The 71306-nt window shown below is 48.6% G+C and overlaps 2 protein-coding genes across 2 annotated transcripts in view; one reads left to right on the forward strand and one right to left on the reverse strand.

Moving 5' to 3' along the window:
• The window catches only part of CNRIP1 (cannabinoid receptor interacting protein 1), a 12957-nt gene extending 10531 nt beyond the window's left edge, over nt 1-2426 (reverse strand). Inside the window, exons 1-3 of the mRNA XM_074988486.1 lie at nt 2070-2426; nt 1708-1922; nt 662-806 (exon numbers count right to left, since the gene is read on the reverse strand). Of these exons, the coding sequence (XP_074844587.1) occupies nt 662-806; nt 1708-1886 (324 nt within the window). The 5' untranslated portion in view covers nt 1887-1922; nt 2070-2426. The remainder of the gene's footprint in view (nt 1-661; nt 807-1707; nt 1923-2069) is intronic.
• Nucleotides 2427-26779: 24353 nt separating this feature from the next.
• PLEK (pleckstrin) lies at nt 26780-60464 on the forward strand. The gene is made up of 9 exons (XM_074988487.1): nt 26780-26860; nt 32832-32987; nt 40909-41090; nt 50854-50945; nt 51813-51997; nt 54626-54730; nt 57716-57799; nt 58990-59059; nt 59971-60464. Exons 1-9 carry the CDS (start codon nt 26813-26815, stop codon nt 60108-60110), a joined length of 1062 nt encoding a protein of 353 aa, XP_074844588.1. The 5' UTR covers nt 26780-26812; the 3' UTR covers nt 60111-60464.
• Nucleotides 60465-71306: the final 10842 nt, after the last annotated feature.

Below are 71306 nucleotides of genomic sequence, written 5' to 3' on the forward strand. Positions count from 1 at the left end.
AAACACATGTGTATTTTTTGTAGTTCCAGCATATTCAGAAGGCAAAATGCCATAAAGTTCAGCCAGTGCATAAATACTTTCACAACTACACCTAAGAACCTGAGCCCAGAGTGACTACCCAACTGCACTCCACAGGGGCAGGAACTGGGCCCTCTCTGTGCATGTGGGAGTAGAAGAATATAATTGATTTTCCCTAAAAAACAAAGGAGTGTATTTGTTATACCAGCGTCCACACGGAAAGCAGAGGAAGCATGAGTTATGTTCTTCGAAACTTGTTTTATTTAGTGGGGAGGGACTTTGTCTAACCCAGGGGCTGCTCAGTGAATTGAGCAATCCAGTGGGGTCCAGCCATATCATCGCTTTGCAGTACTTCTCAGGGAGACTTACAAGTTCAGGGTCACAGATGTTGCTGTGGCTCAAGTCATAGTGATTTCAGTGTGTGCTCCCCAATAGATTTTTTCACAGTATGTAAGGATATTATATGCAGCATCTTAAAGGCTGTATCTTAAAATAAACAAACCCTTTCTAATTTTTCCACTGACTAGCTGCCAGAATCTCTCACCCTCCTGGATCTCATTCAGCTCTTGATTCCATTATTTCCCTTTCCTTTGTATGCACTAGAGTGCCCAGCATATGCTGGCCATGCCCAGAGCAATGGTACCTGTATGTTGACCTGTAAAGGCTGTCTTTGCCCGCTTTTGGTGTGAGGCACTCCTTCTGTATCATAAATTCCCGTGTAACAGACAACCTGGGGATCTCTTGATTTCTCCTCCAGGGGGACGTTCACTCCTCCGATACCCATAGTTCTGAAATAGACAGGCCTAAAGCAGTTTGAAATAGCCCTTATCTCCAAAACAATGATAAACACAAACCCTGGCCTTTCTCATCTAGGCTGATGAAATAGGCATAAAGGTGGAGTGCCCAGACACTGCACACAAACAGCCTGGGAGGGGTGGTGTCATTCCTGGGCTTTCATACAGATTATAGTCAATGCAAGAAAGCACAGAAACATCCCTACCTGCCGTCTTTGGGAAGGCCTGTTTTATGGCATGCTTAATACACAATAATACTACAACTACTTGAGCTGCTGACTCATTTCGGCAGATGGCCTCTGATGTGGCAGGCTGAGCACGCACCCAGAGAGGAATGGTGGTTTATCATTCAAAAGGGAAGGTCTGATTTCTTTCAGCTGGGCTTTAACCCCTTGCACCCAGCTGGCTTTTCCTGGATCTCTCTACTACATCCAGGAGAGACAGCACCCTCCACCGCTTCTCCCCGCCCCCCCCCCCCCATTTGTGAGCAGCCAAAGCATCACAGATCTTTATGGCCAGGGGAGAAGAACTCCTTAGCCTTCCAAATAAAGCTGGGGGGGGGGGGGCTAATCCACGAGGGAAAAGTGGTGCAAACCTGGGGCCTTTCTTAGTTGAGTTGTTCTTGGGGAACCTGCCACCCCACTGGGTGGGGCCGGGATTCTCTTTGCCTCTCTGGGGAAGGAAGATGCCTCTGCCCAGAAAAAAAAACCCCACACCCTCACCCCCTCTGATTACAAAGGGACGTGCTGATGGAGCAGCCGGGCAGGCGCAGGGCCTCCACGCGCAGAGGAAGGACGCGTGAACATCCTGCCTTGTCCTCCGGCCAGGAAAAAATATTAGACTTCTAACAATAGCCGCGGGCAGCAGAGCGAGCCCTGCAGTGCGGGGCACTTACGTGGCATGCACGACCCCGGGCTTCAGCACCACCTCCACCGTGTACTTGGCCCCCGTCAGCAGCTTGATGGTCCTGTTCTGGTCGAACCTCTGCCCGTCCACCTTGAAATAGACCGGCCCATCGTTCGGCTGGATCCGCAGCGAGACGTTGATTTTCACCAGCGTGGGGATCTCGCCCATGGTTTCCCGCAGCCGGGGCTGTGCGGCGGCCCGGGGCTGGCGGGAGGAAAGGGAGGGGCCGCGTCAGAGCCGAGCCAGCCCAGCCCAGCCCTGCCCAGGGCAGCTGAGGGATTTTGCTAATCACAGGGGAGCAGCTGTGCCGCCCCCAGCTCCCGGCGCGGCGCCAGGGGGCCCTTTGCTCACGTTTCACGCCGTGGCGGGGAATTAAGCCGCCTCTGGTTGTCCCCGTCGTAATGCACGTCGCCCGCGGGCGGGGCCGGGCGCGCCCAGCAGCCGGGGAGGGAAGGCGCGGGGTGGGGCAGGGGCCGGGGGAGTCCCCAGAGGCGATGGGGACGTCTCAGGGCCGGGCTGTCCCCGCCGGCAGCTGGGCGGGTCGGCTCCCTAGAGCCTGTCGATTAGCGCACCCAGCGAGCCTCTGCCCCGGTATTGCCGGCCCCAGGCCGAGGGGCGGTGTGCGCCCGCCCCGTGACAGCGGCCCACCGAGGCTGCGAGCGCTGCAGGGACTCCCGAGCCGAGCCCTGCGCCGCGCTAATGGCGCGCCTGCATCGCCCCCTCCCCCCGGCTGCCATTAACCCGCTGCAAACCGGCGAGCGCAGACACAACCCCGCCCGGCTCGGCGCGCCGGAGGGGAGCGGCGCTACGGGACTGCACTGCTGCGGGGGAGGGCCTGTAACCCGCCCCACGGGCGGGGCGCTGAGGTTCGTTCAGCCCTAGCCCGCTCCGACAGCAGGGTCTAACGGGGCGGGGGGCAGTGCGCGCTGCGGAGCCCTGCTCTGGGGCAGGCAGCTGGGGTGGGTTACGGGGGTGGGCCAGGAACGGCGGGGGGCTGGGACAGCACAGTCACTAGCGGCCCCCAGCACGTGGACAGACTGATGTACAGTTAATCACCCGCCAAAATAATAACCAGCGGTTCTTAGCTACCTCACTGCTCCGTATACGGGACCTGACACATTGCCTGTGTTCCCTTGAAGCCTATTGGTTAAACAAAATGGCGCCAAGGAGGCCTGGGGCCTGGGACAGCTGCTCCTTTCGCCTTCATGCCAGTCCGCCACTGGGGGAGGGAGGGGGCTGGTGGTGTGTCTCTTATCAGGTCAGGAGTATGACCCCTAGCTTACCCCCCAACCCCCCTGTTAGTTCCCTCATTCATTTGAATGCTGGTCTGGGGGGGGGGGGGCGGTGTCTAGGTGTGTCCAGTCCATAGGGGAAGAGACCTTATTCAAGGCTCTGCTGGCAGAACGAGGGTTCCAATTCTATCCTAAAACCAGCCAGGGCTTGAAGAGGTTCACAGGAGTGTGTGTTGGGGGAGGGACGGACTGCACAGGAGAAGAGCAGACTAGGTCACCGTTTGTGCTTGGCATAGGTATGCCAGTGAGGCCTAGGACAAGAATGATTGGGAGTTCTGCCTTCCAGATGGCTCCTGTCTCACCACCAAAGCCAGGTCTAGGTGTCTTTGAGGGCTAGCGAGGGACAGTATCTTTAGAGGAGGAGCTGGGACCTGCTTTCAGCACCAGGGCAGTGGACAGTTGCCAGCAGCAGGTCTGCACCTGGGTAGATTGGGCTGATTTTAGCCAATGGTGCCCATGCAGTGAGGGGTTTAACCCCTGGGAACAGGGTACCCAGGTCCTAGTCTTTCCTCCTCTAACCCTTCTCACACCCCCGCCCCCCAGAGTGAGACAGGATCAAAGATGTCAAAGCTGGGGCAAAGGCAGAGTTGTTATTTTTGTGCTCAGACTCTAAACAAGCCCAAGCAGGAGCACAGGCAAGAGTGTTTGCGGTATTCATGTTTGGATAGCATGGCTTCCTCCCCAGCAGGATAAGGGTTGCACCTTCAGGTGCTTGACAGAGCCTGACCCTTTTCTATAGATGTGACTGCATGTGGTGTTGCCATCACCATCCACACTAAGACTCACAGGTCAATGTCTTGTGTGATGTGGGTTCCTTCCATCTGACATCACTGGCATCGGGGGAGGGAGGGACTCATTAGCAGGCAAGCCAGGCAGACCCAGAAACTTCTACCCATGATGCCGTTTGCATGTCCTTTATTAAACTGACAGATCTAGAACAGTGCAAGAACAAGCTGTGATTTGACATAAATGTCACAACTCACTCTCGCCAGTAGCCAAATGCAGCAATGGAAAGTTGGAAGAACGTACGAGCGGGGCCTGAGGCTCCACTCCATGCAGCCAATAATGCCTCAAGAAGCTCCCTTGTTACCATGGCAATTTACCATGCTCAGGAGTCACTTGGTAGGGGCGTTACTGTGGTAACTGCTGTTTGGTTAACCAGTGAGTAGCGTGTGCAAGGAGCTGCTGCCAAGCTCCTGCCAACTTGTACTCAGCTTCCTGCGCCAGCACAGCGAGCAGTGGTGGAGGTAGTGGGTCGGCCTGCTGCATCCTCCCAATAAAGAAGGCTAGGATGTTAAATTATGCAATGGGTTGGGGTGGAAATCAGTGTTCCCTCTAATTTGTTCCATCCATGCATGGGATAAATTTTGTGATGCGCACCGAGGCATGTGCAGATGGGCACCATCAGTAGAGACACATGCTGTTGGTGGTGGGTGCTCTGCTAATCAGCTGGGTGGCATGTGAATCTCACCTGGGTGGCTGCTCAGGGAACACTGGTGGAAATAAGTGTTTTGTGGTTAGGGCTTTACCTGTCGAAAAAGCCACCAGCCTCCACTAGACTCTGGTGAATTGTAGGAAAGTCTCTGACTGACTGGTAGTGGGGGAGGCATCTGTCTGCTGTCAGCCATGACCTGTGTGTAGCTGAGCCATTAGAATGGAAAACCACCAGTGCTTTGTCTTATTTCACACCTTGGAAGAGCTGCAGGTTGATGGGCTGCCAATAAGGCACTATATGACTCTTGCCTTAAACTGATGTACAATGTCAATAGAGTCCTTCTGACTCAAAGCCCAGCAGCCCATCTGAACAAACACACCAAGCCAATCAGGCAGAAGGGCCCCTTGCTCGAAGCTGAATGGAGGCAGATGGAAGAAGAGATGCTTGAAGGCCAGATGCAGGCTTGTGTGGTGGGGTGTAAAAACATCACATGGGAACCGAAGGGTTAGGGAGCAACTCTCTGGAGTGAGGTGACTGCACATCCCCACCATCAGAACATGCTCCAGCAGGAGGTGGAGCTTAAAAGGGAGCCAGACAACTCACACAAGGCTATGATAGGGCATGGGGAGAGGCCTATGCTAAGATCCCCTGAAGGAGGGGACTGTGGAAACCTTTCTCATGGAGCTGCACCTCCTGCTGAGCCCTGAGGGGTGGACAGATCAGTTACTCTCTCTTTTGTTGCTGCTTTGTCTCAAGCAGTAAGGCATTGGCAAGGTAGGGAGTAGCAAAGGGAGGCTGCTTTAAGGAACTCCCAGGTGCTGGCCATTGTTGTCTCTTACAGGGCCTGGGCCAGAGCCCAGTGGAGTAAGGGCTTGATTACCAACAACCATTCTTATGAAAAGCATGACAGCCCTCACTTCCAGACTCCAGCATGGGGGAGACAGGGGAAGGTAAAGACTGTAAACTCTGCATCCAGGACTGGACACGTACAGGGGTCAAAAGACGAACTTCTCTTCAGTTGTGAGGCAAGAGACCCACTATCTTCCTTGGGACTGTCAAGCCAGGGAGACAAAGCTAATTAGTCACCTGACCACAGGGCTGAGTCAGAACACAACAAAAGCCAGATCACCGCAGGGTGTGATAGTGACCACTGACAGACATTAGAGGTGGGGAAAGCACAGGCCTAGTGCTATAACCACTTAGTAATGCTGCCAGAGAGTACCACCCATAATAGTTTGTGTGTCACTTTCCACATTGTGCATGTTTCAAGAATTTAGAAGATAATTGTGTAATCCAGGTTATTCCTAACTGTGCCTAAAGGGCCAATTTTTGCTCCATGGAGGTCAATGGCAGAATTCCCATTGACTTCAATAACTCCAGGATTTAGCTCACCATTTGTTTTGGTAACCTGTCTGTATAGAATCATCATAGGAACTTTGAGAGATCATCTAATCTACCCAAACCAATCCTGGCAGGATTTAGTATTATCTAGACCAACCTTGACAGGTGTTTGTCCGTCCTGGTCTTAAAGGTCTGCAATGATGGAGATTTATTTCAGTGCCATCCTAACTATTAAGAAATGCATGTTTTTTTTCAGTTTAGAGTAGTATGATAACTCAGTTATTAAAAGGTAACTTTCTGCTAAATACCCACACCAATATTTTATAGTTACACAGAAAAGAAACCCATGTAGAACACTGTTACGTATTTCATCTGTCCACTGTAATGCAGTTCATTCTTTTCAGAGCTCTTTGCAGGGGACTTCATGCATTTTAAGAATTGCAGAAAATTTTGGCTATAGCAAGTTATGCTCTTGTGGGATTAAATGTAGATGGAATGAAAATACAATAAGCTAATGTTAGAGAGCTGGAAAGAGTATGACCTCAAAATGGGGTATCTAATAATGGCTGCCATCAGGCATCAATTATAACTGTATCTAGAACTGGCCATATCATGATGTGGTAAATTGTGTGAAACTGACAGCATTGATCCCAATTGGTTTCCTTACTAAACAATAGATCAGACCTAAGAGTTAAGCCCGAGGATAGCTTTTCATGCTCTTTCTGTCTGAATGAGCATCATTCCTTAGTTGTAGCTATAGCTAATGCTATGATTTTTGTTCTGTCTTTTTGGACAAAAGTCATGGGGAAATATGGCAAAATTCAAGGGGAGTGTATTAAGAAAAAATGTAATGGGCAGGTCCAACAGCCAACATCTTTATTTTTCCATTATGAAAATTAAACAAAAAGCATCAGTGATATTAGAGTAATTTGAATTTGGATGTTGCCTTATTATATTGCTAATCTACCAATTTTATCTTGGAAACCTCCCAAACCTTTATGGAATTAAGCTGTCACAGAGTCCACATGGCAGGTTCTGCTCAGTCTACTGATTCCTCTTCATCCATAGGTCAGAGTTTTGTTCTTCCTTTCTCAGGCTTTTTGTGAAGTGAATGTGTCTTTAACCATCTGAACTCCTTGCTCATTCACTCACAAGAATTACCCACATGTATACTGTTATGGTCATTCTTGTTGTAAACAAGAAAACAATGGAATCCAGGATAACAATCAGGCCCATATCCATTATTTAGCAACCTGCTGCACATTTCTTAACAAAACAAAATATCTACAGTAACAGGTTCTTATCACCAATCCAGAGACCTTGGACAGACTGACAAATCCAAGGTTCAGGGCACAGTATACATGAATACCCCCCTCTTTGGCCTTTCTTAGGCATAATGGACTAATATATGTGCAAATAATGATCAAAAGTGACTGAGAAGTGTGTAAGAGGGGAGAGAAGCATTCATCATATCCCATGGGAACCCACAAAACCCCTCTTGGTGAATGCTGTGTGAAGGTGCTCATCAGGTTATGGGGAGGTGTGACTGGACAGGACCAAAGGAGACCTACTTTTCCTAGCATCAGGCTACAGCAAACTCACAGGGAAATACTCATGTGATACGTGGGTGTGGTCCATATTAGGTCCCAGGGAATCCCACTTTGCACCCAGTTGGGGTGGGGGCTTTAGTTTGGATGAATGCAGGAAGACCATAGCTTTCTCTGTGAATACCTGAGATTTCCATGTGTAGAGTGCTGTGCCCACCCTCCCAACTGGCCTTCAGTCGTGACCTTTTCCTGACTTCATGCTGCAGCAAAAACTCCAGTCGTCTCTAAACACCCAGCAGGGCTGACAAGCACCATGGACCCTGGGACAAGGTAGGAGGCGGGGCCTGGCTCTGTGTCTCCAGAAGAGGCAGGGCCAAGGGCAGAAGGGGTATGGCTTCAGGCAGTCAGCCTTTACCGCTGCTGGGCCCCCTCCTCCTGCCCTCAGAGGTGGGCTCCTGTGACACTTCAGAGGAGCCTGGAGCTCTGACCTCTGCCGTTGCCAAAGTAGCAGGGGTGGCAGTTGGAGCTCCAGGCCTCTTTGAAATGCCAGGCTTCTGGGCAACTGCCCCCTTTTCCTCCCCAGTCAGTGGGGCTTCAAACACTTGACTCCGCTGTAGCTTTGCCTTCCCCTCCCTGCCAACTGTGAGCATTTCAATGTTATCCCACTTATAGTTATGTATTTGTGGAGGGACCAGCACATTTTCCAGGCAATGCACAAGTCCTACTGCACAGGTCTGCCACCAGTCAAGGTGCCGATCATGCTGGGAACTAGAATGAAACTGCTGAATTTATACATTGTCTGCCCTGCTGCTCAAACCACTGCAGAGTCCAAAGTGACAGTCAGTGGTGTGGTTAATACCAGTCATAATCATTCTTCTCATCTTTAATTTTTTAAAAAGCTAAACATACTTGAATTGGGAGAACATTTTGGTTTTAGTTGAATCCAGAGCTGGAAGAAGTACCCCAAAAGTTACTTGAGTAAAAGTGCAGCTGCTTTCACTTCTGGATGCTTGAGCACAAACAAGACGTGACGTGTGCGCACATGTGCACATGTGTACTTTTAGTCAAGTAGTTTCCCAGAGGGGCACTGGTGACTTCTACTTAAGTACACCACCCCAAGCTGATGTACTTTTACTCAAGTAACTTTTTGGTTACTTTTCCCACCACTGGTTGAATCAGTGAAAGCAAAGCCAAATTCTGCTTTCCAAATGATATGCTGCAAGCTGTCCTCTGCGCTGAGGAGACATCTGACAGCATGCTGGTCAACGCTGTACTTTCTTTTGAGGCCTTTCACTTCTGCTTTTAGACACTGAGGAGTCTGTTGAATTATAACATTGCAATTTCTCTTATTTAATGCCCAGGCAAACAAGGTATTGATTTCTTTCTGATTGCACACCAAAAACAGCTTTTGGTTGGTAACTCCACTAAAGCATAGATGGATTTGCCTGAGTACTGGGAGCATCTAATAGAGCACATCAGCTGTGTTGCTGAACAGACTAAGAATATCTTCAGGCTGACGGCACTTATAATGCAGCAGGCACAGGGGAAGGCTGCAGTGAAAGTTAATAAGGGTGGTGCTGATGGTGTGAAAGCAGAGATTATATGCAGCTTTCTTGGGAATGATGCATTACTGCAGGTAATGTCATGCTGGTGTTCAGGGTGGTGGGTGGACATGAAAGAGCTCATGCTGGGGTGTGTATTTCCTCAGGCTATATAGGAGCTAATGGGAACCTGAGAGGTCCATTAATATTCCTAGCAGAGCATGTGAGGGTGTGTTTGTGAGAACGTCTGGCTTTGCTGATCATGAGGTTCAAAGCTGTTCAGCAACAGTCTGGTTAGTATAAACTCAGAAGGCTGAGCATAGGAGAGGGCTGATGGGCAGGAGTCTGCAGTCATTCTTTAGGAACAGAGCGGTAGGAAGGAGGAAACCCAGGGGGACTGGAAGCCCTGGGATTCTAGCCCTGAAAGAAGGGTCAGCCCAGAGAAGTTATGGGAGAGAGAGTCTGCATAGTAAGAAGTCTAGGGAAACAGGAGGGGTGGGTACTCACCTGATGTATTTCACCCTCAGACATAGAAGTACCTAAAAGAGTGTTACAAGGAGGAGGGAGAAAAAATGTTCTTCTTAGCCTCTGACTATCTAGTGACTAGCCTTCAGCAGGTTTGTTTTGGCAGGCCCAGGCAATCACATAATGAGCTGCATTGAATCTGTAGCTTCACCCCTGGATAGGGGAAGTGAGCTACAGTTGAGCTACCTGCTGAGTTTTGGTTTGTGACCTTGAGTCACAATTGCTCGCTTGCTCCTGCGTGGCTGGGGAGAGCAGTGGAAGTGACTGGTGGCTTGTTCTGGTGTGGCTTACTTCCCCCTTGTACCAGGCTGGCTCTGGTGGAGTATGGCTGCACACATTTTCTGCTCCCTGCTTTCCCCGGTACCCAGAGTGGAAATTCACACAGCCATAACAGCTTCCCTTTACATTGCTATCGTCTTAGGGCTGGGGACAGTCTAGTTCTCATGGGACAGTTTAACCAGGAAGCCCATTTCAACCAAGGGGAGAAAATAGTTTGCTTGAAAGTGCTGTTTCCCATATGGTGATGGGGGATAAATGGACCAAACTGCTCCATTTGGAGCAGCAGACCTTCTAGAAAACAACACTGGAAGAGGAAAAGAAGTGCATGTGAGCTTCTGTGGGTGAGCTACAAACAGTGCATAGAAAAGAAATTGAAATTAGTTGGTTTCCTCCTCATATTAGACAAATTATCTAAGCATAAAATTACATTAAATGGTTCTGATTTTGAGTCATGAAAGTCTGGAACCCAGGCTTACTGGGAGCATGGGATCATTTCGCTGTGAAGGCGTCAGGGCCAGGTGATTCATATCTCCCTTCATGTATCTTGAGGGGTTGTGGAGCAATTAGTAAGAGGTTGAAATTGCCTAGATGAGTGGTTACAGCAGCAAATGAAATCTTCAGCAGTTCATTCAAAATCCTTTGCCTGCCAACTTAAAAATCATACTAAGCTCACAAGCAGCCTTCTAGGGAAGGGGAAGAAATCAGCAGAGTTCTGGGCCTTTTGTCTTGACTCACCCAAAACTCTGAGGCCTGCTCCACACCTGTGGTGATAGATCCATGGAGCTCTGTTGCTCGGGGCTATGAAAAATTTCATGCTGTGTGTGTCATAAGTGGGTCCCTTCAGCCCCCATTGTAAACACAGCTAGGACAAGAAAGAATTATTTTGTCAATGTAGTGATGACCTCTTGGGGAGGTAGATTAACTATGTCGATGGAAAATCACCTTCTGTTGCTGTAGGAAGCATCTACTCTGCATGGCAACAGTGGCACAGTTGAAGGGGTGCAGCTCTGCAGCTACTGTAGTGCAGCCGTACTCTGAGTCAATGGGAGTAGATACTGAATTGAAATACCCCCTCCTGGGAGAGAATGGGTGGGAAATCTGTTTGCGGGGAGGGAAGTGGTGGTAGATTCCTCTCCGAGTTCCCCATAAATGGTTCCACGGAGGAGAAGGTGTTTGCCTCTCTAACTCCCAGTGCTCTGAGCTGTCGGGTTGGAGAACTGGCCCCAGAACCTTCAGGACACACAGCCACAGAGGGAGGATGAAACCCTCAGCTGTCAGTCCCTGCTGCTGGGCAGCGTGGATCCAAGGTAGCTGCACTGACAGGTACTGCCTTGTCCTCTGTTGCTCCTGTAGCACTCCCACCCTGCCCTATGTAAAAGAGGGTTTCTCTGCATAACACCAGCCTTGCCCTGGCCTGTTCCCATTCAGCAGCAGACTCTGCATTTCTCACCCTTTCAAACTGCCTTCATCTATGTCAGGGTCAAACCAGTGGAAAAGAGTATAATGGTGGTACTCCACCAACCCATTTCCACATGTATGGCGAAAATGGGGTATTGCTGAGAGGAGACTGGGCAGATCTGGGAACCCACTCCTCTTTTCTTGCCTGTTTTCATGAGCAATGAAACAGCTCTGGCAATGTTGGAATTTAGTCGGGCAACTGCATTAATCTTTGACAGAATGGGGCAATTCACGTCTCTCAGAATCATTGTCCAAGCCCAGGCTGACACTGCCGCACGGGTTACAGTGGGAGTATATTTTTGAAGCACACTTTACAATCAGAACAGCTCATTAGGGTTTTCTAACGGAGGCTGAGATTCAGAAGCAGCAAATGATGGCTTGGGAAGAGGTAAACCCTGATCCTGATCTTGGCATCATATGTGGCCTGCTGTGGTATTCATACAAAGTGGGAGATGGTAGCAGAGAGAATTAAGGCTTAGTCTGAGACTATTTTTGTTCCCCAAATATAAAGGGAAGGAGGCAGAACTGCGGCTGACCCTGGCTGTGGCTGATTACCATACCTCCATGTTCTCCTGGACATTTCCTGTTTTGAGCCCCTACTCTTGGGACTGAGGCAGGTGGATTTTTTAAGTAGCGAGAAATGTTGGGATTTTTGCAGAGCAGACATTGCAGCTCAGATACAGCTGTCTCCATATCTGGACAGGTCCCTCTGCTGCACCCAGGACCTGGCTTCCTGCCCCAGAGAGGGCAAGAGGCAGGGAGGTGCTGACACATGGCTAGTGCTGTGTCCCAGGGCTGCACCAGCTGTCCTGCCAGCATTACAGGGCACAACACTATCCCCCACCTCAAGACACAGGGTGTAGGTCCTCCCTCCAGCACCCCCAAATTCCCTTCCCAATGAGCCCCTGAAATACTCCCTAACCCCCCACCCAAACTGTAACCGCCCTCATACTCCTTTCCCCCACTGGCAATGTTCTCTTTTGGGGAACGTGAAAGTTGATAACTCTAGCTGTGACCTTGGTTTCTTGCTTACTTATCTAGTTACAAAAAACAAACAACCCAACCCAACCCAACCCCCACAACAAACCCACCAAGCGAGCAGCTGGTTTGCAGAAAGGTAGCCTGACAGAATGAAAGCAAAGTGAAGGGAATGATGTGCCTTCCTAAAGCAGCAAGGGGAATCATGTGAAAAACAATGGTGTACACAGAAATAAAGAAGCCTGTAAACTTCTGAGACTGCTCATATGATCCCTCTTAGGTGTACATGAGTTAAAGGGTCAAAGTCTTCCAACAAACCCAACCTAGCAAAAATATCGAATGAGATAGAAGGAAAAATTCTAGTGTGTGTCTTTAGGACTTATATCAACATGCCAGATATTGAGCTGTTGGCTAGCTGAATAATTTTAGAGATTAAATAGACTTCCTTACTTTTAACAAAGGTGCTGATTAGTATATACTATACACTGTTATATTCATTTAAATGGAATACATGTACTTAAAGGTGTTAACATACCTCAGATACTGTCCAATATTAAAGTGTTAAACAAGATTCAGGGTTTGATATGCACAGACACACACATGACAAATACACTATTATGTATAGTTTTAACCTGTTTATTAATGATGCAAAAAAGAAAGAAAAATAATTGAAGAATGTGAAATGCAAAGTAGCGAGTCAGGCTAATTTTAACACCTTATGTTCCCTTTTTTCTGGAAGGGGTCTTTAGAAGAAAAATAGTCTCATGTTTGACAGTCGATTGGATGGTATGAACTGTGGTAGAAACTAAGAATTTAGTGCAGAAGGGCTGGAGCTGTCATTGCTGTTGTGGTTAAAGTCTAATCCTTTTCCCTAAAACAGCGACAACAACAAAAACAAGACAAACACAAAAGGAGAAAGAACGAACCGACTAGAGTGAAAATGCAGCATCTGTCTGTGGTGCTAACGACTTGGTTGACACTGCAAACTTATATTATCCCAACCAAATTCCTGATGTAAAGGTGCTATTGACAGGAAGCTTTCTCTATTCAACATAGCTACCACCTCTCCCATTGGCATAGGGAGCATCTTCATGAAGTACGACAGTGAAGCAGCTACAGCAATGCACCACTGCAGAGAAGTGTGTGCAAGTCTCTACTTGCAACTTCATTGTTGGAGAAACACAGGTGTGATACACTCCATAGAATCATAGAATCCTAGGGCTGGAAGGGACCTCAGAAGGTCATCTAGTCCAGCTCCTGACTAAAGCAGGATCAACCTCAACTAAATCATCCCAGCCATGACTGTGTCAAGCCGGGACTTAAAAATCTCTAGGGATGGAGATTCCACCACCTCGGTATCATATTCCAGTTGACTTCCCCATGCCCACAGAGCCAGTTACCTCTTCATAGAAGCTAATCGGACTGGTCAGGCATGACTTGCCTTTGGTGAATCCACGTTGATGACTCTTGATCACTTTCCCCTCTTCAGAGTGCTCCAGAATGGATTCCACAAGGATCCCCTCCATGATTTTTCCAGGTACTGAGGAAAGGCTGACCAGTTTATAGTTCCCTGGATTGTCCTTCTTTCCTTTTTTAAAGATGGGCCCTACATTGCCTTTTTCCAGTCATCCAGGACCTCTCGTGATCTCCATGAGTTTTCAAAGATAATAGCCAAAAGCTCTGCCATAACATCTACCAATTCCCTCAGTACCCTTGGGTACATTAAATCTGGATCCAGGGATTTGTGTACATCGAGCTTTTTCTAAATAGCTTTTAACTCGTTCTTTCCCCACCGAGGGCTGCACACCTCCTTCCCGTTCTGCATGGCCTACTGCCATAATCGGGGAGCTGACCTTGTCTATGAAGTCTGAGGCAAAATAAGCATCGAGTACTTCAGCCTCTCCCACATCATCTGTCACCAGGTTACCTCCCTCATACACTAATGGCCCCACACCCTCCCTGATAACCCTCTTATTGTTAACATACCTGTAGAAGCCCTTCTTGTTGCCCTTCACGTTCCTTGCTAGCTGCAGTTCCAATGGTGCTTTCACATTCCTGATTACCCCCAGCATTCTCCAGCAATATATTTATACTCCTCCTTACTCATCTGTCCAAGTTTCCACTTCTTATACGCATGCTTTTTGAGTTTAAGCTCACCAAGGATTTCCCAGGTAAGCCAAGCTGGATGCCTACCATATCTGCTTTTCTGACAGCGCATTGGGATGGTTTGTTCCTGTGCCTTCAATAAGATCTCTTTAAAATACTGCCAGCTCTCCTGAACTCCATTCCCCTTCATATTAGCTTCCCAGGGGATCAGGCCCATCAATTCTCTCAGGGAGTTGAAGTCTGCTCTTCTGAAATCAAGGGTCTGTATTTTACTGCTCACCTTTCTTCCTTTTGGCAGGATCCTGAAATCTACCATCTCAGATCACTGCTGCCCAGGTTGCCACACAGTTCTATTTCTCCACTGTTTCTTCCCTGTTTGTGAGCAGCAGGTCAAGGTGTGTGCGGCCCCTGGTCAGTTCCTTCAGCTCTTGTACCAGGATCTGGCAAACTTATATTGGCATTGGGCTATATAGGGCCTTACGTATAGTTACTGTTTTCTGTCTACAAGCTTACAGCAGTGTTGTGAAATGTGCAGCCTTGGATTCATAACCCCACATTCTCTTCGCAAACAGGAAAAAGCAGGGGAGAGGGACTCATTGGCCACCTCCAGTGCACAATTACAATATAAAAGCAAGTGAAGCCCTGCCCCCTAGTGCTTACTTTCCAAACTCACACAGGGGGAGAAGGGAAATGAAGAAACAGGGAACTAAACTGGCTGGTCCAAGCTCACAGAAGGAAAGAGACAGAGCTGGGAACAGAACTCACTAAGCCACCTGGCCTCTCAGGTCTGTCTACACTGCAGGGTTTTTCTGAAATTAGTTATTTTGATGTTCAAACATTGAAGTAAGTAATTTTGGAAAATTCCATTCACACCACCAGAGCATTTGGAAAAGGCGCATTCATGCTGAAAGATCCCAATTTGAAATAAGAGCAGTACATTTGGGGCATGTATCCCGCTGTGCCTGGAGTCTCATTCGCTCACTAGGCTTTGTGGGAAGTCAACAGGAAATGCAAGGTTTCCTGGGAATCAGAACATTGTCCCTTCATCCTCTTCCCCTGCTGGATTCTCCCCCACAGTTTCCAGTTCCTTTGTGCACGATTTGAAACTGCCAGAGCTACCCAGCTTGCCAGTGTTGATAGGCAGCAGTCATGGAGCCTGCATTCCAACAACACGTAGTGTCAGAGTGTTCACACATCTTTGATGAAGCACAGCAGATGATGTTGGCCACATGCACTGCTGCAGCTCTAATATTGATCTTTCTCTCTGAGTGGACAGAATCAGAGTCAGAGGAGGAGCAGGAGGAGGCAGAGGAGAGCCACAGCCTTCTCACAGCCCACAGCCTCAGACTGCAGCAGATGCCTCCTGCTCTGTCACAGGGCCTGTGCACTGTGGATCATTGCTTCTGGGCCAGGGAGACCAGCACGGAGTGGTGGGACTGCATTGTCCTGCTGGTGTGGGAAGATGAGCAGTGGCTGCAGAACTTCAGGATGCATGAAGCCACCTTCCTAGAGCTCTGTGCTGAGCTGTCACCAGACCTGCACCTCAGTGACACCCAAATGGGAGCTGCTGGCTCCATGGAGAAGTGTGTTGCCATCGCACTACAGAAGCTGGCTACCCTTGGTTGCTACTGCTCGGTTGCCAGTCGTTTTGGAGTGGGGAAGTCTATTGTTAGGGCCGTGCTGATGCAGATCTGCTGGGCAATCAATCACATTTTGCTGCACTGCTTGAGACTGTGGCTGGCTTTGGAGAAATGGGGTTCCCTACCTGTGCAAGGGTGATGAATTGGACTCATATTCCTATCCTCATGCCTGCACACCTGCTTCCCTGAGAGTACCTCAGTCAGAAGGGGCACTTCTCAATGGCCATGTCTACGCTAGCCCCAAACTTCGAAATGGCCACACAAATGGCCATTTCGAAGTTTACTAACGAAGAGATGAAATGCATATTCAGCGCTTCATTAGCATGCGGGCGGCTGCGGCACTTCGAAATTGATGCGCCTCGCCGCCGCGCGGCTCGTCCCGACGGGGCTCCTTTTTGAAAGGACCCCGCCTACTTCGAAGTCCCCTTATTCCCATGAGCAGATGGGAATAAGGGGACTTTGAAGTAGGCGGGGTCCTTTCGAAAAGGAGCCCCGTCGGGACGAGCCGCGCGGCGGCGAGGCGCATCAATTTCGAAGTGCCGCGGCCGCCCGCATGCTAATGAAGCGCTGAATATGCATTTCAGCGCTTCATTAGTAAACTTCGAAATGGCCATTTGTGTGGCCATTTCGAAGTTTGGGGCTAGTGTAGACGTAGCCAATGTTGCTCCAAGTGTTTGTAGATCACTGTGGCCATTTTGCAGACATAAAGGCTGGGTGGTCTGGAAACGTGCGTGACACATGCATTTTCAGGTGCATGTCCTGAAAGCTGCAGGAAGGCACTTTGTGTCCAGATCACAAAATAAGTTTGGGCGAGAGGTGGAAATGCCCAGAGTGACCCCAGGGGTCCGTGGCTCATGAAGCCTTACAAAAGGTAACTAGACCGCCACAAAGAGTGGTTCAACAACAGGCTCAGCAGATGCTGTATGGATGAGCATGCATTTGGATGCTTGAAGAGAGGGTAGAGGAATTTATATGGGAGGCTTGACCTGCTTCAGGATACATATTGTTGCCTTCACTACCTGTGTGAGAGCAAGGTGGAAGCATTTGCTCAAGGCTGGAGTGTAAAGGCAGAGCATCTGGCCAATGTGTTTGAGCAGCCAGACACTTGTGGTATCAGGGCAACCCATATGGTGGCCACGAATATTAGAGAGGCCCTGAGGGACCACTTTGACAATGAGGAACACTGAGATTTATTGTTTAGTTTTCTGAATACATGGGTTTGGGTGAGTGACATTCTTCCCTTCCTCTCTCCAGCTCTCAGCTACGTATGTTACCCAGTGTAATTGTAAGAATAAATGTTTTCTTTATTCAAACTCTTACAATTCATAATGCAGCAGCAATGGATAAGGATTGAGGGTACTGGAAAGAGAGGGGAGCGGGAAGGAGTAACATCGGAGTTTTCCTTAATCGAAGAGTGCATTTACAATATGAGTTAAAATTGAGTTTATTAATACTGATTGTGTAACTCTGGAATTTATAAATTTGACTTTGACTATGCTCACCTCCCCATGTGCTCCTCGCAAAGTCAACTTATTGTTGCCACACTCAATTGGCGAACATCAACAGTTGCAGTAGTGCATTTTGAGAACCTATCCCACACTTCTCTCATCCCTGTAGCATTCTGGGTATGCTCGCTGGTCTTTGGCATCATCTACCCACATTGCATATTACTCATTCCCCTCCCATGTTAAGCAAACATCCATTTTTCCCATTGGAAGGTAGGAAAAATAGGGCATCCACTGAGATGGCAAAGTTAACAGAAATCTCTTTCTTCTGTAACTGAATTATCAATTGGCCATCCACTGACTGACCCCCCCTCCCTCCCTGTGATTGCATCCAATCTGTGAAAATAACACAGGGACCCTGGAAACCTTGAAGAAAGAGATGATAGTAAAATTTTTGAAAAAAGAGAGTTGTGGAGAGGAGGGTATTTCACTTTCCAGTGCAGTATAAGGCTTCTGCACACAGTATGTGTTCTCAACTGGCCATCCACTGACTGTTCCCCTCTCCCATGTGTAAGTATTGTGCCAGCAGGAACTCAATGCTGCTGAAGGCTGGGAGGAATGTGTCTCCCAGAGATCATTTGCATGAGAATGCAAAGGTGTGCATATGTGATACCTTGCAAACAAAGCTTGATGGGTAGCAAGGAAGCAATGAGATTTTGTGTATTGTAAACACACTGTAAAATCAAAATTTATGCTAACACTCAGTAGCCGTGTCTACACGTGCACGCTACTTCGAAGTAGCGGCACCAACTTCGAAATAGCGCCCGTCACGGCTACAAGTATTGGGCGCTATTTTGAAGTTGAAATCGACATTAGGTGGCGAGACGTCGAAGTCGCTAACCCTATGAGGGGATGGGAATAGCACCCTACTTCGAAGTTGAACGTCGAAGTAGGGCACGTGTAGACGATCTGCGTCCCGCAACATCGAAATAGCGGGGTCCACCATGGCGGCCATCAGCTGAGGGGTTGAGAGATGCTCTCTCTCCAGCCCCTGCGGGGCTCTATGGTCATTGTGTGCAGCAGCCCTTAGCCCAGGGCTTCTGGCTGCTGCTGTGGCAGCTGGAGATCCATGCTGCATGCACAGGGTCTGCAACCAGTTGTCAGCTCTGTGGATCTTGTGTTGTTTAGTGCAACTGTGTCTGGGAGGGGTCCTTTAAGGGAGTGGCTTGCTGTTGAGTCCGCCCTGTGACCCTGTCTGCAGCTGTTCCTGGCACCCTTATTTCGATGTGTGCTACTTTGGCGGGTAGACGTTCCCTCGCAGCACCTATTTCGATGTGGTGCTGCCCAACGTCAAAGTTGAACGTTGACGTTGCCGGCCCTGGAGGACGTGTAGACGTTATTCATCGAAATAAGCTATTTCGATGTAGCATGCACATGTAGATGTAGCCAGTATAAGAATTGTGAAATCTCACCAATTTTCCAAGTCATTGTGGGGGACAGGGCAGTCATCATAACTGCAAAGACATGGATTACACAGGGCTCCCCTGGTTTAAAGCATTGTAAAGCAGAAGGGGAGGATATGGGTTGAACCAGTTAGCTGAGTGTCTTGGCTGTGCCTAAGTTTTGGCCATATAGCTATAAGCATGGTTTGACTAATCCTCCCTGCCTGTTAAAAAGATAGAGCTGTATACTAGTGTTTGTATCTTGTATGAGGTTATTTTGGTAGATGCTGTGAGCTGAAATCACTGGGTGGCAGTGAAGGCCGCTAAGAGCTGCAATCACAGGGTTTGCCTCAGGCCAGATCCACAGCGGATGGTGTGACTGGCGGCCAGCCAGTAGGAGTAGTGGATGGACAGTGCGACTGGTGGATGGCTGGTAGAAGCGGCAGACAGATGGCATGACTGGCGGCCAACTGGTAGGAGCAGCAGCGGACAGATGGCACGACTGGCAGGCGGCCTGTGTAGCAGCTGGCAAGAAGCAAGCAGAACACCAGACCAGTGCAAAGGTGGCATTGTCTCAGGTTCCACGAGGGAATGCATCAGCGTGAGGTGTCAGGGCCTGCACGGACTGGACCGAGTTGTCAGGGGGGCATTTGAATTGGGGGTGTGGAGAAAGTTGGGTGTTTGGATTGTCTGTTTACAGTATTGGACTGGTGAGCCTGAGAGGCCAAGGACATTGCTCAATGCATTTGAGCTGGGACAGTTACTTCAGGATGGGTTATGAACCCTATAGCTACGTCTACGCTGGGATGCTACATCGAAATAGCTTATTTCGATGTAGCGAAATTGAAATAAGCTATTTCGACGAATAGCATCTACACGTCCTCCAGGGCTGGTGCTGTTGACGTTCAACGTCGACGTTGGACAGCACTACATCGAAACAGGCATTGCAGGGGAGCGTCTACACACCAAAGTGGCCCAAATCGAAATAAGTGTGCCAGGAACAGCTGCAGACAGGGTCACAGTGCGGACTAGCACCTACGGGGCAACAGCAAGCCACTCCCTTAAAGGGCCCCTCCCAGACACACTCAGCCTGCACAGCACACGGTCTGCAGAGCCACAGGCATGCACACCCCGTGGAAGCAGCATGGACCCCCAGCAGCAGCAGCAGCAGCAGCAGCCAGAGGCCCACACACCCGCCCCTGGAGGAGCAGTGGCTGCCCTGCTCAGTGCCATGCAGGAGGCAGCTGACCATCTTTTGTTTGAGGAAGATGAGCTGTCCTCGGGGGATGAGGAAGCAGCCCCAGACCTTGCTGCCCTCCCAGCCCCACCCCCGCCGCACACTCCGCCAGCTGCGGTGATATCCCACGAGCACAGACTGGTGGGAGCGGCTGGTGCTCGGCGAGTGGGACAACGACCGCTGGCTCCAGAACTTCCGAATGAGCCGGCAGAGATTCCTGGAGCTCTGCCAGTGGCTCACCCCTGCCTTACGGCACCAGGACACCCCCATGCGAAGTGCCCTCACTGTAGAGAAACGGGTCGGCATCGCTGTCTGGAAGCTGACCACTCCAGACAGCTACTGATCCGTAGGGCAGCAGTTCGGTGTGGGCAAGGCCACCATCGGGGCTGTCCTCATGGAGGTAAGAGGACCCAGGGGGAGGCAGGGGAGCCCTGGTGGGAGCCCGGGGGGGAGCCGGGGGGGGAGGGCCAGACGCACCCTGCACACCCCTCACCAGTGCTCTCTCATGTCCTTCCCCTGCAGGTCGTCCGCGCAATCAATGCCCTGCTCCTCCACAGGCTCGTGCGGCTTGGGGACCCGGATGCTGCCATCGTGGGGTTTGCCAGCCTGGGCTTCCCAAATTGCTTTGGGGCTCTGGATGGGACCCATATCCCCATCTGTGCCCCAGAGCAGAGCGGTGGACGCTTCCTCAATAGGAAGGGATACCATTCCATGGTCCTCCAGGCCATGGTGGACAGCCAGGGCCACCTCTTGGACATTTATGTTGGCTGGCCTGGCAGCACCCACGACGCCCGGGTGTTCAGAAGTTCGGGCCTGTGCTGCCGACTGGAGGCGGGGACCTACATCCCCCAGCGGGAGACCCCTGTGAGGGACACCACCATGCCCCTCTGCCTCGTCGCGGACGCGGCGTACCCCCTCCAGCCCTGGCTCATGCACCCTTACACGGGCCATGTCACAGCCAGCCAGGAGCGGTTCAACACGCGCTTGAACCATGCGCGCCAGGTGGTCGAGCGCACTTTCAGCCGCCTCAAATGGCACGGGAGGTGTCTCCTCACCCACCTGGATGCAGGCCTCACCAACATCCCCCAGGTTGTGGGCGCGTGCAGTGCACTCCACAACCTGGTGGAGAGCAAGGGAGAGGCTTTCTTCCAGGGCTGGGCTGTGGAGGCTGGCAGGGCCGACGTCCAGCCACCCGCTGCCCCCAGTCACCAGGTCGACCCTGAGGGGATGCGGGTCTGGGAGGCCCTGCGGGCCCATTTTGACCAGGCTGCGGGGTGAACGCTGGCAGGGCCAGCTGCGGGTGAGCCACCCACTGCATCCCACCATCCTCCACAACACTCCCTGCCCCCACACCCACACCACAGAGAACCCAAGAGCACCCCCCCACACACACTTCTGTGCAATAAATGGAATTTTTTTTAAACAAAACCATGCAACCTTGTATTAATTATTAACAGAAAAAGAAGGGGGGGGACTATGTACATGGGGGGGCAGGTACAAAACAGGGGTAGAACAAAAACTATTTACAAAGATGGGAGGAATATGTCCAAAGGAGGGGGCCTTGGGGGGGCAACGTCCTCAGCCATGCACCCCTATTGTCCTGCGCCTCGTGTTGGGGGGCGCGACCCACATCTCGGCCAGAGGCCCGGTCGAGGCTGCATGGGGGCCAGGAGAACCGGCAGATAGGGCCGGGTGGAGTCCGGAGGCCCATGGTCCCCCTCGGTGGCAGGCCCCAGGACGGCTGATGGTGGAGGGACGGCAGGCAGAGCGGTGGGTGGAGCAGCGAGCGGAGCGGCAGGCGGGGGCCAAGTGCCGCGTGATGTCCCGGAAGGTGCGCATGAAGGTCCCCCAAGCCTCCTGGCGCCAGGCCAGCGCTCGCTCCTGGAGATGGAGCCGCCGCTCCTCCACCTGCAGGCGCCGCTTGGACACCTCCAGCTGACGCCAGAGGGTGGCGAGCAGCTGGGGGTCTGTGGATGCCCGCAGATGGCTCCGCCGCTGTCGGGCTCGTCCTGGGGCTGGTCTGTGCTCCGCGAAGGGGCTGGCCTGGTGGGATGGCCCCTGTGGGCTCTCTGGGACCACAGACGCTGTGCCGGTGCTCTCTGGGCCCTCTGATGGTGCAGCTGCGGAACACGGGGGAAGAAGAGTGGAGACAGCCGTTAGTCTGGGCCCTGACCCGTGGCCCTTGTCCCCCCACCCCTCTGCTGCTGGTTCCCCATCCCCATCCCCCGGAGATGCTGCTGCTGCTGATGATGGGTGTCCAACCCCCCCCGGGGGACCCTAGGTTCCGCGCCCCCCACCCCCAGGGATGGGACATGGCGCTGTGCTGCTGGGGGGCAGAGGCTGATGGACTCTTCTGAGGGACATGCCACTGCTGTCCTTGGGGCCATGGTCATCTGGGTGTGTGGAGGGCCCTGGTCATGTCTCTTGTCCCCACCCCTTAACCCCGGGGGTGTGCACCAGGGGGGTACATACCTGACGGTCCGCTCCCACAATCAGGGGACAGCCATCGGGCGGATGCCCTGCTGGAGCTGTGGGAGGGGAGGTCGATTTGGAGCCCCCCGTCGCTGGAGGCCCCCTCCTCCTCCTCCAGTGTCCCGGGGTGGGCTGGCCTCCGGGGCGGACTCCATCTGCCGGGCCTGCTGGGGTTCGTCGGCCGATGTGTCATGGGTGGCCGGGGGGAGGAGGTGTACCGGGGGCCCAGGGTGGCCCTGAGCTCCCTGTAAAACGGGCAAGCTGCGGGGGTGGCCCCAGATCGGCTGGCCATGTCCCAGGCCCGGGCGTAACCCTGCCACAGATCCTTTACCTTACTCCTGATATGGTCAGGAGTGCGGGCAGGGTGACCCCAGGCAGCCAGGCCCTCGGCCAGCTGAGCGAACGCATCCGTGTTCTGCCTCTTTCTCCCCATTACCTGGAGCACCTCTTCCTTGCCCCAGAGCCGCAGCAGGTCCCAGATCTCGGCCTCCATCCAGGAGGGGCCCCGCTGCCTCTTCCCCCGCTGGCTGGCAGGCTGGGAGCCCTGGGTCCCCTTGTGGAGGGTGTCCTGTGGGCGCTTGGGGGGGCTGGCTGGATGCCATGGGGTGCAGGGTGGTGGGTTGGGGCTGCTGAGGGACGTGCAGGCTGGGCACGTGGCTGTGCTGCTGCCTACACAAGCTCTCAGCTTCCTGCACAGGAAATCAGGGGGCGGGGAGCTTTAAGGGGCTGCTGCATGTGGTGACCATAGAGCTCAGGGGCTGGAGAGAGCATCTCTCAACCCCTCAACTGATGGCTGCCATGGAGGACCCCACTATTTCGATGTTGTGGGATGCGGATCGTCTACACATGCCCTACTTCGACGTTCAACGTCGAAGTAGGGCGCTATTCCCATCTCCTGATGAGGATAGCGACTTCGACGTCTCGCCGCCTTACGTCAATTTCAACTTCGAAATAGCGCTCGGCAGGTGTAGACGCAGCGGGCACTATTTCGAAGTTGACACGGCTACTTCGAAATAGCCAGCTAGTGTAGACGTGGCTTATGTGTGGTATTTTTCCCAAGCGTATGCTAATTGACCTTTCTGCCTCTTTTATTAAAAGTTCTCTTCTACACTCAGACTCTGTGCTTGCGAGTGGGGAGGCATTGCCTCTCTGAGGCGCTCGGGGAGTGTGAATTTCCCAGGCTACTGGGTGGGGGGTCGAGCCGGATCTGTGTGAGATGGATGAAAAGGAACCCCTAGATGTTGAACCCGACCCTGGTTGCAGCCAACTCCTTCTGGCAGAAGGGTTACACATGACTGCATCCAATCCCTGAAAATAACACACGGATAGATTGTATTCTCAACTGGCCCACCACCCACTCTTCCCTGTATGAAGGGGTGCAAAGTTAGAAGAAAGAGGATAGAAAAGTCTAGGAAAAAAGATTTTTGTCTTCCCTCTTCACTACACAGACATTGCCAACATGGGGGATGGCAGTTAAATTTCATACACTGAACTTATAATGGAAACAGGAATCTCAACTGGCTTTCCCCCCTGTGTTCTGGAGGGGGTCAAAGCATGAAGAAAGATAGGAAATGTTAGGAAAAAGATTTATAACAGAAATAGGGTTACATCTGGGACACCTCTGGAGGCTAATAAATTAAATTTTAAGACCTGGCTCTTTCACATTGGCCTTTAATCAAACTTTTTAATTTGAGCTTGACGCTATACCCATCAGATACCAACGATACCGTGATATTGATATTAGTGCTCTCTACTTCGAGCTAATGATTTTTACATTGAAGGCAGTCACATGGTAATATTGAGCTAACTGCTTTAAATTGGAATTTTTCTCGTAGTGTAGACACAGCCAAAGTGTGCAAATTGGAAACACAGCAGTAGCGGATAAGGGTGGGGGGGTATTGAAAACAGAAGGGAGAGGGAAAGGATCACACCTGTGTCAGGGACCAGCTCTCCCGCTGTTTGTAGCTGGGGTGAGGTATGGAATGGTTCAGGAATGGTAGTGTGTGCAACATCATGCCGGGGGGTGGTTTGCACTGGGCTGCTTGAAGGGGTCATGGCAGCAGAATTATGTTGGCTGTGCAGGTGGGCCATCCTTTGCCAATGAAAGTCAATGTTCTGTGCAATAGAGCGCATTATGTCAATCTGTTCCTCTACAGCACGCACTCTGTGGCTTCTGTTTTGCATGTGAGCTGCCCTCATGGCTTGCCTGGCATCTCTTGCTGCCCTGCGATCTTCCCTATCTTCTTTACACAGCACTGCCACTTCCTGGTTACAGGCTTTCAGAAGGTCCTTGAAGATCTCTTCTCTAACCTCTTCCTAGGTCTCCTTAGGTTAGGCACATGGCCAAAGAGGCAGCTGTTAAAAACAGAGAAAACAAAAGTTAACCTGCTGAATTAAGAGCAGTGCCTGTCCGTTATGAGGGCCTTGAGGCAGTGTAACACGTCATCATGTCTGCATTCGAATCTGCACTGTCCACGGCAAGTTTCATTTTTCAAGGAAGTTCTGTGTGTGATGGACTTTTGGTGGGAGACCTCATGTTCCTGAAGATGGTGAGTTTTGCCAGTGCTTTTGGGAGAGCTGGGGGAAACAGGAGGGAATGGGGGTTAGGACTGGGTAAGGCTGCAGGCAGAGAGGGATGAGGGAAATTTGACTGGTGGTGATGTTGGACAACTCTGCACATGCATGTGTAGTACCCAGCGGCACTGAGACATACTAGAGTGAGTGCAGTCTGTGCTCTACAGCCTTGGCTGAGAGCCAGGTGGCCTTTAGCTCATGTGGTAGTGCATAGGGCTTTAATCTCTATGAGCCCAGGTTCAATCTCTGATACTGGTCCCCCAGCTCTGTCAGAGTTATGCATGTAACATTCTGCTCCTCCTGTTTTGCCCATAGGGTGCTGTATCTCTGGGGGACAGTGCTAAGCTGACAAGAAAAAAAAGACAATGAAAGTCATTTGTTTAGCAGGAGTTACTGTGTCAAGGTAAAATCCCTCCTGTTCCAGAATATCCTGCTTTGCAGTGTGAACACAAAGGAGTTTTAGTTTTTGTTGGTTTGTTTTTATTTTGGAAAAATGTTTTTTTTCTGAAAAAACAATCAAAGTGTAGACAAGCCCATTGTGAAAGGAGCCACGGGGGGTGGGCTTTGTTCAGGGTAGAAGGCACCAGAATCAAGGCTGCAGGTCCCGGGCATCTGCATTTATGCAGGCTCTGGTCCCTTCACATTGTGTCAGTAGGGCAGACAGCTGCAGCTGCTAACTCCATCTGGAGTAGGTATTTTGGTGGGGGGAGGGGAATGCAACTACTTTCCCATACATTGAACAAAACCTGAAGGGACATGGCTGTCTGTGTGAAATCCAGGCAATTTAAAACAAATGAGGTTAATGGCATTTCAGCTGTTACATTTGCCCATAGCAAAGGCTTTCAGCTTCTGTGCCTTAACAATCCCTTCCCTACCAATTCTTCTATGTGTTTTTCTCTACCCTGTTACTAATGAAGGAAGGCAGCAAAACCTGATGGACTGAGTCAATATGGGAGATTGGGAAGGTGTCTATAGATCATGAGCTGTCAAGGGCATGAGGCAAACAGGAAAATGATGTTTGCTTCTAATGTGTAATCATCTGAGTGGTGTACTTGTAACTGTTGCTAATTATGTTTCAGATAATATGTGTGATTGTTGGAGGGGGAATGGGGGATTTAAACTGTGTTTTTAAAAACTTACATGATAACCAACCCTAATGGGAAACTGCAGCACTCTTTTATCAACAATAACAATCACTTATTTTAAAACCAGATTGCTTGTGCCATCAGGAGAGGGCGCTTTCTCATTAAACTAGATAAGTTGGGCTTATTGCCGAATGTACAAACTTACTGTAAGTAAAACCCAGTGAATCAACATTAAAGTAGAGCTAATGACATGGAAAGCTGTTCATATGATCTTGTGTCCTACATTAGATAGTGCTGTGGTCCATTGCCTTCTTCAATGTTATAGTACAGAGTCATAAGACCTCAAACTGGACTTGTGCATGCAGCCAGATTTCACAGTTTTGGATCTGTGTTGAGAATGTTACATTAAATTTCTAGGCATTTTCCTTTGATAGCATTGTACTGCCTTTGGGCTTTTGCTAGATCTGTTCCCTACAAGACTGCAGAGAAAAGCTATAAATAAACACGCAGCTCTGCATTTCCCTATTCTAATCTCTTGACCCATAAGAGGAAATAGACTTGTTTTCATGTGATTAGCAGGCAGAGGAACTTATGAAAAGTGACAGGGCTGTAGAAAAGACAACCCACAAAGCCCTTGATTGTCAAACAGGTTGTAACTGCCTGAGCTCTCAGTACTGAAAAAGAAATTGACTTGAGCATGGAGCGAGAACCCAAGCGAATAAGAGAAGGCTACTTAGTTAAGAAGGTAGGCAGGCAATTCAAAATGGGCTATGGGTGAATGTGAGGCTTAATTTTGCTTTTTTATTTTTCTCATATTTTCTGTATTTTCATGAAACATGCAATCAAGTGATCAATCACTTCCTCAAGCTGAGCATTAAAATTCATACAGCTTTATTTACAATTGCTGCTCCGTGTATATAGTTACAAGAATCTTCTTAGACTGTGATAAAGTAAGGTAAACAAATTTACATGTAGAATATCCACTTTCTATGTATTAATGAAGCATTTTAAACATAGATCCAAAAATAGTTGGCTTCATGCTCATGCCCAGTTTGAGGGCATATGACTCTGTATTGTAACAGGGAACTAGGCCAGGGGTGCACAAAGTGGGGGGGAGCCCCCTTGAGGGGTGTGTGAAATCTTGTAAGGGGGTCACAGCACGATTGGCTGCTGGGTCTCAGGCTCATCTATCTCATTAAAAATGTTGAAATAACATTACTTTTTTATGTCTGCATAATCACATTTATATGCTGATTGATAAAGTTTTTAGGTTATACAGACTTATTTTCTTACACATGATGAAAGTTTTTATTTTCATATGAACATAATCAACATTTCTGTCAATTTAGATTACGTGGGATGAGTTGGAGGGGAGGCAGGCCCTGCTAATTGCTGGGACAAAATGTGGGTCCTGATGTAAAAAAATTGCTTTCCACTGAACTAGGCAAAGTATGGCGTCAGTGTTTAGAGCAAGACAAAAGGGTCTGGTGAACAATATTCCATGACTCTGCAATACTGCTGTTTTGTAGTGCTGGATTTAGCCCCTGGGGCACCCTGAGATTAGAAGTGTCTCAGGGAAAGTGGACTTATTTGTTATAAAGAAAAAAAATGTAATGATGTGGACATACCTCACTGAGCCCACATAAATGGGCTTCATGTGGGAAGCTTTGTGATGAGCCAGGGAGGCAAGACTCACACCCCCACCCCAGCCTGCTGGTGGGAGTCGGGTGAATGAAGTGGGGATGACAGCCTGGAGTAGCAGCTGCTGCACCTCTGAGGACCTCTGGGATTCTTGGTTGGGGCTCCACATCATAAGAGAATGCCTCTGTTCAGTGACTTTGGGAGATCTGTCAAGCTTAAAGCAATTTAGTTAAACAGTGGTAGCTCCCAGGGAAACTCCGGCCATAGAATCTGTGTCCTATGGCACATCTCTGCTTCACAGGCCTTCAACCCAAAAGAGGCATGGGTCTGGTGGAGTCCCTAATATGTGCAGAGCTAAAGCTCTGCTGCTGGTGAACTGAGCTGCCAGGATGTTTCTTCTCTACCTCCCACCATGGTGCCTTCATTTCTGCAGTAAATGTAAGCTCGTAAATGCCTAAAGGAAGCTTCGCAGGGAACAGTTAACATTCAAGGTGGCAGGGGGTCCAGTTCACTGCTGTCAGAACCAACCTGCCTTTCCTGTGGCACTTAGTGGTTTGAGCATTAACCTGCTAAATTCAGGGTTGTGAGCTCAATCCTTGAGGGGGCCATTTAAGGATTTGGGGCAAATAGATTAAACACAAACAAACAAAAAACTGTGAGGGTTGGTGATAGGTCCTGCTGTGAGTGCAGGGGACTGGACTCAATGACCTCTGAAGGTCCTTTCCAGCTCTATGAGGTAAGTATATCTCCAACGTGTAGAGCACACTGCCTATAATCCACTCCACCAGAGGATCTGGAGCTGGCCAATACAGCCTGCTAAGTGGGTGGGGCCAGCTGGGGAATGAGTTGGGGGAGGGTACCTGGAAAATCTGTTCTTTCCTGAGAAGTCCCACGTAGTCTCCCCCAGTGAGGAATTTAGCTGCCCTTCCCAAGTGGAAGACAAGGGTGATACTTTGGCTTGCTATGTTACAGGTATGCATCTCTGCCTTGGTGTACAGCTGAGTGCAAATAACACTCCTTTGCATCTCATGAGGTGACTCAAGGCACAGGAATTGTTTTAATGGGCAAGTCACCATGTTATAACACTGCTAGTCAACATACAGCAGAACCTCAGCATTACAAACTCCTTGGGAATGGAGTTTGTTCATCACTTGGAACAAAACTTTATGGTTCTTTCAAAAATTTGCAGCTGAGCACTGATTTCATACAGCTTGGAAACTTTACTGTGCAGAAGAGAAATGCTGCATTTAACCATCTTCATTCAAATGAAATAAGCACAGAAACAGTTCCTCACCTCGACAAATGTCCCTATTTTGGTAGTTTATGTTTAACACAGTCCTGTACAGTATTTGCTGCCTGATCACGTACTTCTGGTTCCAAATGAGATGTGTGGTGGATCGATCAATTCATACCTCTGGTGTTTGCCGTTCTGAGGTTGTATGGTAGTAACGTCTGCAGGAAAGTGGAGTTTTGAGGTAGCGAGGAATGAGTTACAGTACTACAGTGGAGCAGCTCCAGGGAATGCTCTCTTTCCTGTATAAAGGAGCTTCACCCTGTTAATGGGTAATGCCACTGAGCTGGAGAGGTAGAAATGACCATAAAGAAGAAGGCAGGTGAAATCAAGAGGACGTGAGCTGTTTCCTAAAGAAAGACAGTGAGGGATTTACTGTGCATCCCATGATTTACCTTTGGAACAGCAATCACCAACTGTCTGTTTCATCCTTGACTCCTCTCTATGATGCTTTTCAGTTGAGGCTTTCCAGTAATGGTTTCCTAAAAAGTGAAGGCAAATGTCCGTGCTCCCAAAGATACAGATATGCTATTTACATTTACAACAAGATGGAATGTTCCCTCACATTAGCCTCTGCCCCTCACTCCATTGCTATCCACTATCAATACTGTTGAATAGTAACAGAGAGGGAGCCGTGCTAGTCTATACACTATCAAAACAAAAAGCAGTGGAGTAGCACTTTAAAGACTAGCAAAATAGTTTATTAGGTGAGCTTTCGTGGGACAGACCCACTTCTTCAGACTAATAGTCAGTCTGTTCTGGTCTGGCTATGGTCTGAAGAAATGGGTCTGTCTCACGAAAGCTCACCTAATAAACTATTTTGCTAGTCTTTAAAGTGCTACTTGACTGCTTTTTGTATGAATTCTGTTGTGTGGAAGCTCCTCAGCTGGTGTGAGCTGGCATGGTCCCATTGATTTCAGTGCCAGTTTGGACTAGCTGAGGACTGGGCCCCGTATCTTTAAGTTTGGTAGGGTAGAAGTTGTGAAATTCTGTGTGTTCTACCACACCAATAGGGGAGACCAATTATTTCCTATCCATTCAGTACTACAGATGTCAAAGAAAGGAGAAGTTCTGTTAGGAGGAAATTGCAGGAGACTGCTTCACTAACTGTTTTTCAAGCTGCTATTCATTTGTCTGGGATAGTTGGGAAAGAGCCCTCTTAGCTGTGGTTGGTGAGTAACTGAAAAAATTTGCTTTAGTTTCAAGAGGCTGTAGAACAGATCCTTCTTGCTTCTCTCGCCTGAGTATTACCAGTCAGGGAGAATTTTGTCTTCTCTGTGTCTGCTGACTATGGCATCGAGGGGAGATGGCTACAAGGGAGAAGGCAGTTGAACGTAGTAGGACTCGAGGTGCTTCTTAAAGACAGACATTGCAGGATGTGCTATGCATCCTACAACAGAGCAATTGCAGCACAGGGAGTTGTAAGGGTTCATGCCTATGGACTTAGCTCACACTAAAAGAGCTTGCTGTTCATGTAACCCCTTTGTGTAAGAGAGGCAGATTTTGGTCTTTGCCAAGCACTATGGTCATTCACTTAGACGTAAAAGCAGTGGCATTGGTACCACTGTAGCAGTGGACAAAAGACCAACCACTCCCTTTGGATTTTAACTCTGCACTCATAATTGACTCTGACTTACTCACCATTCAAAAAATCAGCAACAGATCAATCTGGCTCGTCGCGCAATCATTAAACTCTCCCCACTTAATTATATTAGCTGGAATGTGGTGGCCTGTTTCATTCTTTCTCTGTAGCTCTCCAGGGAGCCTGGACAGAGGAGAGCAGCCCACACAAGGGTTATTATTTGAGCCACAGCTGTCCATTCCAGGAATATGTTGCTTCCACAGTGGAATACTGGATGTGCAAGAAAGTCCCCTGATAAGTTGGCTCTCTCTGCACTCCATAACTTCATGTCTTAGTCAGAGTATAGCCAGCTTTCTTGGGGCTAGAGACGGGGGTTATGGGTGAATGCTTTGTTTTAAAAGATGTTGTCCACTCTGCTGTCACAGCCACACATTTAAATAAGGGCACATGACATGCAGCTGTCAAATCTAGGAATCCAAATACACCCTCTGTGCTTCAGTGTCGACCAGGGGAGCTGACAGCCCCTGTGGGCACCCCAGCAAGGTGTGGAGGGCCCTGCTTCTATGTTCTGGGAAGGGGTGGGGCCTTGGGAAGAAGGGTGAGAGGCCTGAGTCAGCCCCCAGCACTGCCCAGACCATGGTACCCCCTCCCCCAGCCCTCACAGCCACCTGGAGCATGTGCTGTGGTGCTGGCAGCACTTTAGAGGGCCTGGGGCTCTGGCTGCTTTTACTGCTGCAGTTAGCAGTGGTGATGGCCGGTAGCCCCAGGCCCCTTTGAATTGTTGGACACTGGGGAGACTGTCCCCGTTGTCCTGCCCGGTCGGTGGGCCACGCTGTGCCCTCTGCACTTCACAAAGGAAGTGGAAGCCTCCCCAGGAGTTCCCCTCTTATGACTGCAATCTGTATTTTGGCGCCTGCTGGTGGCAGTGAATCCAGCTCTGCCGCAGGGCCAGATGGCAGAACAAGATGGATTCTCCTCTTCCAGGAGACTGAAGCCAACTTTTTCAAAAGCAGCCTGTGATTTCATGCGCTTGATTTTTGGGTTTCCATCTTTAGCTCTTCTGTGGGAGCTGCTCAGCTCATCTGAAAATCAGACCTGGGTGTCTCAAGCAGGTACCCGAAGACTCAGGCATCTCTACTCAATGGTCACGTTTGAAAATTTGGCTGGCAGGATACACATCAAGCAACAACGATAGGGGCCTATACAACTCCAGGGCTGATTTTTTTTAAAGTCCATAGAGCACCATCGGAGGCAATGAGAGTTTTGCCATTATTTCAATGTACAAAGGCCCAGACCCCTGATAAACATCCAAACTTCTAGGTACAAATCACATGCCATCTGTGTGTATTAGTAATGGGAAGTAGAGCTTTGAAAGCTGAAATAAAACTCTAGACCCAAATATTCCTCTTCTATTAATATTGTCAGATGAAATTTCCTTTTCTGGTGATTGTTTAGGTATAACAAAAGTGACAAAATATCGGTAATGGTTAAGCAATAGATCTGGGGCCTGGATAGCTGAATAATTCATGTCTGTTTCTGTGCCAACTACAGTGGCTGAAGTTTTCAAAGCTGGGTGCTCAAGTCCAGCAGCTAAATTGATAATTTAGGCATCTGATTTGGCTTCTTTGGGTAAGTACTCAGCATCTCTGAAAATCCACTCCCAGTGGGCTTGATTCTGCATGGGTGTGAGTGCCCTTCCTTTTCCCTACCTTCCATAGGAATGGAGGCCTCCCTAATTTGCATTATTAATTATTGTTATTTATTAGCCAGCTTATTGTAGCATCCATGTGCCCTAGTCATGGAGCAGGGCCCATATGTGCTGTACAAACAGAGGAAAAAAACAGCCCTGAAGAGCTTACAGTCTTTTAGTACCAAACCTTCCTGTAAACCACCCACGTGTGAAAATTTTGAACATTTCTGAAAGCATTGCAAAACCCAGCATCTGAAGAAAGGCATCTGTCTCTGTGATGAAGACTTGCTGATACAGGAAGAACATGCAGGAGGGGTTGTATCATGCAACTGCAGAGAAGTACGTTAGTGGGATTCCAAGGAGGAGGAAGTAACAGTTATAGAAAGTGAACAAATCATTGATTTAAAATGGAGAGAGAGGTGGGGGTTGGAAGGACACTTAAAAGTGTCTCTAGAAGGTCAAATCTTTACTAAAGAAAATGTATAGTGACTGGCTTATTTGATCTGTTGCAGGGGAGCATGTTTAACACCTGGAAGCCAATGTGGGTCGTGCTCCTAGAGGATGGAATTGAATTCTATAAGAAGAAGATTGACAGCAGTCCCAAAGGAATGATCCCCCTGAAAGGAAGCTCTATCAATAGCCCATGTCAGGATTTTGGCAAAAGGATGGTAGGTATTTTTATAGTCACTGAATAATAATTAAACACACACACAGAGAACACTTTTTCGTCAGTACATCTCCGAACACTTCACAGTCTTTCTCCTCACAACTCTGCTGTGAGGCAGGGCAGCACTGTTCTCCCCAGTGCGTCGATGGGGAACTGAGACACAGGAAGGTTAAATGACTTGTCCAAGGTCACACAGGAAGTCTGTGCAGGGACTTGAATGCTGGTCTATAAAAGCCGAGGCTAGTGCTCTAACCAGAGGGCCCTCCTTCCTCACTGAATGCCAAGGCCTGGCTGACCAAATATTTAATGCTAGCGCTTTGGGCAATTCAGCATTTTACAAGGCTATGCTAGTTTGGCTGTGATTTTGTCACATCTTGCAAAGTAGTGAAGCAGGGTTAAATTGGGCCTGCTCAGTATTTGAATGGAGACCTCAGAGGAAAACTAAGGATGCTGAATGAAGAAATCCCAATTATTCAGTAAGTGGTGGTCTGGATTTGCACTGTAGTGGTGCTGACATACAGGCTACACCCAGGTGGTAAAGGGCACTGTTGCCCCAGGGCCCACCATTTCAAAGGGGCCCAGAGCTCCAGCCGCTGTTGCTACCAAAGTCATAGTAGTGGCAGCCAGAGCTCTGGGCCCTTTGAAACACCATGACAGTGCTGTGTGCCCGCAGCTCACAGCTCTAAGGGAGCAAGTGGGTGGGCTGATTGCCCTAAGCCATGCCCCTTCTGGCCTTGGCCCTGTCCTGTCTACAGGTGGGGAGTTGGGCTCCCATCCCACCTTGCCTCTGGGCCTGTGGTGGCTGTTGGCCCTGCAGGCTGTACCTACACTATTGGCGAAAGCGAGTGATTCCCCTGTTCATGTACACACACATACCAGCCCACCTGAAACCCTCGGGCATGTACACCACTCAGCTGTGCTTCTGCTCTGCATGCTGCCATGGCAACACTGCTATTTACGCTGGCAATAGCTGGATGCGTACAAGCAGGTGACTCTCCCCCCTCAGCTTGGTATGTAGAAGTAGCCTTATGGCGAAGGAGGCATTTTGCTGCTGGAGGCGTTGTCTCACTGACTGCATGAGAAACAAATCTTCGATGGTTGTAAAATACCCTAAGGGGCTTTTTAAGAGCCCAGGTATTATGCATGGCTGAAGAGGCATGGCTGACACAGCAGTTACCTGAAACAGAAGGGAGAGAAAGTGGTTTTTTTCCTACTAGGTAGGTGTGTTTTGGGTGCGTGTGAGAAGCAATGATTGTGAACTCTCCACCTTCCTGTATAATTGTTGAAGAAGGTGTCTTTTTGCTTGTCCCCAAAGGTTTGCCATTCATGCAGTATGGACTAATGACAGGCTGCATTTTTCATTGGTGATGGCTGGACCACCTGGCAGAGAAAGCCAAACAGTCTGAAACGTAATATTGGTGGAACGGATAACTAGAGAACAGGAAGAGAGTATAGAAAAGATCTAATATAAAATGTTAATAATATTAATATAGAAAAGATCTAAATTAATTAATAAACATCAGAGAGAAAAGAAAATAATGGGTAATTGCATGTCTGGTTTTTTAATGGTTAGTTCTGCTGCTTTGGATCTGTGTTTTGGATTAGCCACTACCATGCTCATTGGCACCCTGCAACCTCCTCTACACAGAGGTACTGAAAGGTTGAGTTATATGGCCACATTTGCTTTTACAGCTGTTTGGTTATTGAAGATGTGAGGTCACAGTTGGGTGTTGCAGCATTTTTAATGACTTGGTAAACTGCAGCCTCCAGGGTTTTTTTCCTTGCTGGGTTGAGCAGCCGGATGGAATGCCTTCTCAATTTGTGACATAGATGGAGTGCTCTCAGCAAATGCATACGCAGAGAAAATATGGAAAGAGTGGCTCTCCCAGGACCACCCTTTCCATCTCAACTGTGCAAGCAAATTCTAGGGGAAAGCCAAAGTCTCTATATCTGGAGCCAGCACATTTGCAGGAGTTTCTAGAAGACAGTTTAATATACTTCACTGCCTTTGAGGCTTTATTCTGAATTTTCTGTCAGGGTTTACTCCCTTAGCGCTACACTTTCCTGTGCTAACCCAGCTAGCAGTGGGGACAAATGCAGCTAGTATTGTGTGCCGTCAGCTGATATCAAACAGAGCTTAACATGCAAGCACAGTCTGACTTGACTGAGTCATAGCTCACAGGGAAAGCTGGGTTCGTACCGAGTGCAGATCCTACAGTGCTATGCTAGAAGTTTCAGAAGGGTAGCCGCAGTAGTCTGTGTCTGCAAAAACAGGTGCCACAGGACTTCTTGTTGTTTATGCTAGAAGTTACAATTTATTTATGAGGCATCCAACTGAGGTTCAGGCCCATAGTAAATAAACACCACCATGTTACTTGGAAGTCGGGTCAAATCAGTTTCAACCTGGGGCCATCACGCAAATAGCAATAAAAAAGGCCCAACTTTGTAGACATTTCCCTTGCAAACTTGAAGCTACTGTAGACAGAGGCTAATCACAGGAACAGCAGATGAGTTCTTTCCAAAACATGCAAAAATTGCAGAACGACTGAGCCGTTATGACCAAGGGCTTGTGCACACTATGCACAGGGTGACAGTCCGTCGCGTATTTGGGGGGACGGTCCCGTATTTGGGATGCCAAAAAGGCATCCTGACTTATTTGTTAAAAGGGACTAATTGTCCTCTATTTGGGCCCTCCCCCCGCTGACCTTTTCTGCCAGCAGCTGTGCAGGTGCAGCTGCTGGCCGGAGAGCATGTAGGTCACTTCCTCAAGCCTTGGGGAAGCAGGGGGAGCGTGGGCAGCTGCCACATCCCTGCTGCTTCCCTGGCGCTCTTGGGGAGGGCCGGTAGCTGCCGCTTCCCCTGGCTCCTGGGGAGGGCCGGGGGCTGCCACTTCCCCAGGGCTCAGGGAGGGCTGGTGGCTGCCACCTCATTCCTGGCTCCCTCAGGCTTGATGGAAGTGGGAGGAGCCACATCTCCCCTGCATATCTCCCTGTCCCAAATATGGGACAGGGAGATATGGTCACCCTAACCATGCAGCACTGCAGATGACAGGAATGTGAATTGCAGAGTGTACCCAAGTGTTGTGATTGGTCTTGTGAGGATGCTGCTGGTATGAACTAAAAGATACCTAACTTGTATTAACATACTCCTGTATGAAAGAGGATTATGTGGTGTGAAACAGGTACCTTTTAGTCTGTGCCAGCAGCATCCACATGGGGCAGTTAAATCACAGCAATTCATTATGCTAGGCATTATACAGCCTTTCCATCCACACTATGGGATAATGCAGATAGAATCCAATTGCTCTCGGCTGCTTGGAGAACAGAGAGGTTTGCAGAAGGAATGGTGCATTCAGGGTCAGATCCAGAATCGTTCCATTGAGTTCCATGAGCTTTGGACCAGGCCCTCCATCAGAGTAAGCATGCTGCCTGGATTACATCTGCTATGTCCAGAAAGCATGAATCCTGACATGAATTGCCACTGGGTTGGTTTGTTTTTTTTTTTTTTTGTTTTTTTGATTTTTTGTTTCTCCATTTGTTTTTCAGTCCTTTCTCAGGCAAGGTGAGGATTTGGACCACTGCATGCACATTGTCCTTATTGAGCCCTGATCTGAAGCCTGGGGATGGAGTTTTCGTTGGTTTGTAGATCAGGTTCTGGTCAGGGTTCCCTCTAATTTTTTTAATTCATGGACACAACAGATTCTGAACAAAGCATGTGTTGATCTGCACCACCAATAGAAGCACAGGCTGCCCACTGTTAGTGGCTGTGGGCACTCTGCTAATCAGATGGGTGGCCACCCAAGTGCTCAGCTTCGGGGACCACAGGTAATGGTCCCTAAATCAGCCAGATCCTGGGGAAGCTTTGCAGGAGAGTGTCCCACAATGAAATCTGACACTATGCAAATAGCTAGATAAACAAGAAAGGGCCAGACTGCAAAACCTTTATTCACCCAAGCAGTCCCACTGAGCCTTCAGAGGACTTTTCTCACAAGTAATTGTCAAGAGTTAATCATCTGGCTATAAACTCGTAGCTCTTCAAATGCAACATTTTGGAGAATGTACATTTTATTGCTTTATTATCCATAAAAATATTCTTCTCCAGTATTTCACTCTTTGCTTAAATCCAACTCACTGCCCAATTTGTTTCCAATGTGAACAATTCTTTTGCACTGCAGCTGACTTTGCTTGCATCCATCCACTCCACACAGCTAATAGGTGATTAAAAAGTAGTTTGGGGGATTCAGGGACATCCAAACTTCTGTGGGTTGTAGAACATGTTTACTCTGATTCTCATCTTATACCACCTTTGAGTCAAGTTCAGTAGGGCCCAATTCAGAACAGCGCTTATGCATGTGGTTAAGGGTTTGCAGGGGCCTGTGTCCAGGGATTCTATTTAGGCTGGCCTGAATAGACATGTTTTCCTAAGTTAGGGGCGAGATGAAATCCACTGATTAACTTCAGTAGCTCAGCAGCGCACTTGATTTTTTTCATCTTGATTCTTTGTTGGCATTTGCCAATATGTGAAAGAAAAAATCTGCCCTGAATGGGGTCTTACCATGTGCTTTGAGATTTTATACCACAGAATTGTAGGACAGGAAGAGACCTCAGGAATCTGTCTTGCCCAGTTCCCTGCATTCATGGTAGGACTCAGCATTTTCCAGACCATCCCATCTACCCATTCACCACCACTGATGATCCTGGTTTGCTGGCAGGCTATTTCTCATATTTCTGTTGTTCCTCTCCTTCCAGAGTTATGCCAATGTTTTCCTTCCCTGCTTTCTCATGAACTGTCTTATCACTGCTGACAATCTGGGAAATAATTTTCTCATCATCCTCCATACTTTAGACATTGAAGTGAAAAGGTCTGGTTCAAACCCAGCTGTCTAATTGATTGACCAGCTGTTCCTCTCTGGCATTATCTACTCCTGTGCCAAAAATTTAAAAATGCTGCATACCGTCTTTTAAAACTGTGCAAAATTCTGCATTTTTTGTTGATCAAATAAAAGAGGAGGCTCCAGCATGGCCATGAGAAGCACTGGCCACTCTCTGAAGAGGTGGGAGATCACTGTGCAGCTTCCTATCTCTCCTGGCACATGGACTCAGTGGTGAGGCTACACCAGCCCTAACACAGTGCAAGGACTGGGCCAGCCCCAGAAACACCCCAAGGCCCTGCCCATCCAGGTTTAGCCTGGCAGGATTCAAATCTGAGCAAGTGGATCTTACCCACAAAAGCTCATTAACTAATAAATAAATTTGTTAGTCTTTAAGGTGCTACAGGACTGCTTAATATTTGGAAAGTTTAGAATTGTGCCCTTTAATAATATTAGCTTTTATATAGCACTTCTCATAAGCAAATTTCAAATCACTTCACTATCTTCAATGTATTTAACCTGAACACCATCTGTGTAGTAGTGTGGGGCTATCCACCCCTTTTTCAGAGATGGAAAACAGAAGCACAGGAAGGTCAGTGACTTGTCTATAGTCACAGAGGAAATCTGTGGTGCAACAGGGAACTAACTCAGATCCACTACATCCTACACAATGGACCATCTTTCCTCTCTCATTTACATTGGTAGAGTTCAGTGGCTTTATTATAGCATCTTAATGTCATTTCCGTGCATTTACTGTAGTATATTAATTTCATGTCAGTGGATTCACTGCACTTAGCCATCAGATGTACAGTGGTCAGTCTGTACTTTTCAAAGGCTTAGTGTACTTGCTGCTCGTTAACATAACTTAGGTTACAGCTACACTACCAGGTAGATTGATCCGGTCAGGGTTGATCTTCCAGGGTTTGTTTTCATGCACCTAGTAGGGATGCACAAAATTGATCAGGGGTCCACAGTTGACCCCTATACTCCTCAATCATGCAAAGAATAAGGGGGTTGATGGGAGAGTTTTCTCAGTGTGGATGGCCAGGTAAATTGATTGTAGATAAGTTGATTCCAGTTATGTAATTGTTGTAGCTGAAATTGTGGGTCTACGATCAACTTTAAGGTCTAGTGTAGCCCTGGCCATAGTTTCATTTAGATGGTTACCAGTAAATTTGATGTTGCACCTATAGTATGTACCATATAATCTAATTATGGACAATATACTGAATGATAGTCATGAGTGACTGATGAAATGCCTGAATATAGCTGGAAGTAAGTCAAGTTAATGTCTCTCAGGAACACTGACCAGAATAAATATTTAAATTGATCGGTCTGCTCCTGAGTTTTATCAAACTGATGTGATCACTTCCACCTAACTGCTCTGAGGAGCTCTAGGCTACGTCTACACGTGCACGCTACATCGAAATAGCTTATTTTGATATAATGACACGTCTACACGTCCTCCAGGGCTGGCAACTTCGACATTGGGCAGCACCACATCGAAATAGGCACTGCGAGGGAACGTCTACCCGCCAAAGTAGCACACATCGAAATAAGGGTGCCAGGAACAGCTGCAGACAGGGTCACAAGGTGGACTCAACAGCAAGCCGCTCCCTTAAAGAGCCCCTCCCAGACACAGTTGCACTAAACAACACAAGATCCACAGAGCCGACAACTGGTTGCAGACCCTGTGCATGCAGCATGGATCCCCAGCTGCCGCAGCAGCAGCCAGAAGCCCTGGGCTAAGGGCTGCTGCACATGGTGACCATAGAGCCCCGCAGGGGCTGGAGAGAGAACGTCTCTCAACCCCTCAGCTGATGGCCGCCATGGCGGACCCCGCTATTTCGATGTTGCGGGACATGGATCGTCTACATGTGCCCTACTTCGACGTTCAACTTCGAAGTAGGGCGCTATTCCCATCCCCTCATGGGGTTAGTGGCTTCAGCGTCTCGCCGCCTAACATCGATTTCAACTTCGAAATAGTGCCCAACACGTGTAGCCATGACGGGCGCTATTTTGAAGTTGGTGCCGCTACTTCAAAGTAGTGTGCACGTGTAGACGCGGCCCTAATCTCCCTTTGATGTGACACCTAAGGAACTATATAGTAACTGCATTAAAAATTAGCTCCACACATTGCTAAAGGCAGACAAACTCTAGTGCAAAAGCTGCTTTTGTAGTTACTGAGCTATTCAGGGATTTAGAACGGGGAGTGTGAAATAAAGCTGGCTGGATAGAAGGTCCCTGAGCAAATCTGCCTGCACAGGCTCAGGGGAATATATTCCTTTGCACATCTTTCTACTCCTTTCAAAAGGCACCGTGGTTCTATTTCTAAAAATCTCTGCCAATAGCACACAATATTGGAGCATAGGCTGTAATAATTCCTTATGTCAGCAAGTTATGGGCCTGAGGCAAAGCCCATTGATGCAAATGGAAGTCATCCCATGGAGGTCTGAGTCTCATGAGGCTATAGTGCACTGGTGGACATTCTAGGCAATCCCCCCACCCCCATCTCTTACTTGAAGGAGTGTGCATCTGGAATCTTCTCCCACTACTTCCTAGATGCACGGGCTGGTGGGGGAGGATTTCTGTGCTGTCTCCTGCCTGAATACCAACGTCACAGCAGCGCACCAGGCAGGATTTCTCACATATGATTGACGGTACCTCTCTAAAGCCCAAACCTGGGACTTTCAGTGAAGTTGAAATGTGTTCCCAACGCCCATTGTAAGTCAATAGGAGCTGGGTGCTTAACTCCTGTGGGCACCACTGAGCACCTCAACCAGAATTAGGTTAGTGCCTGACTAGTAATTTCATGGCTACCTCACCTGGCTCTGGTAAGAATGTCAGAAATGCAGTGACTGTAACTAGACAAGGAGCTAGATTACTTGCACTGTCTGGTTAGATGTCTCTTCAGAGCTTTTATTCTATAACTGTGCATTCTGGACCCTATCCTTCGTTCTTGCTAAGGTAAACTCTACAGTTTTTTGATGCTGGTGTAATGGTAATTCATTGGTTACATAGGCACCATTAAAAATCCTTATTCTTGTTATAGTTTGTCTTCAAGTTCACTACGGCCAAGCAGCAGGACCATTTTTTCCAAGCTGCCTACCTCGAGGAGAGAGACGCCTGGGTGCGGGATATCAAGAAGGCTATTCAATGCATCGAGGGAGGCCAAAAATTTGCCAGAAAATCCACCAGAAAGTCCATCAGGCTGCCTGAAACAATCAACCTGAGGTCTGGTATAACAGCTCTCTTCCCCCATTTCCTTTCTCCAGCAGGGAGTAGAGCCAGATAACTAAGGCTCTGCCAACTTCAGGGTCCATTTTGGTCAACTGCATGCTCATAGGATTTTTAAAATAATGAATTTTATGATTTCAGCTACTTAAATCCAAAATTTCGTGGTGGTGTAATTGCAAGATCCCTGACTCCAAAAGGAGGTATGAGGTGGGCACAATGTCTTTACAGGGGAGGTTGTGGTAGTGCTAACCTTACTTCTGTGTTGCTGCTGGTGGCTCCATGTTCAGTGCTGGGCATGCAGAGAGCAGCAGTTGCTGGGAGAGCTTCAGAGCTGCCCAGCTGCAGTAGGGGCTGTTGGCCAGGAACCCAGCTCTGAAGGCAGATCCACCTGCAGCAGCAGAACAGAATTAAGGATAGTCTACTATTTTGTTGCCACCCATCCTTCTGCACTGCTGCCTTCAGAGTGGGACCCTTAGTCTGCAGCCACCAATCTCCAGCTGCCCACTGTGAAGGGAGCAGTGCAAATATAAGAGTAGGCTGGTTATGGTACTCCCTTATTCTGCCCTGGTGCTGGTGGGGCAATGTCTTCAGAGCTGGGTACCTGGTCAACAGCCCCTACTGCAGTTGCCCAGCTCTTAGGGCAGCACAGAAGTAAGGGTGGCAATACTTGTATCTCCCTAAAGTAACCTTGTGACCCTGCCCCACAATTCCCTCAGTTTGATAGATAAGTCTCCCCCATGAAATCTGGGTAGTATAGGGTAAAAGCTCACCAAAGACCATATTTCATAGGGAGAAACCAGATTTCAATGGTCTGTGATGAGTTTTGCATGGCTTTGTGTCTGGGGATTCACTATCACATAGGCAAGGCCAGTCCTCTGAAGTGTGACCAGCAACTTTAGTGAACCTGGCCACCTCCTGTGGAATAAGGCTCACTGGGAGACAATTTCTAAATCATAATAAAACTAAACCAAAAGTACAATAGCTGCGGAAACATAAGCAACATGCACATGTGGCACCCCCTAGTAAAGATAAAAACCTTTCCAGGGAATAGCAAGCAGCTCAGTTTTAGAAGCTGCAATGTGACATCCAAAGCTGATTTCAAATTAAATGAATTACACTTGAATGAACATTCAAGTGACCAAAGAATTAACAAGAACCACAGAGTTGTCTATGTCACAGCTATAGACATCAGCTCAGCAAAGCATAGAAAAGGAACTAAGGCTATTGAATGTAGTAGTCTATCCTAGTTGGTTTTTTTCCCTTTCTTAAAACAATTCATAATTTTGCAAATCACATAATATTATTTCTACTGTTGAGCTTCATGAATGACATCAGAAGGACCGCTGTGCTAGGTTCTGTAATGCACAGCATAAATGATGGTCCCAGCCCTAGGGAGCTTACAGATGAAAGAGTAAAATCTTTCCCGTTTTAAATTCAGTAACAAACCTCTCATTGACGTCAATGGCCCCTAAAAGACAGGATGTTGCAGATGTGAGACCCAACTAGTGCACAGCTGTCTAGGGAAGATGAAATAATGATCATATGAATAATAATTAAAGGATAAATTTAGCCTTATTATTCATTACCTTTAAGCTCATATTTTTAAAAACAACCAGAGGTTTTATGTATCTTGGTTTTTTTGGGAGCTCATGTTGGAGACACTTTGAAGGAGCCCAATTTTCTTAAAGTGCTGTTGCAACTGCCACCAGGCAGAATTGAACATGGGACTTCTTGAGCTTAGTGCCTCTACAGCTGTGGTAAAAGCCAGCTATCTCTCAACTAGGGCTGTAAAGGAGATGCATTCTTCTGCCTGTAAGTGGTCTAGGTAGCATTATATGGGACAGGAAACCATACCCAGTAGGTGGGTGGGTTATACTGTGGTACCTGCCAGCTGAAAATCAGGCATCTTTCCAGGTGGTTCACTCACTACTAGTCACTTTAACACATCTTGGCTTAAAGGAACCTGCTGGCTTAGCCAGGCTGCCACTGATTTGGGCTGTGGTAAGGTGCTCTTTGCCTACTGCTGGTGCCAGCTGCTGAGTTAATTTGTATGTGCACATACAGAATGGTTCTTTTCAAACCTGGAAAAGAATGCACCATAATGCACCATGGTAGTCAATATGGCACTGAACTGTGAAGAAGGCGTGTGGCTGGTGATAAGTTCCAGCTGGGTAAGGAATTGCCATGTCAGGGGTGAAGGAGGATGGAGGTGCTCTGTACTGGGGGAAGATGGAGTCTCTTCCAGGAAAGTAGAAGGCCAGAAGCAGCAGAGGTACAAAGAGAAATAGAATAGTGGGAATAAAGAACAGGGAGAGGAGATGGTGATTAGCTGTTCCCATGGCCAACTCCTCTGCAACTAGCAGCAAAATTCAAATTCTACTGAAATTAGCTAAGATGTGAGGACTTAATGTTTCTTACGGTATATTTTACATGCCCTAACAGATGAATTAAGTAAGACATAGGAAAAAGGAAGGTGTTTCTGGAAGATCCATTGCACCCTTTGGCAACTTCATGGCCATTCTCCAGTGCCTAAAAAAAATAACTCCCGCAACTCCCCAGGAAAAGCAGCTTGACATCAGATCTCATTCTCTAAGGATTTTCAGCAAGGTTTGTACAAGGACAAGCTCCCCACATTCAAGTCCCAAAAGGAAAGAAGTTTAATTAAACAACTTCATAAAATCTTACGATAAAGAAACAAACAACCTATTTTTATATGATTACATGACTATTTTATAATCCAAAGATGTTGCCTTCACAGTTATACATAAATAAAGAAAATAAATTGAAGTCTGAGCAGTTCAGTCCCTGCAGAAGCTCACGTGGTATTCATCTGAGTGTAGGTCTACATAGCACAGTTATTTTGGAATAGCAGCAGCTATTGCAAAATAACTATTCTAGCATCTACATGATGCAACTGCTACCTGAAAATAAGTTCAAAATAGTGGCCATCTTATTTCAAAACTGATAACCCTCATGTCACAAGGAATAGCACCTATGTTGAAATGGGTATTTCAAAATAGGTGCTGTTAAGACAGGGAATAGAGCCTATTTTGAAGTAAGCCGTAGTGGCCATGTCTACTCTTGGCCAAAAGTTTGAAATGGCCATGTTATTGGCCAAATTGGAGAATACTAACGAGGTGCTGAAATGAATATTCAGCGCCTGGTTAGCATGCTGCCGGCCGCAGCACTTCGAAAGTGCTGCATTTTGCTTGTGCACAGCTCGTCTACAGGGGGCCCCTTTTTCGAAAGGACCCTGCAAACATTGCAATTCATTTCAGTGCCTCATTAGTATTCTCCATTTTGGCCATTAGTATGGCCATTTGGAAGTTTTGGCCAAGTGTAGACATAGCCAGTATGTCCAATGGCTCCATTTTGAAACAGACTCTATGGCTATGTCTACACTAGCCCCTCCTTTCAGAAGGGGCCTGGTAATGAGGCAGCTTGGAAGATGCTAATGAGATGCTGACATAAATATGCAGTGCCTCATTAGCATAATGGAGACCACATGCTATGCTAGAGTGCCGCTTTCGGAATGCATGCCGCCCATGTAGATGGAGGCCTTTTGAAAGCCCCTTCTTCCTAAAACCAAATAGTCAACATGAGTGGCATGTGTTCCAAAAATGGCACTTTTGAATTGTGCGTGGCTGCCATTATGCTAATGAGGCACTGCATATTCATGACAGTGCATCATTAGCATCTTCCAAACTGCCTCATTAACATGCCCCTTCCAAAACAAGGGGTCTAGTGTGGTTGTAGCTTATGTGCGTAGATGCTGTATTTCGAAATAACTAAGTACTATTTTGAAATGCAGTTTTGTGTGTAGCAGTGTTATTTCAAAATAAGCTATTTTGGAATAGCTATTCTGGAATAGTTGATTTCAGAATAAGGCTGCTGTGCAGACATACCTTAAGTCTCAGTTAGTTTTTGATCTCAAAAATCTAAACAATCTGCTGTGTCTAAAACAATATCTTCCCTCCACTTGCTTGTCAGACTATTCAGATAGAATCTATGCAGACTCTTCCTTCCTCTGCTGAAATCACTGGTAACCAGTGAGATAACTTATTAAGCAATAACTCTGTTACATGTACAGATTAAAGACAACCATGTTACAAGAAAATACAAATCTGAGAACAGCAAAATATTAAAGACTCTTTCCCCATTATTACACTGAAAGAAGAAGTTGGTGGTGATTCACACATATACTAGTTGAGACAATTTAACTAAAACCATTAGGCTAAAATTAAAACATTCAAATCACACAATTAAAATAGAAATTACTTCCCCCTCCCCATTCTCCTTTGCCATAATGAACACTGCTCATGCGTTCCTGTGGGAGGGTTACAGTCTCACTAACTTGTTGCAAAATGTTTCAGAGTTAGACACAGCAGCTTGAAGTCCGTGCCTGGGCTCTGTTTCTCCCAGGTGTCACACACTACCTGGCTCCCTGCAGAGCAGCTGCCCTGACTGGTTGCTAAATCTGACTGTAGTACAGACAACTTATAGGCACAGACCCTGAACTACTAAACCCAGTTCCAGAAGCTTCTGGATATGGAGTGCTAAAACTGCTAGCAACACTGGCCACCACAACTCACTCCCACCTTTCCCTAATGAGTCTCTTAGGCTGTGTCTACACTTGCCCCCCAACTTCGAAGGGGGCATGGTAATCAGGGCCACGGGAGATTAGCAATGAAGTTTGACACTTTGAAGTTGCCACAGAGGTGTTCACCTCAGCACTTCATTAGTAATTTCCCATGACCCTGATTACCATGCCCCCTTCGAAGTTGGGGGTAAGTGTAGACAAACCCCTTAAGAGATATTCCCCCCATTAGGCACATTTTTTACACCATCTTTAGTTAGGGTTACCATATAAAAAAGAGAACACACCTGAGGGAGAGTGTATCTGTATCAGTATCTACCAACTCACTTTGTATTAATGTGTTATATTTAGTTCATTAATACACTGTGAGCTGGTAGATACTGATACAGATAAACTCCCTTTCGGGGTGGTCTTCTTTTTTTGAAAGGTCAAAAATGGTAACCCGATCTTTAGTTTATTCTTTAAAGTTTATCTAACAACTCGTCTTAAATCCGCTTTGGATAATTAACAGATTTCAATTGCTGTGTATCAAGCGTCTACAAATTTAGGCCCAAATCAAAGCATGCAGCATTGTAGAAGTAGGTCAGCAATTAGAATGAGTTGGAACATTTTCAAAGTGTCAATTTCAACAAATTTTAGATAGGAAGATTTTGAAAGTCCAAGGTGGAGGCACTATTACTTGTGTGGGGATGCAGGGGTTGGGGAGTAAGTGCAAAGGAAAAAGAGGGCAAGAGAGATACATAAATCAAAATCCTAATGTTTCAGTACAAGTCCATTTTCCAAAGATGTTCAAATGTTTTTGTTCCATGCGGAACATCCTCCAGGCTGCTTTACTAGCAATACTTTCCAGACTGAGTGGCCTGCCAGAGAACCTGAATCTGGTGAAAAGTAAAAGACAGGAGAAGCCAAGGAAATAGGGCATCCATTTGTCAATGTTTAGAAAATGAAGGGAAGCGCATCTCAGACTATGCTCTTCCAGAAAAATAAATACAAGGTGCTGTTTGCTCTGCTGAGGATATTTTGGGAGACAAAATTGCACATGGCTTATTCCTGAACTTAGGCTAACTTCAGTGGGCTACTGTGGGGGAGTTGCCTGAGAAGTCCTAAGTAACAACTGAACCCCAGGACTTGGCTCACATAATGCAATTTCCTCTGCTAGTGGGATGACTAGATAACTCAGGGCCCCTAAGCAGTGGGGATGCAATGCAGAAAGTGCTCTGGAGGAGGGAAATCAGACTACAAGTTGTCGAGGCAATGGTGAAGCCTTCTGAAGTGTGAGGATACTGTCAATAAGTCAAACTTTTAGAGTAGTTGATCCTCCAGTTCCCAGAGAGGACAGGGAGATGTTGCAGGAAAAAAGTTAATACAAAAATGGACTTCCAGAGAGACCATTCTGCCAGCTTCTGCTATGACACAGGGCAGGCAACAGATGTTGTGGGCTCTGGCATTGAGGGTGGGGGGCTTGGCTCTGGGTCCCCCAGAATGAGTGGGGCCTCAGGCAAAAAGATTGGAGGTAGGGGCACCCAGACCATGCCAGACAGAGCTCCATAAAGGGCTCAGGTTTCCAGCCGCCACAGTAGTGATGGTAGTAGCAGCCCAGGGTCCTTTTAAAATCACCAGGCTCCAGGGCAACTGTTCCCTTAGCCCCCACCATTGGTGGTCCTGCTGTGGTACTTGGAGTGTACTATGCCTCTGCTCACACTGCTGCTTTTCTATCTCATTCTGTGACCCAAGAGGAATATTGGACCTTGTGGACTTTCTCATCCAGGCCTCATTCTAAAGACAGCAAAAGGATCCTATTGTAAGCTGAGGAGGCCGCCAAAAGTACTAGACCCCATAGGTGGCAAGCTATATGGGAGCCAAGGTGCTCAGCCAGAGATTTGCTAGGGAGTTTGGAGCCAAAGTTTTTTGGGGGTGGGCCTAGATATACTTAACACTTAATGGCTACGTCTACACATGCAGCCAACATCGAAATAGCTTATTTCGATGAATAACGTCTACACGTCCTCCAGGGCCGGCAACGTCGATGTTCAACTTCGACGTTGCTCAGCCCAACATCGAAATAGGTGCAGCGAGGGAACGTCTACACGTCAAAGTAGCACACATCGAAATAGGGATGCCAGGCACAGCTGCAGACAGGGTCACAGGGCGGACTCAACAGCAAGCCGCTCCCTTAAAGGGCCCCTCCCAGACACAGTTGCACTAAACAACACAAGATACACAGAGCTGACAACTGGTTGCAGACCCTGTGCCTGCAGCATAGATCCCCAGCTGCCGCAGAAGCAGCCAGAAGCCCTGGGCTAAGGGCTGCTGCCCACGGTGACCATAGAGCCCCGCAGGGGCTGGAGAGAGAGCATCTCTCAACCCCCCAGCTGATGGCCGCCATGGAGGACCCGGCAATTTCGACGTTGCGGGACGCGGATCGTCTACACGGTCCCTACTTCGACGTTGAACGTCGAAGTAGGGCGCTATTCCTATCTCCTCATGAGGTTAGCGACTTCGACGTCTCGCCGCCTAACGTCGAAGTTAACTTCGAAATAGCGCCCGATGCGTGTAGACGCGACGGGTGCTATTTCGAAGTTGGTGCCGCTACTTCGAAGTAGTGTGCACGTGTAGACGCAGCTAATATTCTTTAAATTTCTTTAAATGAAAACCAAAACCACCGGATTTTAAAAAACAAGTGTCAAGAAGGGACAAGCTCTAGGAGTGAAAAGAGAATGCAGGCAGAAGCCAACAACAGAGTAGAGGCTCCCAATGCAGCATGTATGATTACCTGTCCTACGGGCAGATGGAAAATGTGTGCATTTGGTGCAAGGAGCTCCGGGCTCTCTGGGACTGTGTGTGGGCTTTGGATACCAGAGTGACTGAACCGGAAGAGCTGAGGGAGACAGAGAGATAGATAGATGAGACTTTCCAGGACACAGTAGAGCAGTCCCACCTCCCACCTTCCCTACCCCAGAGCAGTATCCTCAGTACAAGAGGATACCGCAACATCATCTGGAAGGAAAATGGGATCATTTCCCTTCCAGATGATGTTGCGGTATCCTCTTGTACTGAGGATACTGCTCTGGGGTAGGGAAGTCCAGTTATTAGGAAGAGACCAGTGTTACTGATGGATGATTCGAGCATTAGAAACAAAGACATCTGAGTTTGTGATGACCATCAGAACCCATTGTGACTTGCTTGCCTGGTGCAAGGATTGCGGATCTCTCAAGATAGACTTTTGTGTAGTGCTGAGGAGGATACACTGGTCATGGCACATACAGGTACCAATGACATAGGGAAGGATAAGAGAGAGGTCCTGGAGGCCAAATTTAGGCTGCTTGATCAGAGACTGAAAACCAGGATCTTCATGGTAGCAGTCTCTGAAATGCTTCAAGTTCCATGTGCAGGGCCAGGGAGATAGGCAGAACTGCAGGGTCTCAATGCATGGATGAGATGATCATGTAGTGAGGAGAGGTTTAGATTCATTTAGAGCTGCGGAAACTTTTGATAACAGGGGTTCCTATTCAGGAAGGATGGACTCCTCCACTTAAATCAAAATAGAACCAGACTGTGGGCACTTAAATTAAAGAACATCATGGAACAGTTCTAAGCTAAAGGCTGGTGGGAAGCTGACATCTGTGGAAAAGCACATGGATAAGACAGAGACAACTCTTAGGGAAAGATCTATTAAGAAAGATTCTCTGTGTCCTAGTAAAGAGAAGAGGATGGAAGATGATAAAATACAGGTCACATCAGATGAGAAACTCAAATGAAAAAGAGTCCTATTCAATCACATCATGTAATGGCAAACAGCTACTAACAGATACTTTTTAAGTGCTTATATAAAAACCCTAGAAGTCTAAATAATAATGTGAGTGAACTAGAGTGCCTTGTATTAAAGGAGGATATTGATGTAATAGACATCACAGAAGCTTGGTGGAATGAGGAAAATCAATGGGACACAGTCATACCAGGCTACAAAATATATCGAAAGGGCAGAACAGATAATGCCGGTCACAGAGTGATGCTATATGTGAAAGAAATCATAGAATCAAATGAAATAATCTTAAGTGAACCAAATTGTACCATGGAATCTCTATGGATTGTATTTCCATGCTCTAATAATAAGAATATAGTAGTAGGGGTATATTACCAACCACCTGACCAGAATGATGATAAGTAACAAATGCTAAGGGAGATTAGAGAGAGACTATAAAAATAAACTCAGTAATATTGGGGGATTTCAAATATTCTCATATTGCCTAGGTACAGGTCATCTTAGGGCAGGATGCAGAGATAAAGTTTCTTGATACCTTAAATGACTGCTTCTTGGAGCAGCTGATTCTGGAATCCACTAGAGGAGAGGCAATTCTTGTCTTAGTTGTAAGTAGAGTGCAAGATCTGGTCCCAGAGGTGAATATAGTTGGACTGCTTGATATTGTGAATTAATTAAATCTAACATTCCTGTCAGGGAAGAAGCACAGCAGCCCAGCACCATGGCATTTAATTTCAGAAAGGTGAACTAAACAAAATTAGTAGGTTAGTTAAACAGAAATTAAAAGGTAGAATGTCAAAAGTGAAATCTCTGCAAGCTGCATGTAAACTTTTCAGACACCATAACAGACGCTCAACTTAAATGTATAGCCCAAATTAAAAAAAATAGCAAAAGGAAAAAAACCACTATGGCTTAACAACCAAGTAAAAGAAGCAGTGAAAAATAAAAAAGCATTGTTTAAAAAGCAGAAGTTAAATCCTAGTGAGGAAAATAGAAAGGTACATAAACTCCAAAAAGCGAAGTGTAAAAATGTAATTAGGAAGGCCAAAAACAATTGGAAGAAGAGCTAGCCAAAAACTCAAAAAGCAATAGCAATTTTCTTAAGTACACAAGAAACAGGAAGCCTGCTAAGCAAACTCCCTGCAAGGTGGATAGGTGCAGGGTGGGCAGTTTGGATGTGGAGTGGGTTGGGCTCAGGGCATTCCAGGCACCACTACCATTTTTGTAAGCCTGATGCCCCTGCTAGGCTCCATCCAGTAATATGTCTTGCTTGGGCTTTAAGCCAAATAAGCTGTTGTGCTGGAGAGGCAACAGTGGCAAGAGAATGTGAGGCGCTCTAGGAGAGTAATAAGGATGAGATTATGCCAAATGGTTAAAGCTGCTTGCTTCCCTTTTACACGCAGTGCCTTGTACCTTTCCATGAAGGATCCCGACAAAGGAGTAAAGGAACTGAAGCTGGAAAAAGACAAGAAAGTGTTTAATCACTGCTTTACAGGTAACATGTTTTTATTCCCCATTTGCCATTTAAAGAGCTCCTTGCAATGAAGGATGCAGCAGGGTTCAAGTCCTGACACTGCGCATATACAGCACAATATCTCTGAGCTTTGTAGGGCCCATTCAGAGTCAGGCAATACCCCATGAAGAAAACCAGATGGAAGCTTTGTCTGTCAATAGAAAGCATGTTGCTGTGAACTTTTCTGTAGCATGTTTAGCAGTGTCTGCTGTAGGCCAGGTAGGGAGTGGTCATGGAAGGGACAGCTGGTTCTCTGTTCTAAAATGGGATCAGACAAGTGGAAGGACTGAAGCAGCTTCTTCATCCATAGTTCCATGAAATTCGTAATGTCAACCGAATATTCTCAAAGGGCTGCTGTGTGGTATTGGCTCCAGTTAGCAAAACTACCCTATGAGTAGGCAGTGGTCCAGTTCTGCTTCAGCACAGTCTATAGTGTTCCAGAAAGGGTCAAAACTCACGCCCTTCCTGGGGTACTGCTTCATGAACAAAGTAGCCCCAGAGACTCTCTTTCCCCAGGCATGGCCAGCCCTCTCTCAGAATTCAGAACTTAGGAATTCTCAACTCCAACTTGTCTCCCGTGACTGTTCCAACTGGTTTTTTGTCTAGGGTACAGCTACTGAGTCTCCCTTGCCACCATGAATGAGCAGGTCAGCACGACCAGCATGGGTCAGTAAGAGTATGCTGCCAGAGTACACACCCAGCTTGACCTGTCATGTCTGCCATTTAAAACACCAGATTCACAGACACAAAGAGCAGGCTGATGGCTTGTGTGCGCTCGACAGGTCTTGTAATGGCTATTTTCTTGGGTAACGGCTGCTAACACGTCTTGTTTTCTTATCTTGTGACTAGGCAGCAGTGTGATTGACTGGCTTGTGTCGAGCAACTCTATCCGAAATCGCAAGGAGGGTCTCATGATCGCCTCTTCCCTGTTAAATGAAGGCTACCTGCAGCCAGCTGGGGACACTGCCAAGAATGCTTATGAAGGACTGTCAGACACCCCCTTCCTCGATCTGCCTGATGCCTATTACTACTTTGTGAGTCTTGTGCCATGTTCCTTTATCCTCCAAAGTTTGAACATAGGCTTCCAGATGTGCTGCTGTCCACAGCCACTCTACCCCATCCCATAACACCCCACCCCGCCCCACCTTTTCTTGTCCCTCTTCCACCCTTGCTCCACCCTACCCTGCCTCTTCCCTATCTGTTCTACTCCCTCCCTGAGGACACCCTATAAATGACTGGTGCCTCCCTGTATCTGGAGGGGGGAAAAATCTAAAGAGGAGGTTACGTGTCCCCCCGCAGCTAACCACCCCTCCCATGCACAGGGCCACTGTGCTTTCCCCACTGTCAGAGGGCACCCTGTCCTCATGCTGTCCCATCCCCTCTGCATTCTGCTGCTCTGCCTGGCAGGATGGACTTGCTTCTAATGTTGGCCCCTCCAAGGTGCTGCTGTGCAGGCCTGCAATGGCCTGCGAGCAGCTGGGCCGACAGCCACCATGGGCCTGAAGCAAGGTGGGAAGGAGGCCTGGCTTTGCTCCTTAGAAGAGGCAGGGCTTAGGTCAGTCAGGTCTTAACAGCGCTTGGATTGCCACACCGGTCCCCCCCCGCCCTCTACTAAACAGCGGAGAAGAGCAGCGCTGCCACCGTGTTTCAAAGGGGCCTGGAGTTCCTGCTGCTACCACTTCAGCAGCTGTGGCAGCCAGAGCTCTGGGCCCCTGGGGCCGCTACCCCACTTGCCACCCCCTCCCATTGGTGGGTGGGCCTGAGAGAGTCTGGTTGGGAAGTGGCTTCTGCTCCTTGGCCAGATTCAGCTACCAGGGACTGTGACTGAGGGAGGCAAATAGCTGCTGGGGGAGGGGGGGCTCAGACCTGCTTGCCCACAGCAACTGAGCCTGGTGGGGAGTGGAAGCAACTTCCCCAGCCAGGCTCTCTCAGACAGCCACAAGCCCAGCATGAGACAGAACAGTGTCCTGGCCATCAGAAGAGGCTAGTCCCATCCTTTCCACTCCTTGGTATCTGGGGAAGTTTCCCCTGAGGTGTTGCTCAGCCTGCCCCTTCATACCTCTTCCTGCCCCTGCTCCTTCCTCTCCCCACAGCACCTCACGTGCTCCACTGAACTGCGGTCAGGAGGCATGGGTGAGGAGAAGGAGGAGCTGATCAGCAGGGCCCGGCCATGGGTGCTGAGCACCCAGTTTGCATTTCCAGCAGTGCTCCAGTCCCAGAGCACCCATGGAGCTGGTGCCTATGATCATACTTGTTCTGCAGTTTCTCATGAGGGTGACCTATTACTAACAAATTTTTGTCAGTAAAGTCACAGGACATGACTCCAGTCACACCCCAGCTTGTGCAGGCAGGAAAGGTTCTTTCTTTAATATTTTGTTTCACTCCCACCTGACTTAGCTTTGATCATCTCAGCTAAGCTAGACAGGTAACCCTACAATTCATGGATTTTAATTGAATTACACAAGCTGGTGTTCTGAAAAGCATGAAATATCACTCATGTTAGCTATGTTTTTAAACTAATTTGGTTTAATGAGGCACATTAATAATTGTTTTATTAAATAATGTGATGTAAAAGGTCTTACTGCTGTAAGTTCTCATTACACTAATTACACCTGTGGCAGAAATTGACATCTATAAGAGTTTTGTCTGAGTAAGGACTGTGGATCTGACCCATTAATCCATTTATCTTTGTAAAGTTCATACAAGGGCAGGAGATTTTACAGATGGGGAAACAGACAGAAAAGAGCTTTGTCTAAGACGACATTGGCAGACAACTTCCTGGTTATACTGCATTGGAAAGCATTTTAACAGCTTGAGACCATTCTATTTTAGGTTTTTTTCAAGTTGTAATATGTTTAAGTATAGTATCAAAAAAGCCCAGTACCACAACATGCAGCATTTAACTTCATACTGCAGGAAGTACAAGATGTAATTGTTATCCACACACCATGTAACTATATGTCCCTGCATGTGCATCTTTTGAACTATGCCATATTTCAGTACATTACACCACACTGATCTTATTGCAGAGTTGTGGTGGCATTTTCAAGATACCTGCAGTCTTTGTGGCAACTAAATTCGGTGCTAGCTTTAAAACCTCGCAGAATATGGACATTGGTGGCCAGTTCTTTTTAGTAGAAAGGGGATTAAGCTTAGGCAGCAGCATTTCCATGGTTGATTAGTGGAGTCAGGTGATAGTGGTTCTGTCAGGCATCCCTCCTTCTCAAGCCTGAAGGAAATTGAATGTCACTACCTTACATGAGGTCCACTCTGCACTCTAAAAAAAAAGGGAAAGTTTGAAGCAGGCATTGGTTGAGTCCTTACTATCATGGGAAGAGAAAGAGGCCATCAGAAGGTGATATATGGGCCCTGAGACACACATCATGGCTCCAGCTTTCTCCAACTATCCTGAGAGTCATGGGGAAATGCCACAGAGAATCTGGTCATATGCCCATTTGGCACCAACATTCACTGGGGGACTATGGAAACTGCTGGCTGCTATTCAGAGCTTCTTAACTTTTCTGGGAGATTTTCCAGAGGAAGGGTTGTTTGACCTCCCGGCTACCAAATAAGCCAAACACAAGCTGACCTCCTTTTAGGTAGGAAAGTGAAGCTCTGCAGCTTGATACCTTCTGATGGGTGTCTTCCTTGTGTTACTACAGGCAGACAGTGGGTTCTTCTGCGAAGAGAATTCTAGTGATGAAGATGTGGTCTTGAAGGAAGAGTTCAGAGGCACGGTGGTCAAACAAGGCTGTTTACTGAAGCAGGTCAGTATCATTCATTCTTTTGCTTTACAACAGGAATGAAGGCAACAAAACACAACAATAAAATATATCCAGAAGCTTTTTTGAGAGCTTGCAGCTCAACGGGGCCACCCTAGTGTAACATGTTGTGTGTGTGTGCGCGCACATGCACGTTACAGGCCTCAGTCCACAGAGAATGAAAGTTAGGCTTGGCCCTAGCTCTGGCTGTAGCTACTTGTGCTTTCAGCTCTGGAGGACCCTAGTTGCATCTCCAGCACATTGGCCACAGGAGTGGCTACAGCTGTGATCTTTCTCAGAGTGTTCTTGAGCCTCCTGTTTTGTACAAAGACACTTTCTGCTGAGATTCACCAGTACTTTTATCAGCATTAACAAGACTTATTGTTTATGTCAACAGTAGGGCCTACAGGCCCAGTCAAAATTAAGGCCTGTAATGCAGTGTAACTCACTGCTGTGGAGCCTTCTGTTGATCAATTGGGAATTAGCTCTTCAGCCCCTGGAGCGCCCTTTTCTGGCCAGCATTTCACCCACTGTTACCTGCCTGCTGTTCTCCAAGAACTTGCATTGGAACCTACATCCCTCTCAGACCCTGGTGCCCGTCCCTCAGGGTACTGCTCTGCCACAGTGCACTCTCTCTCTGGAGTCCTTCCCTCCCCTCCCAGGAGCTCCAAACCCCTATTCCCCCTTTGCTCCAACAACCCACTGCCAGGCCTCGTCTAGCCCCTTACCCCAAGGATAAACAACTCTGAAATGGCCATTTGTCACACGCAAGGAGTGGACCTGTTGCTTTCTCCTATTCTGACTGCCTCCTGCAGACCTAGTACACTCAGGCCTTGCCTAAGTTCCTTCAGCATAGGAGTTTACCTGGCCAGAGCTCCCCCAGCTCTGCCTGTCTTACCCCCAGTCTCATTCTGTATTAAGAAGCACCTGTAACTTGCCTGGCAGCTAGGTCCCTCCTGCTCCATGAGTGGAGCAAGAATCTTCTTTCCTCTGCTCCTGGAGCCCCTATTTATACAGCCCCAGCCGAGCCCTAATTGGCAGGTAATTGCCTCAGCTGCTGGATCCTTAGCCTCAGCCCTCTCCCCATCCCTAGCATGTGAGGTGCCATAACTATACCTAGTGAGAGACAAACCCCATCCCCAAAATTTATAATCTAAAATGACAAGACAAATGAACTGTGTAAAGGGGAGTCGCAGCAGGTTAGTGGAAGACCTGGGACTAGAATCCAGGTCTCTAGTCAGTTTGTACAGTGTCCTACATGCTTAAACCATACTGCCAACAAACCAGGACTGTGACGGGAGTGGGGGGAGGGGGGGAAGGGATGGGATGGCGGGGGGGGCGGTCATAGCCCAGCTCTGCTAGTGTCTTCCTGTGTGTCCCAGACAAGTCACTTACTTGATCCTGTTCTGTGAAAGAGGGACAATAACTACCCAGGATACCTTCCTTTCTATATGCAACCTCGTGACAATAGCTTTTCCGAGTGTAAAAACACCCCTGAAAGATACAACAGCAATCAGACTATTAGCAGCACAGATGGCCAGGATAAGGGTTCTTCAGTGACGTTAATACCATGCAGCAGCACAACATCACAAGAGACGCTGGGATGGGAGTAAAATATTGATGCATGTATGAAAGCTCATACTCATCTTGAAGGAAGTATCACTTCAAGAGATAATGGGATATTTAGTTATCAAAATAGGTCAGTCAAATATGTTCCAGGAAGTGGGGTTTGATGGGGCTGCAGGTAGAACAAGTAACCAGTGCTTTGAGGAGTGACCTAGCGTTATCAGAAGTAATGGACTACGGAAACTAGATTTGTAAAGATCTGTTATGTCATCCAGTTCCTCCAGGGATACAGGTTTAACAGCTGCGCAAAGTCATTCACAGAAATGTCCTTTGAGACACTGAGGCCCCAGTGTTGCAATGAGCTATGTGGGGGGCAGACCAGAGCACCCCACTGGCTTCACTGGTGCTTTCTACAGGTGTGGTATTCTCCCCACACAGTGCTCACCGCAGTATCATGTTGTAGGTACTAGAATGGTGGAATCTGTAGAAAACAAAGAGATAGGTAGTTGGATATACTTGCTGGGTGGTATAATACCTCTTCTTTGTTTAGGAACTGCCCCTAGCTCCCTCTGTGGAGGACTTGAAACAAAAAAGCCCCTTTTATTGTCATTTCTTCTGCTTCTAATTCTGTTTGGTGTTTAGATCACATGATGAAAGGTGTCATGGTAATAAAGGATGTAGAGATAACTTGGCTACAGTACTTGAAGTTCTGAGTCTGTGAATGATGCCACGAATCATCTCCAAGGAGCATGAGTCCTTATTGGCCATGTCATTTGTACTTTTCGTGTTAAAATGCATCAAATACTTAAAGGGCTGTGACTCTTCACTATATTTCTGCTATTATTCACTTCCCTACACTCACCAGTGTTGGCCCACATCTAGTGAGTCAAGAACTTCCTGGTGAAGCTCAATAGTTACTTGGGAAACTGAAATATTTTTGAAATAGCAGGAGGAGATGATGCCTTTGACTCATAGTAGTCTGGTTTCAAGCATCCACTCAAAGTCACAGTGGACTGTGAGGGGACACGGTTTGAGTGTTGCTGCTTCTGCCTTGAATGTCTAAAGTTATGGTGGATGAAAATGCCCATCTACTTTAAGTGGATAATAGTATAACTGTATGGCTTAATAGTCCGGGCAGGAAAACTAGCTATCAGATTAGATATGGGGTCAGATTTTTAAAAGCACCTAAAAGGAAATCTTGAAATAAAGGGATTCATGAGCCTAAGTTAATTTTGGTGCCAAATTCTCTTAGGTGTCTAATTCACATAGGTACTTTCGAAAACATTATGTAGTAGTGGAAGTTCCTTCATTAAAGGCACCTATATATCGAGGGCAACAGTACTATATTTTCCTATTCTTTGTGTGTATGTGTGATCTCTTTTCAACAAAGCAGAATGTTAAGTGACCTTTTGCAAACTTGTTTAGGGGCATCGGAGGAAAAACTGGAAAGTGAGAAAGTTTGTCCTAAGAGAGGACCCTGCGTATCTTCACTACTATGATCCTGCTGGGGTGAGAGATTTTGTCCATATTTTTACCAGCATCATTCAAGAGCTTCTTAAAGACATGCAAGGCTGGCAACGGACTTTGCTGAGTCCTGGGCTGTGTGTGTGTGCGGAGAAGGGGTTGGTGGGAGGGAGGCATGGCTCTGCCTCCTGAAGGGGCAGGGCCTGGGCCAAAGGGGTGGGGCTAGGAAGAGCTGGCTCCCAGCACTGCCCAGACCATGCCTTGTCGGGCTCTGGTAGGAATTTAAAAGGCTCAGAGCCCTGAGCCCTTTTAAATCATTGGGCCCCTGGACAACCAGCCCTTTAGCCTCCTACCACTGTTGGCAGTGTCCCTGAAGACATGCTCTCCAGCTGGCCTGGTGACTGGAATTCTCCTTTGGGAGTGTTTGGTGGCGCAATGTGTATATATGGGGGGATTCTGTGTGGTGCTCAAGGCTTCCCGGCATTTGAGATCAGTGCAGATGTTGGTCCAGTTGAATGCCAATTATATCTGTTTGGTCCTACACTGGCCAGGCCCTACTCAATGGAAGATCAGCATAGAGATGTTTTTGCTCTGCCACACCTGCAGCCCACTCCCAGTTTGCCCTTTCAGCTCCTAGTATAATCCCTTTGCTGGAATGAGTAGGGGTTGGGAACCAAGAGCTGCTTCTTTGACGTTTGTACCATCAGGAATTTTCTCTTCACAAGCATTTCTCCCCTGGGTGATTACAGCCACAGTCCTCAGCTGCCCAAGAGAGCCAGAGGGTCAGCAAGAGTCTTGGTTAGCATGTCTGTGGGGGTGGTCCTTCTGTAGGGAAGAACTTTCTGGAATAAGCCCCTTTTCAAACAATTCTGATTTGTCATACTTTGTGGAACTGTATCTGCTGGCTGAATGTTGCAGGGACATTGCTTCTATTCATTGAAAGATAGGCCCAGTCAATCCAGGTCTGGTACTGCATACAAATCTCTATATTATTCTTGCACATTGACCTCAGAAGAAATCCTCCAAAATATTCAGCAGAGCCTGTATTCCACAGGGCCTCCCCCATCTACATGCGGATTTGTCCCATTCCTCTCTGCCCATTTTTCATAGATGTGTGCCATCATTTTTCATCAGACACCCCTGCTTCCAGGGAACATATATTTGGACATCTTTTGAAGCAGATGTGTTGGATTTTAAACCATGCCAATGACTGTTTTGTTTGGAATTCTTGTCAGGGAGAAGATCCACTTGGAGCAATTCATTTGAGGGGTTGTGTGGTGACAGCTGTTGAAGACACACCAGATGGTGAGAAAAGCCACATAAACAGCAGTGTGGTATTTGCAGTACACAAGTACACATCTCCATGCAGACATACAACAGCTGGGCTCAAAAATAAGCTAGTCACAATTTTTCATGAATGGATCAGATAAACGCTGTTAATCCCGGAACAGGGTCTCTACAGCTATCCTGATTTTTCTGTAGTGAAGAAAGACTGACCTACAGGGAGTTAGGGAAATACATATTTTGTCACATGCTTAGGCTCACTACTGAAAGTATTATAACTGGCTTCTGGGCTGAGGTAATCTACTCAAGGCCCCATGAAGTTTGGGGCTGCTGCAACCCAGGACTCTGGAAAGGAGGTGCTGGAGTAAAAGGCATTAGACCAAAAAGTAGGCAACCTACACATCATACTGTCTTCTGAAACCACAGAAATTGCTCTTGGGGGGAGAAACTGCCCTGGGTAGTCCTGAATGGAACATTAGGAGCCACTCCCTATGGTCTGCCCTCTATGCAGCGATGGACAGTATGAAACACAGCCAGGCTGGCTATTGGCCACTTGACTTCTGAGGGGACTGTGTTACCACAGGCGAAGGAAGCATGGAGGCATCATGATCTGGGAAAGTTAGAGCTTCCGTTCGTTGCCAGCGGCTGTGCTCAGTTGATTTTGGAGGCTGCACTCAGTCCACCCCACTGGTGGGAGGGTTGGGTTTGGCTCTTAATACTTGATAAATGTATCACTCTTATTGTATAGTGTTGGTTGTTTGTTGTATCCGATTTCCACTCAGGGAGAGGATTCTATTCACAGATGTGATGCTTGGTAGGCAAGAAGCAGTGGTAATGGAAGAAATATGGGGATTTTCTTCCTGGTTTTAGAAGCAGAAGCACTGTAAACCTGTAATTTGCTGCTCTCTTTCCTTCCCCACCCGTTATTTTAGCTAAGAAGCACAATGTTGATACCAACCTGTTTGAAATCATCACAGCAAATGAAGTTCACTATTTTTTGCAAGCCGCAACGCCTGTGGAACGTACAGAGTGGATCAAAGCAATTCAAGTTGTTTCTAGGACTGGGAAATGAAGACCAGCCTCCAGCAAGAAAACCAAACTGAGCAGCTAGCAAAAGAAGATTTTAACGTATAGCCCTGGGAAGTGATTTCATCCATTGTCTCCTCTCAATGAGGCTTTTGGGAAGTTTTGCATCTGCAGTGGTTACTAACAAACTAATAAACTCCCCACTATTGTAGCTGAGAGATTTTGCTAATGTACAGTAGAAAATGTGTCTTTACTAACTTGTGCTTCTTTTTAATTATTAGCATCTTGTCCTGTGAAGGTAACACCTTGTGCCTTCTTTTGCTCCTATTGAAGATAGTGAGAGTTTTGTCACTAACTTAGTTGGGGCCAGGATCCTGCCACAGATGTAAATAAAAGTAACTAAAACTGTCAGCCTTCAGCATTCTTATGTTGCTCAATTACATTCCAATGTCTTCAGATAAGTTACATCTACATGGCACCAATATTTGGAATACAGGCTGTGAACAGTGGTGTACGGCAAAGTGCTGCCCTGTCACTTGTACAAGGGGATACTGTAGATTGTGAATGCTGTGAGTGTGAACTAAAGGGGTCCCACTCCACGTTCATGTAGTCGTACTTGAAGAGAACTATGTTAACCCAAACCAGCACCCACACAAGGGGAGTTACAGGGCAGCCTTTTAACGCATGCTTCTATTCACACCCCCTGTAGTCTGCACTGTGAGGCATTGGAGACAAGCCCTATAGTATTTATTTATGATGGAAAAATATTGTGCCTTCAATAATCAGAAGACATAGTAACACTGGGTTGGTTCTGTTTATCCAATCAATTACATAATCTAGATGTGTCCACAAAAGGCTGCCAGGAAGATGAATGGGACAAGGGTTAAAGCCAGTGCTGTGTCAGATTCTGCATGGAGCCTGGCTTCGGCTATGGCTACAGTAGGGAAAGAAAGTAGATTGCACATTTACAATTCTAGTTACAGCAGTTCTGTAGCTAGAATCAATGTATCTGCAATCGACTTACCTGGGCATCCTCAGTGAAGAAGGTTGAGGGGAGAGTTTCTCCTGTCAACTTCTCTTGTGCCTCGCATCTGATGAGGTGTACAGGGGTTGATGCTGACCCCTTGTAGATTGATCTCACATGTCCTACCATACCCTGGGCAGCTGATCTTCTGGGTAATGTAGATATAGCCTTAGGCTACCATTTTCCTGTATGCAGAAGAAGCTCCAAGCTTAGTTTGGTTTCAATGAGCAACCATAAACTAAGCTACTTATAGGCTGCGTCTACAGTATGAGATAAATTTGATTTTTAATAAATTCAATTTTAACCTCATTATTATTCGAATTAAGTGTCCACAAAGCTTCTTGAAATTCAACCCACCTTTTTTCCATGACAAGTTTCTGCATCCCCATTGCCCTGTGCAAGTTTGACAATGTGAGCAGTGCATTATGAGTACCTATCCCACAGTGCCTTAGCCCAGGTTGCTTATGGGTATTTCATGTATGAATCCCAGAATGCAAAGCACTGTCCCAGAATTCAGAGCACCAGTAACCATGCAAAAACAAACTGGAGATTGCGCCATTTCCTGCTGTGGCATTGCAGTGCAAGCATGAATCCCCAAATGCTTGAAATCACAGCCCACATCATTCTGGCAACCACACTGGCTGTCACACAATTTTGCCTTTGATTACAAAGCTCACTGACGGTTCAGCATCATAACGGTGATGATGATGACGACGATGACGACAATGGTTTAGAAGAACATATCTCCCAACTGTGGTCCAAGAACTCAGAGCTGCTGGCTGCCCTGGATGAATTGGTGGCAGTGGAGTGGCAGATTTGGACTTGTGAAACCAGCACACACTGGTAAGACCACATCGTTTTGGACTCCTGGGATGAGCAGCAGCGGGTGCACAATTGTCAATGTGGAGCTGCCTATTGTTATATTGGGCAACCATGCTTACCCTCTGCTCTCTTGCCTTATGAAGCCCTAAACAGGAGCTCTGTACCCCAGCAAGGAAAACTTCAATCACTGACTCATCAGGTGCAGAATGATTGCTGAATGCTCCTTTGGCCATTTAAAAGTGAGGTTCAGAAGCTTATTGACCCATTTGGACCTTTCTGAAACTGTCACCACTGTGATTACTGCCTGTGCTATTTTTCATAACATACGTGAATCCAGGCTGGAGGCTTTCCTGTTAATCTGGAATTCCGAAGCTGAGGTCACAGGCAGGGCTTACTCGCAGCTGCCTACATAACCATCTACCAATAACCACGCAAAGGCAGCAGCAATAAGGGATGCTCTAAAGCAGGCGTGTCCAACCTGCGGCCCGCGGGCCGCATGCAGCCCTGGACAGCTAGTAATGCGGCCCCACAAGATCGTAAACTTTTAACATTATTATGTGATTTATATACATTAACTATATTATATATTTTGTATGCGGCCCAAGACTATCTTCACTCAATGTGGCCCAGGCAAGCCAAAAGGTTGGACACCCATGCTCTAAAGCATAGGTTCATGAATGATCTGTAACACACGATACTGATGTATTTCTCTGATATGATGCCAATAACTCATACCAGCCGCGTCTACACATGCCGGCTACTTCAAAGTAGCCACGCCAACTTTGAAATAGTGCCCGCCACGTCTACACGTGGTGAGCGCTATTTCGAAGTTGACATCGACGTAAGGCGGTGAGACGTCGAAGTCTCTATCCCCATCAGGGGATGGGAATAGCGCCCTACTTCAACATTGAATGTCGAAGTAGGGCACGTGTAGCCGATCTGCGTCCTGCAACATCAAAAGAGCGGGGTCTGCCATGGCGGCCATCAGCTGAGGGGTTGAGAGGCACTCTCTCCAGCCCCTGAGCTCTATGGTCACCGCGTGCAGCGGCCCCTTAAAGCTCCCTGCCCACTGCCTTCCTGTGCAGGAAGCTGAGAGCGCATGCAGGCAGCAGCAGTAACATGCGGCTAGCCTGCACGCCTTCCTGCAGCCCCAAGACACCCCCCTGCTGCGATGGCCGCCCGCCAGCCCCCCAGGTGCCCCCAGGGCACCCCCCCAAGGGGAGCCAGGGCTCCCAGCCTGGCATCCAGCCTGGGAAGAGGCAGCAGGGCCCCTCCTGGACGGAGGCCAAGATCCGGGACCTGCTGGGGCTCTGGAGCGAGTAGGAGGTGCTCCAGGTAATGGGGAGCAAGAGGTGGAACACGGATGCATTTGCTCGGCTGGCTGAGGGCCTGGCCGCCCAGGGTCACCCTGCCCACACTCCTGACCATGTCAGGAGTAAGGTGAAGGAGCTGCGGCAGGGTTACACCCTGGCCCAGGATGCGGCCAGCCGATCTGGGGCCGCCCCCGCCACTTGCCCCTTTTACAGGGAGCTCAGGGAAATCCTGGGCCCCTGGTACACCTCCTCCCCGCTGGCCACTCTTGACACCTCGGCTGACGAGCCCCAGCAGGCCCTGAAGGCGGAGTCCGCCCCAGAGGCAAGCCCCGCACCCCAGGGGCCCCCCCATGAGCCCACCCCTGGGACGCCGGCGGAGGAGGAGGGGGAATCCTCCTCCAGCGACAGGGGACTCCAAATAATCCTGCCGTCCCAGAGCTCCAGCAGGGCGTCTGCCCAGAGGGTGTCCCCCGACTGTGGGAGCGGACCATCAGGTATGTACCCCCCTGGTGCACACCCCTGGGGTTGAGGGGCAGGGACAACACACATGACCAGGGCCCTCCACATGCCCAGATGACCATGGCCCCAAGGACAGCAGTGGCATGTCCCTCAGAAGAGTGCATCAGCCCCTGCCCCCCCAGCAGGACAGCGCCTTGCCCCATCCCTGGGGGTGGGGGAAGTGGAAGCTAGGGTCCCCCGGGGGGGTGGGGGTTGGGACACCTATCAGCAGCAGCAGCATCTCCCGGGGACGGGGATGGGGAACCAGCAGCAGAGGGGTGGGGGGACAAGGGCCACAGCTCAGGGGCCGCACTAACGGCTGTCTCCACTCTTCTTCCCCACCGTGTTCCGCAGCTGCACCATCGGAGGGCCTGGAGAGCGCTGGTGAGGTGCAAGTGGTCCCGGACAGCCCACCGGGGCCATTGCTGCAGGCCAGCCCCTCGGCGGAGCACCAGCCAGCCCCAGGGCAGGGCCGATGGCAGAGCCACCACCACCAGAGGATGGCGACGGACCCCCAGCTGCTCGCGATCCTCCGGCGGCAGCTGGAGGTGTCGGAGCGGCAACTGCAGGTGGACGAGCGGCGGCTGCAATTGCAGGAGTGGGTGCTGGCCTGGCGCCAGGAGGCATGGGGGGCCTTTATGTGCACTTTTGAGCGCATAGCGGACTACCTGGCCCCCCATGCCACACCACCCGCCGCTCTGCCTGTCCTGCCCGCTGCTCCACCCGCTGCTCCACCTGCTGCTCCGAGTGCCGTCCCACCGCCGTCCGCCACCCCGGGGCCTTCCGCAGAGGGGGACCTGGGGCCTGCTGACACCCTCTGGCCGTATCTGCCAGTTCGCCCGGCCCCCAGCCAGCCTCAGCCAGGGCTGAGGCCGAGGCAAGGGTTGCGCCCGCCAACCCCAGGCGCTGGACAGTAGGGGGTGCGGGGCCGAGGATGTGGCCCCCCCCCTTTGTACATATCCCCATTATTTTTGTATATAGTTTGTGTTAGACCCCTGTTCTTTTATGGTACCTGCCCCCCATGTAAATAGTTCCCCCGTTTTGTTCCACTATTATATATATATATATATATATATATATATATATATATATATATATATAGTATTAATAAGAGAATTCACTGTTTTGTGGTTTCAAAAACAACAGGTCTATTTTTATTTGCAAGAAAAGTGCGGGGGGGTGCTCTTGGGTGCTCTGTGGTGTGGGCGTGGGGACAGGGAGTGTTGTGGAGGATGGGGGGTGCAGTGGGGGGCCTGCCAGCGTTCACCCCGCGGCCTCAGCGAAATGGGCCTGCAGGGCCTCCCGGACCCGGATCCCCTCGGGGTCGACCTGGTGACTGGGGGCAGCGGGTGGCTGCACGTCAGCCCTGCCAGCCTCCACAGCCCAGCCCTGAAAGAAGGCCTCCCCCTTGCTCTTGACCAGGTTGTGGAGTGCGCTGCACGCGCCCACAATCTGGGGGATGTTGGTGGGGCCTGCATCCAGGCAGGTGAGGAGACACCTCCAGCGCCCTTTGAGGTGGCCAAAAGTGCGCTCAACCACCTGGCGCGCATAGTTCAGGCGCTTGTTGAAGCGCCCCTGGCTGGCTGTGACATGGCCCGTGTAAGGGTGCATGAGCCAGGGCCGGAGGGGGTACGCCGCATCTGCGACGACGCAAAGGGGCATGGTGGTGTCCCCCACAGGGATCTCCTGCTGGGGGATGTAGGTCCCCGCCTCCAGCTGGCAGCACAGGCCCGAATTCCTGAACACCCAGGCATCGTGGGTGCTGCCAGGCCACCCAACGTAAATGTCCAGGAAGCGGCCCTGGCTGTCCACCAAGGCCTGGAGGACCACTGGATGGTATCCCTTCCTGTTCAGGAAGCATCCTCCGCTGTGCTCCAGAGCTCGGATGGGGATATGGGTCCCATCCAGAGCCCCGAAGCAATTTGGAAAGCCCAGGATGGCAAACCCCGCGATGGCGGCATCCGGGTCCCCAAGCCGCACTAGCCTGTGGAGGAGCAGGGCATTGATGGTGCGGACGACCTGCAGGGGAAGGACATGGGAGAGCACCAGTGAAGGGTGTGCAGGTTGTGTCTGGCCCTCCCCCCGCAGTGCTGCCCTCCCCCTCAGGGCTCCCTCCCCCTCCTCATGGGTCCTCTTACCTCCATGAGGACAGCCCCGACGGTGGCCTTGCCCACGCCAAACTGCTGCCCCACGGATCAGTAGCTGTCTGGAGTGGCCAGCTTCCAGACAGCGATGCCAACCCATTTCTCGACGCTGAGGGCACACCGCATGGCGGTGTCCTGGTGCCTCAGTGCGGGGGCGAGCCACTGGCAGAGCTCCAGGAATGTCTGCTGGCTCATGCGAAAGTTCTGGAGCCAGCGGTCATTGTCCCACACACCAAGCACCAGCTGCTCCCACCAGTTGGTGCTCGTGGGGTAGCTCCACAGCCGGCGGCGTGTGCAGCGGGGGGCGGACGGAGGACAGTAGGGTCTGGGGCTGCTTCCTTCTCCCCTGAGGGCAGCTTGTGTGACTAGAAGGTGATCAGCTGCCTCCTGCATGGCACTGAGCAGGGCGAGCACTGCTCCTGCAGGGGCGGCTGTGGGGACCTCTGGCTGCTGCTGCTGCTGCTGGGGGTCCATACTGCTTCGCCGAGGTGTGCGTGCCTGTGGCTCTGCAGACCGCGTGCTGTGCAGGCTGAGTGTGTCTGGGAGGGGCCCTTTAAGGGAGCGGCTAGCTGTTGCCCCGGAAGTGCTAGTCCGCCCTGTGACCTTGTCTGCAGCTGTGCCTGGCACCCTTATTTCTATGTGGGCCACTTTGGCGTGTAGACGCTCCCCTGCAGCGCCTACTTGGATGTGGTGCTGCCCAACGTCGACGGCACCAGCCCTGGAGGACGTGTAGACGCTATTCATCGAAATAGCTTATTTCGATGTAGCATACACGTGTAGATGTAGCTACTGTGTCTTAATGAATGAATGCTTTTACTTAGTGGAAGGGGTTAAGTTGCCGTATGTAGAATGCATATGGTGGGCAGCTGTGCCTTCAGCCTTCCCCCAACCCATCCTGTTTCCCTGTGCCATGCATCCACTGTAGACCTGGGCATAATGGCTGGCAGCTGTGCCTTCAGCCATTCCCCCAACCTGCCTGGATTCCCTGTGTTGCGCATCCGCTGAGTACCTGGGCGTAGCGACTGGCAGCTGTGACTTCATCCCTCCCCAGCCCCCCCCCTCACTGGGATTTGTATTCCCCACCACTCCTGCACACCACAAAAATCACACCAAGCTCAAAGGAATGATTTTATTCTGTGGGTTGGAGAGGTTTCAGTGGCAGGGAAAAGAAACCTTCTCAAGGGTGCTTGAATAACCTTTTGCAGTGGCACTTGGGGCTGGAGTGGCAGGCTATCCTTGCCCTCTATCCCTGTGCTTGGGGACCATGATGATGGAGGGTGGGAGACCTCTCTTCAGGGGTCTCTGGGCAGCAGGAATTGGCTCCTGCACTGCTGTGTTGGGAGTTTGTTTGCCACAGCTGCAGCAGGGAGTGCAGGACCTCGGTTTTCTCCGTAACTGCCATTTACGAGCTTTGCTATGGCCTCACTCTGCTTTGCCACTTGCAGCTGCTGGAAGTCAAGCATTCTCTGCTGCAATTCAGTCTGACTCTGATGCCACTCAGCTGTACTATGACGCCACTGAGCAGTATCTTTGTCGGCTTCGGTGTTCTGCTTCATTCCACTCCATGTGCTGCAGGATAACATTCTGCTTGCAACTCTTCCTCTTTCAGTTCCTCTCTCCTACACTGGGTCATTGCATCTGGAAAGTGAAGGTAAAAATTAAGATACAATTCATATAATGTGCTTTCAAATGGAATGAATGGGTCTCTGTGTCTACTATCAGAGAAAGTTGCCCTTTTGAAGGCCAATTAAGGCCTATTAAGGATGGGATAGTAAGCATACATTTCACAATACATCATTGGCCATCACTTATCCAGTGTATTTCTTTGTGGACATGGTAAGCTATAAGCAAATGTCCGCTTTTTGGGGGAAGGAGAGGGCTGCAAAGGAGGGGAAGCTGCCAGGTGTCCAAGCCAGGTGTCCTGGTGCAGGAGAAAAAAATGTTTGTCTGTTCCTGGAGCAATCCTCCCCGATGATCAAGCTGCGTAGAGGGGATAGTGGGGAAGGGTTCTATTGCAGCTGCATGGATGTTTACATGTAAGCGAGGGGTGGTTCAATGTAAAATAAAAAGAATTTTAAAAAAATACTATAAATGATCCAGAGATGCTGGGGGGAAGGGACGTGGGAGGGGAGATGCCATAGAGCCAGGCAGCCACGTGGCACCAGGGAGTCCTGAAAAATGAAAAGAAATTCTGGGTGGAAAGGGACATGGAGGGTGGGGGAGATGCTTCAGAGAGCCTGGCAGCCATGGGGCACAGGAGAGTCCTGTAAAGTGAAAAGAAATGCTGGGTGGAAAGGGACATGGGAGGGGAGACACCAGAGCCAGGCAGCTGCATGGTGCCTGGGAGTTCTGAAAAATTAGAAGAAATGCTGGGTGGAAAGAGAGATGGGGGTGTCTCTGCACCCCACAGCCCAGCAGCTGTGGGGCATGGGGAATTCCTGAAAAATAAAAAGAAATGCTGGTTGGAAAGGGACATGGAGGGGAGAAGCCCCACAGAGCCTTCAAACCATGTTGGGAGATGGGAGAAAGAACACCTGCTCATGCTGTGTGACCAAAAGCCCTGGAAATTTGCTAAAATGCTGCATGGCACCATGACTCAAGATGGCTATCTGGTTGCCTGGCATGGCACAATGTGCTACTATGGAAGCCACAACAAGTCAGGCCTTTCCAAGAACCTTGTGAAAAAAAATACAAGAGTGCCTGGATGAGGCCTTTGAGGAGATCTCCAGAAAGGAGAAGCGCTCTGTCCCAAGAAACATTAACATGCTGTTCTGAGGGGTACAGAACCATAGCAAATCTGTACCCATACACAACCCTATACCAATACCCACCCACAACCCACTTGTATCATACAGAATAAATACTCACCTGAACAGCTTGGTCCAGGGATCTCGGGGGCTGGCGTGGAGGTGACCGTCATGGAGGGGACTGCTGTGGAGGGGACCACAGTGGAGGGGCCTGTCCTGGAGAGGACTGGTTCCAGGTCTATGGTGAAGAGCTCAGGGCTGTTGGGAAGAACTTTCCCAGTTCCCTGCTAGTTGCCCCCTTCCTCCTCTCCATTGCCCTCTTCCTCTGGGGCACCCAGATCCTCAGGGGTCACCCTGAATTCCATACCAGGGCCTCCAGAAGTGTCATAATTAAGCCCGGGCTCCGCGGTGGGGTTGCTGCCCATAAGCATGTGCAGCTGTTCACAATAGTGGCCGGCCTGTGGAGCTGCCCCTGACTGCTGGTTGACTTCCTGGACTTTTTGATAGGCCTGCTGGAGTTCTTTCACCTTCTCCCAGCAATGTATGGAGTCCTGGGGGTAACCTCAGGTGATCCTCTGACGCGACATCTGTCGTAGATTGCTGCGTTTCTCTTGGCCGTCCAAAGTCTCTTTGCCACCAATTGGTCTCCCCAAATCACAAGACGATCCAGAATCTCCTAGTGGGTCCATGCTGGGGCTCTCCTGTGACCCTGAAAAGTACCAAACAGATCACTACCCTGAATGCTCATGATTGCAGGAGATGGCTACCAATACCATTGCCATCAATGCAGTGTGATGGCTACTGATGTGGTGCAATGTGATGGGCAACGGAAATTTTTCAGAACGGGCACCCTTTATATTTGCAGGGTTGGGTGCTGCTGAATTCAAATTCTAATTCTAATTCAAATTCAATCGAACCTTCGCAGTCTTCCTGTGACCTTCCTGCACCCCTACATGGAGAACGGCAGACAAGGAAGTGGCCATACATGGAGGGTCGTGACGTAGCTTTGTGGGATTCATATGGAACACTTCTGGAGGCTAATAAATTCAAATTAAGGACATGGCGCTTCCACGCTAGCCTTTATTTGATATTTTAAGTTAGAAATTGATGGTGTACCCATCCTGTAATATCGACATTTTGTATTATGGCTCAATAAATTGAGCTGATAGCATTAGCAATGAAGATAGTGATGTTTTAATATCGAGCTAACTCCTTCAAACTCGATTTTCTCTCATAGTGTAGATGCAGCTATACAGACTACTTTGGTCAGATAATCAGCTGGCAGGACAGCCTTTCTTTCCACTTCTGAGCTGGAGAAGACAAGTAAGTGAAGATGTAGAAAAGTGCAAGTATGGGATAAAGTGAACTATTTACACATAGGTTTGTGTTCTGGGCCAAGATTTGGCTAGTTCTTGAGACAAACAAACACTCTACATTTTGAGAGCCTCTTCTGCTCTTAAAGACTGTTCTTGTTTTAGCTGACCTGCTTTACCAGCCCTATTATATGTAGGATAGATCCTGGAACCCAAATGTGTTTAATCACATTGAAGGGAATGGGACTTATATGACCAAAGGTTGGAAAATTATGGCCCAGAGCCTCATCTTCCTTTGAAAGGACCTATGGGCCTGGTCTCCAACCCTGATGTTAATGGCAATTCAAGAAAGTGCTAGAGCACATGCTTAAATACACCCCTGTTCAGGGACAGCACTTAAACCTTGAAAACACGAAAATAGAAAGCTAAGGGAAAAGACTGCAGGATTCCTTGTCATCTTCACATCACATACAGAACGGCTGATAACACCTGCCATAAGTGGCTAGAGACATTTCTGATAAACACCCAAATTCCTCCAACTTTCCCAACTCACTATCAAACAAAACCTTACCAGTGACCTCATCCACGTGCAGGCAGAATAGCTTTCCACACGAATGGGCTGTGGGACAGTCAGATGTGCCAAGCTGTTGATAGATCTGCCTTAGAGGTCTACATTTAGGTTTTGTGAGGGCTCAAGTATGAACAGCTCCACAAATTTGCAATTACCAGTCTGGCTTGGCACATGGCAGATGACCTCTGGTGTGGATTTGTGGCCCCCAAAAGGCTGTTTGACCCACCTCCATGTCGGAGAATGGGTAAGCAGTTCACACTAAAGAACGTCTGAGGAGATATGCAAGAGGCCGCAGTCATCTGCCTGAGTATCGCCCACCAGCTGCCATTAGCTTCTGAACAGCATTGTCTCTTACAGCAGCTCCTCATGCCAGTGACTGCTCTAGAGGATGCATTCATACCATGAAGCAGTAAGGTATCTTTAGCCCTGACCCTGAAATTGCACATGGATGAACCCCTGCACCGAACAGAACCCCACTGACTGCGGTGAGATTGCCCATGGGTACATAGATCTGCAAGTGGGGAGTCATGGGATGTGGGCTTAACAGACATTTGTACTAGGCTACAAGGGGAAGGGGTGTTACTCCGGTGACGGCTCTTCCTCCTTCCATTTTTCATTCCCTCCTCACCTGCAGCTGTAACTACAGATAGATGGACTCACATGGGGGACCTCAGGAGTTTAGTGCAGGAGCCTCTACAGTTTGAGCTAAAAGCCATCTGGCTCTCAGCTAAGGCTGTAGAGGAAACTCATTCTTTCTCTCTATAAGCGATTTAGCTGCCACTACGTGAGATAGTGAACCACACCCAGTAG

The sequence above is a fragment of the Carettochelys insculpta genome, chromosome 3, assembly GCF_033958435.1.
Source record: "Carettochelys insculpta isolate YL-2023 chromosome 3, ASM3395843v1, whole genome shotgun sequence".
Taxonomy (NCBI): domain Eukaryota; kingdom Metazoa; phylum Chordata; order Testudines; family Carettochelyidae; genus Carettochelys; species Carettochelys insculpta.

Bases quoted from the DNA above. Each gene is read 5' to 3' on its own strand.
- PLEK (XM_074988487.1), top strand. From the start codon at position 26,813: ATGGAGCGAGAACCCAAGCGAATAAGAGAAGGCTACTTAGTTAAGAAG. The intron at 54,731-57,715 runs GTCAGTATCATT...AAACTTGTTTAG, and splicing joins AAGGCTGTTTACTGAAGCAG to GGGCATCGGAGGAAAAACTG. The intron at 57,800-58,989 runs GTGAGAGATTTT...AATTCTTGTCAG, and splicing joins ACTACTATGATCCTGCTGGG to GGAGAAGATCCACTTGGAGC.